The sequence below is a fragment of the Budorcas taxicolor genome, chromosome 4 (assembly GCF_023091745.1).
Source record: "Budorcas taxicolor isolate Tak-1 chromosome 4, Takin1.1, whole genome shotgun sequence".
Lineage (NCBI taxonomy): Eukaryota > Metazoa > Chordata > Mammalia > Artiodactyla > Bovidae > Budorcas > Budorcas taxicolor.
The window spans coordinates 94,880,502-94,942,298 of NC_068913.1; the positions used below are offsets into that span (position 1 = coordinate 94,880,502).

General features: G+C 45.1%; 1 protein-coding gene across 1 annotated transcript; it reads left to right on the top strand.

Moving 5' to 3' along the window:
• Window positions 1–24,760: 24,760 nt before the first annotated feature.
• On the top strand, window positions 24,761–44,742 carry TSPAN33 (tetraspanin 33). Its single transcript, XM_052638823.1, has 8 exons — window positions 24,761–24,932; window positions 38,572–38,629; window positions 39,291–39,418; window positions 39,735–39,809; window positions 41,230–41,325; window positions 42,847–42,975; window positions 43,376–43,537; window positions 43,724–44,742. The coding sequence occupies exons 1-8, from the start codon at window positions 24,831–24,833 to the stop codon at window positions 43,823–43,825; spliced, it is 852 nt and encodes a 283-aa protein (XP_052494783.1). The 5' UTR covers window positions 24,761–24,830; the 3' UTR covers window positions 43,826–44,742.
• Window positions 44,743–61,797: the final 17,055 nt, after the last annotated feature.

Consider the following 61,797-nt stretch of genomic DNA (forward strand, 5'->3'; position numbering starts at 1 on the left):
AGTCACCTCCCAAATTAATCATTTCAGGGAAAAGAATCCCAATTTCTATATTTTATTTTTGCATGAAGCAAAGCTAACCCAGAGTCACTCTGCTCTTTTGGTGCTGGTGGTCATGACTGTCGCTGGCTAGTGTGTGAGTCAGAGAACTGAGAGAAGAATCTTTTCCAGAGCCTGTGTTATCTCAAGACTGGTTCTGGGATAATAAAGTAGGGGAGAGTGGTGAGGTCTTAGAAGCCTAGAGATGATGATAAAGCTTCTTTCATATAACATAAGTGGGGTTTGGCTGCCCTAGTTTATTGCTGGGCAAGGTCTGCATGGACCCACCCAGGTGCAAGAGTCCACTCAACCACAGACACAGCTGCAGAGATTGCCTTGGACTGCACGTGGCTGATAGACTTCCTTCAGCCTCAGCTGTAGTCTTCCCTCTTTCTCCTTCTTTCCAGTCATATCTCTTTTTGTATGGACCCCATAAGTTTCTTTGCCACTAATCATGATAGAAGCAAGATCTGATGCTGTAAAGAGCAATATTGCATAGGAACCTGGAATGTCAGGTCCATGAATCAAGGCAAATTGCAAGTGGTCAAACAGGAGATGGCAAGGGTGAACATCGACATTCTAGGAATCAGCGAACTAAAATGGACTGGAATGGGTGAATTTAACTCAGATGACCATTATATCTACTACTGCAGGCAGGAATCCCTCAGAAGAAATGGAGTAGCCATCATGGTCAACAAAAGAGTCCAAAATGCAGTACTTGGATGCAATCTCAAAAACGACAGAATGATCTCTGTTCGTCTCCAAGGCAAACCACTCAATATCACAGTTATCCAAGTCTATGCCCCAACCAGTAACACTGAAGAAACTGAAGTTGAACGGTTCTTTGATGACCTACAAGACCTTTTAGAACTAACACCCAAAAAAGATGTCCTTCTCATTATAGGGGACTGGAATGCGAAAGTAGGAAGTCAAGAAACACCTGGAGTAATGGGCAAATTTGGCCTTGGAATGAAGAATGAAGCAGGGCAAAGACTAATAGAGTTTTGCCAAAAAATGCACTGGTCATAGCAAACACCCTCTTCCAACAACACAAGAGAAGACTCTACACATGGACATCACCAGATGGTCAACACCGAAATCAGATTGATTATATTCTTTGCAGCCAAAGATGGAGAAGCTCTATACAATCAACAAAAACAAGACCAGGAGCTGACTGTGGCTCAGATCATGAACTCCTCATTACCAAATTCAGACTCAAATTGAAGAAAGTAGGGAAAACCACTAGACCATTCAGGTATGACCTAAATCAAATCCCTGATGATTATACAGTGGAAGTGAGAAATAGATTTAAGGGCCTAGATCTGACAGAGTGCCTGATGAACTATGGAATGAGGTTCATGACATTGTACAGGAGACAGGGATCAAGACCATCCCCATGGAAAAGAAATGCAAAAAAGCAAAATGGCTATCTGGGGAGGCCTTACAAATAGCTGTGAAAAGAAGAGAAGCGAAAAGCAAAGGACAAAAGGAAAGATATAAGCATCTGAATGCAGAGTTCCAAAGAATAGCAAGAAGAGATAAGAAAGCCTTCTTCAGTGATCAATGCAAAGAAATCGAGGAAAACAACAGAATGGGAAAGACTAGAGATCTCTTCAAGAAAATTAGAGATACCAAGGGAACATTTCATGCAAAGATGGGCTTGATAAAGGACAGAAATGGTATGGACCTAACAGAAGCGGAAGATATTAAGAAGAGGTGGCAAGAATACACAGAAGAACTGTACAAAAAAGATCTTTACGACCCAGATAATCATGATGATGTGATCACTAACCTAGAGCCAGACATCTTGGAATGTGAAGTCAAGTGGGCCTTAGAAAGCATCACTATGAACAAAGCTAGTGGAGGTGATGGAATTCCAGTTGAGCTATTTCAAATCCTGAAAGATGATGCTGTGAAAGTGCTGCACTCAATATGCCAGCAAATTTGGAAAACCCAGCAGTGGCCACAGGACTGGCAAAGGTCAGTTTTCATTCCAATCCCAAAGAAAGGCAATGCCAAAGAATGCTCAAACTACCGCACAATTGCACTCATCTCACATGCTAGTAAAGTAATGCTCAAAATTCTCCAAGCCAGGCTTCAGCAATACGTGCACCGTGAACTCCCTGATGTTCAGGCTGGTTTTAGAAAAGGCAGAGGAACCAGAGATCAAATTGCCAACATCCGCTGGATCATGGAAAAAGCAAGAGAGTTCCAGAAAAACATCTATTTCTGCTTTATTGACTATGCCAAAGCCCTTGACTGTGTGGGTCACAATAAACTGTGGAAAATTCTGAAAGAGATGGGAATACCAGACCACCTAACCTGCCTCTTGAGAAATCTGTATGCAGGTCAGGAAGCAACAGTTAGAACTGGACATGGAACAACAGACTGGTTCCAAATAAGAAAAGGCGGACATCAAGGCTGTATATTGTCACCCTGCTTATTTAACTTCTATGTAGAGTACATCACGAGAAATGCTGGACTGGAAGAAACACAAGCTGGAATCAAGATTGGGGAGAGAAATATCAATAACCTCAGATACACAGAAGACACCACCCTTATGGCAGAAAGTGAAGAGGAGCTAAAAAGCCTCTTGATAAAAGTGAAAGTGGAGAGTGAAAAAGTTGGCTTAAAGCTCAACATTCAGAAGATGAAGATCATGGCATCCGGTCCTATCACTTCATGGGAAATAAGATGGGGAAACAGTAGAAACAGTGCCAGACTTTATTTTTTTGGGCTCCAAAATCACTGCAGATGGTGACTGCAGCCATGAAATTAAAAGACGCTTACTCCTTGGAAGAAAAGTTATGACCAACCTAGACAGTATATTCAAAAGCAGAGACATTACTTTGCTGACTAAGGTCCGTCTAGTCAAGGCTATGGTTTTTCCTGTGGTCATGTATGGATGTGAGACTTGGACTGTGAAGTAGGCTGAGCGCCGAAGAATTGATACTTTTGAACTGTGGTGTTGGAGAAGACTCTTGAGAGTCCCTTGGACTGCAAGGAGATCCATCCCATCCATTCTGAAGGAGATCAGCCCTGGGATTTCTTTGGAAGGAATGATGCTAAAGCTGAAGCTCCAGTACTTTGGCCACCTGATGCAAAGAGTTGACTCATTGGAAAAGACTCTGATGCTGGGAGGGATTGGGGGCAGGAGGAGAAGGGGACGACAGAGGATGAGATGGCTGGATGGCATCATGGACTCGATGGACTTGAGTCTGAGTGAACTCCGGGAGTTGGTGATGGACAGGGAGGCCTGGCGTGCTGCAATTCATGGGGTTGCAAAGAGTCGGACACGACTGAGCGACTGAATTGAAGGCTAATCACTGATCTCTACATTGTGGCCTAACAAGTTTCTGTGGTGCTGCTCCTCTCCAGAGGGTTCACCATGGCTTTTACTGTGGTGTCCATCAAATCGTCAGCAGGAAACGGAGAGGACAAGATGAGTGGACAGGAGAGGCCTGAAGTGACCACAGTTATAATCAGTGCATTTAGGCATGGACCTCGCAGCTCCAAGGAGGATGAATCAGCAATTGGAAGAGGGCTGGCTCTTTCCCATTTCTTTAGCCCCTGGACTCACCATCCAGGCTGTGGAATTGAGAAAGTACAGTGGATGGAGTGGTATTGGTTTTCCCTTGGATCTCTGTGCTATTTTAGAATTCCAAACTTACAAGACACTTTTAACTTTTAACCTTCCTTATATTTGTTTATTTGCTTTATTACTTTCTCTTGGCCACCATATTTTATATGTCAGTGCAAACACCATCATAGTTTGCCTATGTTTGTGTATTAACACCAATATCGGCCAGCAAAACTCAGAGCATCTGATCACTTAAGGTTGTCCCCCAGTTGGGTCTGATCCTTCTAAACCTTCCCCTCAAAGAATCAAGCTGACTTCCAAGTGGAGGGATCTGGCCATCTCCTGTTCACAGCGACATTCTCAACCTTGTTGTGGGGAGTGGGTGGGACAAGGGGAGTGGCGGGGAGAGGCGGAGAGTACTGGCCTAGATCCCAAACTCATGAGTCCACAAACAACTGGGACAGAAGGTTGCTCCTTTGTAACAAAGAACTGGAAACTCTGGCAACTCAGCTGGTCTCCTGCAATTAATTCAAATTTGGTTTTACTTAATGGAATTATGGTCCCTTTCTCTGGTCCTGTTTTAAGGTCAGGCCATGTTGTCCTGGGATTAGGGAAGGGGAGAAGCTGTAATAGACATAGGATTGGTGTGTGGAGGGGCACAGGGCAGACAAATCTGAGGGGTTCCCAGGGGATGCCAATGCTCCACATCCCAGTATTAAGTCATACAGCCCATATAGAGCCAGAGGCATCTGAGGCTGGGCCAGGATTTAAGGAGAAAGACAGAATATCCCAGAAACAACAAAATAACTTTGTGAAATACAGGGAGGCTGACAAATGCAATGTGGCAGATCTTGTTCTGGATATTAAAATTGCAGGTCTGATTATGAATAGGATGACTCTGCTGTCTCTGGGCAAGTCCTGATTGGCCAGTCTGCCCTCCAATAGCTCTGACCTCACAGGACCCAGCCTCCTTACGGTAACTGGAGGGACCAAAATGGCCCTTCCTTAAGGACAAAAATATTTCCCATCATAGGACTGATTTTGGACCCTGAAAACAAGTTTGTTCCTTTAATGGGAGTGTTTTTGCCAAGTTGGATCCAATATCCCTGTTAATACGCAAATACATATTTGGAGCAGTGACAGGGAGTGGGTCAGCAATAAGCCTTAGCATCTATCAGTACTTCAGCATACATTAGTTTGGGAATAAAGAAAAATTTCCTGAGGACAAGATACAGATTGAGACGGTTAGGGGGTTTTGCTATGTTAGTGGTGGTATTAGTTGGTTGTTTTGTTTTATTGATGGGGAGGAGGCGACTTGAAGAAAGGCTCAGAGCCATAACAGTGCTGATTAATGTAAGAGGCACTCTGATATATCATAGTCCTTGATCTCAAAGGAGACATCATTCAGGCACTAGGCAGATAAACCACTGATATTCTATTCTTTCAAAGTAGTCATTGGAAAAGGAAGGATGAGCCAGGATATATTGGAAAGTAGAGTCCTACAGATCCCTGTCCTGTCACTTCATGGCAGATAGAAGGAACAAAAGTGGAAGCAGTGACAGATTTTCTTTTCTTGGGCTCCAAAATCACTGCAGACAGTGACTGCAGACATGAAATTAAAAGATACTTGCTCCTTGGAAGGAAAACTATGACAGACACATTAGGCAGCATATTAAAAAGCAGAGATAACACTTTGCCAACAAAGGTCCATATAGTCAAAGCTATGGTCTTTCCGGTAGTCCTGTGCAGATATGAGAGTTGGACCATAAAGAAAGCTGAGCACTGAAGAATTGATGCTTTTGAATTGTGGTGCTGGAATAGACTCTTCAGAGTCCCTTGGATAGCAAGAAGATCAAACCAGTCAATCCTAAAGGAAATCAACCCTGAATATTCATTGGAAGGGCTGATTCTGAAGCTCCAATACTTTGGCCACCTGGGTGCAAAAAGCCAACTCATTGGAAAAGATCCTCATGCTGAGAAAGATTGAGGGAAAGAGGAGAAAGGGGCCACAGAGGATGATATTGTTGGATGGCATCACCGACTCAATGGACATGAGTTTGAGCAAACTCCAGGAGATAGTGAAGGAACAGGGAAGCCTGGTGTGCTGCAGAGAGTAGCAGAGTTGGACGTGACTTAGTGACTAAACAAGTCTTACAGAAGGGGTCTGTGGGGGTGAGGGATTCATTTACTTCCCCACTGGGCAGAGTGTTCGCTGGAGGAAAGAGTTGTAGAGAGAATGTTGACTCCACAAGAAAAATTCTTGGGCTGGTCTGTGTTTGCTAAGTAGGGCCCACTACTCTGGCCTGCCAAGCCCTACATAGGCCATGCCTTCAGAAAAATGACAGGGTTCTACATCCCTCTGTTCTAAGAACTATACTGACATTTGTGGCTCTACAGGCCACAGAGTTTTCTGATCAATCAGGAGGCCAGCACTTTGTGATAGGTGCTTATCCTTCATTTAACCAAATAACCACCACTAACCAACCACTACCCTCAGAGGCTGTCCTGAGGGAGGCTCTGGAGTCTTTGAAGAATCAGCCCTACTAGCTCTATGCCATACTGTGCCACGAGTGCTGGCACCCTGGATAGGGGTTCCCCTCTGCACACCCCAGAATAGCAGCTGGCCTTATTAAAATGTGCCAACTTGCTTATAAATCAGTCCCTTTAGGCTGTTCTATTCCCCAAGCCGTATACACTCAGAGCCTTCAGGAAGTATCAAGGCCAACCTCCCCAGGAAGTCTCAATGACACCATTTTATAAGGAAGAAACGGAAGCCCAGAGAGATTAAGGCGCTTGTTTAAGTCACACAGCTACTTAGCGGCAGATATGGAGCTAGAACCCAGGTTTCAACTCCCACTCAGTGCTCTTTCCTCTAGAATCTAGCCTCTGCCCTCTTCTTATGTTTGACATAAGAGAAAAGGATTATATCTGTGGCTCTCAGGAAAGCTTCACTCTTAGATTGAATTCTGATTTTTTTCCTCTCAAGGCTCATTGAAAGCCACATACAAAATTTCTCTGCTGGATATGAGTTTTTTCTTTTTAATGACTCTGAAAGAAAAAAATAGCAAATCTGGTTTCCTAATGAGATAATGAATGCACAAGTACTTTGAAAAAAGGTACAGCACTTCAATGCCTTTCCAATATAAGGTATTATTATGCTCTTGAAAGAAATGCATAGCCCTCACTAGTGTGGGGGTGGGGTGGTGGGGGCCTGGTGGAGATAGTGAATCATAGACTGTTTTCTCCAGAAAGCTGACTCATTTCTTGGTTGTCCCAAACTCAGAGAGTCAAACATCTTGGGGTTTTTTCCCACCTCAGTAACGAATTGGTGGTGGGTTTTTTCCTGGGGTCCAGCAACTGCAGGAAAAGCTGCCCACAGTACAGGGGTGAGTCATTTGCCTCTCGACTGCCCAGGCCCACTTTGGTTACTTCAGTTAACAGAGGTTAGCTGTTAGCATAATCAGCCTTCGGGATCCACCTTTTAAACAGCCCTGCTGTGTGCTTCTCTCTGCTGGAGCTGCTGAAAGGAGGTCATCAGGCAATTGTGCAAAGTCAACGTCTAAGCCATAGACGGGCATCCTAGACCTGGCTACATCATGGGGATCTTGCATACGGGATGGATTCCTAAGAAAAGGTGAATATTGATAATATCTGCGAAACACAACAGGGTGGACTATCAGGCCACTCAGTCCTTGTCTTAGTCAGTTCGCCTGCTATAACAAACTACCACAGACTGGATAGCTTATAGACAACAGAAATTTCTTTCTTACAGGGGAATCCAAGGTCAGGGAACCTAACAGATATGGCGTCCGACGAGAATCTGCTTCCAGGTTTGGAGAAGGCTGTCTTCTCCCTGTTTCCTCATATGGCTGAAGCAAAGGGCTTAGCTCTCTGGGTGGTACCAGCCTTGTTACCTAATCACCTCACAAAGACCCCCATCTCCTAATACCATTGCACTAGGCATTAGGTTTCAACATATGAACTGGATGGGGGGGGGGGGGCACAAATATTCATTCTAAAGCAATTCTTTCTCAATTGCAAGCTATTGGAAATCCATTTCAACCTGACTTAACCAAAGCCAACTAATTTATTGACTCACCTAACTGAAAAGTCTAAGGAGAGGCCTAATTTCAGGTACTATTGGATATGGGAACTCAAACAGGGTTACCAGGACTTAGTTTCACCCCATCTCTCTTAGTCCTATCTCTCCTCGATGTTTACTTCAATCCGTGCGTGGCACTCAGTGGCAGCTGTTCACCTGTAATGCTAGGGGTCCTAGCAAAAAAGAGAGGCAATCTCTTTCAGTCATATTCCTCTCCTTTACCACATTCATTCTGAACTTGAATCACTCCTATCCATGTGTTCTGATTGACCAGAACAGAGTCATATGCTCAACTCCAGGCCCAAAGAGTAGATGTCCCCCTTAGATACTTAGCCTGAGAGAGAAGGCAGAGTAATTTCCCAAAGGGAATCTAGAATACTGGTTCCAGCAGGGGCAATGGGTGCTGGGCTTGGAAAATAATGGACAAGGATCTAGTTCTACTCACACAAGCATTTCAAACATTTTCTCCCCTCAAATCAGCTGTGATCAAATTTCAAATTCCTGAGATTCTGTCTGAGCTTGATCATACTTTGATTTCTGGATGGTTCAATAGAAGGTATACAGAATAAACATTTTCCAAAATGTATGACATCTGTGGTATGAAGTGTAGATATTGGGCTGGGTGTCCTTCCCGGGAATATTTGTTTTTAATAAATGAATAAACACCTTAATTTAAAGCATGATTAGATTATGATTGGATTAGAAAGCAGTGGGAATTTCAGGCAAGCTGGTAAGAGTGAGAAACAGAGGAAAGGAATCTCTCAACTGACACAAAAATGAACGGTGCTCTATCCTTATACCACAGTAAGGCTGCTTCTAATAGGAAATGTCCCTTTCCCCCAGTTTGCAGTCCACAGCTCAGTCCCAACTCCGGAATCACTATGCCTCCCTCAAGGTCACCCCTGGGTCAACCAGTTACCTCCATAGCCAGACTCTCTTCTACAGACAAAGGCCAGCTCCTTCTGATGTGCTGGTTAGGGTCTCCTGACCTCCCCCCGTCCCAAATCCAGAGCTGCTGTTCTGACCTCTCACACCTACTCTAGCTCTAGGTTCAGATACTCTACAGACAGTATCTCCAAGGTCTCCAGGTCTCCAGATTCCAAACCTTATTTGTTTCTTGCTCACACAACCTGCAATCTTCAGCCCATCTTTTGAAACCCTCATAATCAGCCCTGGGGCTTCCCCAGTGGCTCAGTGGTAAAGAATCCGCCTGTAGTGCAGGAGATGCAGGAGACACCAGTTCAATCCTTGGGTCAGGAAGATCCCCTGAAGGAGGATATGGCAACCCACTCCAGTATTCTTGCCTGGAGAATCCCATGGACAGAGGAGCCTGGCGGGCTACAGTCCATGGGCTCTCACAGAGTCCAACATGACTGTAGTGACTTAGCACGCACACACATATACTCAGCCCCAGACTTACTTCTTGCTATTCCTCGATACGATCTGTTCTGGTTTTCAAGGACTCCTTAGTTCTCTGGGTCTTCCTTTCTCCAAAGGCACACACAGTCTCACCTCTTCACCATAGACTGGAGGCTCCTCCCTGCTACCTCACTGAGTTCTGTATTGTCTCTTTCCATCCTCTGTGATCTAGAAGGATGATTGTCAGTGGAAGTTGAGTATACCTGGAATTTTTCACTGGATTCTAACAGACCTTGGTGCTTTTGACTTCTTGAGTGAGCACAAGTGAGACTTCTCCTTTCATTGGCTGGTTTACAGTCTTGCTTCAGAAAGAACTCCAAAGTCTCCCAGGATCTTTTGCCAATTCACATGTTCATTGGGATCATCTTTTTGTCATTGCGACAACATGTTGCTTTTCTGGTAGCTCAAATGGTAAAGAATCTGCTTGCAACACAGGAGACCCCAGTTTGATCCCTGGGTTGGGAAGATCCCCTGGAGGCGGGCATGGCAACCTACCCCAGTATTCTTTTTTTTTCCCCTTCAGTATTCCTGTCTAGAGAATTCCAAGGACAGACGTGGGGTCACAAAGAGTTGGACATGACTGAGCAGCTAACACAATATGTTAGATTTTTAGATTCCCCTACAACATGTTCCTGACCTGTGAACGTTGCCTCTATTCTGTTATTGACATGCCTCTAACTCTTTGAATCATTCTTTGTTGACTACTCGTTGGCTGTATTACTCCAGCAGCACAAATTCTCTCCTTCACTTTGTCTCTGTCTCTCTCTCCAAGGGCTAGAGAGGAAGTACAGTTTTTGAAGCTGCCTGAATATATACTTAGGAATGGTGAAGACTGTGGCTAATTGGAGAGGGTAAGCCCAAGCTAAAGGCGTTCAAAAAAAAAAAAAAAAATTAAGACACTGCGGGACAAAGAAAACTCACCTATTTTCCAAAGGAGCTAATGTGCAAACCACTGTTTAGACTTGCCTGGAAGTTTTTCTGTTTTGCAGGACTCTTCCTGAGCAGGGCATTTCCTTCTCATCTGGTGGAGTTAGAACATACTGTTTAAAACTCTCATGGGAAATGGCAGTTGTTGGAAATGGAGACTGAGGAGGGGGTTGATACAAATCTTAGAATATAATCTCTTTACCACTTTTCATTAGCATTACATTAGTAATCATGAGTGAGCTGTATGAAGACTTCAGTACATCCTGGAAGCAATACTACTTATTTAATATCAGCCTCCCTTCCCTTCCTTAGAATCAGACTCTGGATCCTTCATGGACCCAGACAGTTCCAAGTCGCTGCTTCTTCAGATACCTTTTCTGTAAGAGGCAGTAAGTTTCAATGGTTATGAGCATAGTTCCAGAGCGAGTCTAGGTGGGTTTAAACCCAGACTCTACAGTTTCCTGGCTGTGTCTGTGTCTATAACCTTGGACAAGTTAGGCAACTTCTTTTGGCTTCAGTTTCTTCATTTGTTAAATAAGGACAATAGCACCTATTTCATGTCATCATTGAAAGGACTAACTGAATTAATATTTGTAAAACATACAGCATATGGAAAATCGAGAAACAGGAAAAATTTGTTTTTAAACAATATACTAACTTTTCAAATAACATCATCAATATCTTTTTTCAACTCTGGGACAACCCCAATTTAAAGCAATAGGTTCAATTTTAGTCTATAAAAATACAATACACTAAAGCATGTCTAAAAATTCTAGAGATATAGGGAAAATTATATACAAAGTACCCTGGAGTGGGTTATCATGCCCTCCTCCAGGGCATCTTCCCAACCCAGGGCTTGAACCCAGGTCTCTCACATTGTAGGCAGATTCTTTATCATCTGAGCCACCAGAGAAGCCTGTGTGTGTGTGTGTGTGTGTGTGTGTGTGTGTGTGCATGTGTGTGTTTAACAGGCACGACTGTTGTTGAGCGACCATTAGTGGTCCCTCTCGGCCATTGGTTGTCATCACAGTGGGCCCTTCCCCAAAGAAAGCAACACTTAGTTAGCAATTGTTAGTGAGCAGCTGATGGTGAGCAACTGTTAGCAGTACTGCTCAGCCATTGGTTGGCATCCTACTGGGCCCTTCCCCTTCCCTTCCTCTGTATAAAAGGACACTGAATTTGGACTGAGGGAATAATTTTTTTTTTTGAAACATTAGTCTGCCATCTTCTTGGTCTGTTAACTTTCTGATGAAAGTCATCATTCCTTGCTCCAACAACTTGTCTCCCAATTTATTGGCTTGTCATGAGACAAACAGAGCAAGCTTGGGCTTGGTAACATATACATATATGAAAGAAACATTTTTTTTACAGTAATAAATGTATCCATTGCTTCAAACTTAGAGATATTTCCCTGAAAAGATGACTTGAAAATTTTAAAAACTAAACATATTATTTGAAAAGCTAAATAACATACAATTTAAAAATCAATGTATCGTGTGTTTCCTAACTTTTCAGACACGCTGCACTTAGAACAGTAATTGGCACATTCTAAGTTAAAAATGTCATTTTCCCTGGTTAAGTCTCATTACTTTTGCAGGAAGGGTTCCCTCCTCATGCTGAACCATTCTGGTCCTACATCCCCACTTTGGAAACTCTTGACGTAGCATGCCTCCAGAGAGCTTGGCCTGCCTACGCTATTCCTTGCTGTTCTTGGAGGGTGAAGTGATATGTATAGAAAGAATATTATAGACACAGCCAAAAAGAGTAAGTGAGCAAGTGATACTAGAAACCACTGATTTTATAAATAACCGGAAAGCTTAAGTATAGCAGATGCTGACCACTTTTTTTTCCCCGATAAGTTACTATATTTATTTTATACATAGGAAATACAGTCACATGATTCATAGTCAAAAAGATGTGCAGTGAAAACTCTCCCTTCCACCCCTGCCCTCCAGCTGTTTTCTTTCTTGTGTGTGGATGGGGGAGGGGAGATGGGGCAGGTTCGGGGGAGGGAAGGGAGGAGTAGTTTTGACTCACTCTTGTGTCTACTTCTGAAGATAGTTTATACACTCTGAGGTCCACAGGCCTTCATCCTAAATCCTTAGGACAAATAGGTTCAGAATCCAAAACTTTTCAGATTTCAGACTATAATAAGGTGTGTACAGCATTGATTCTGTTCCATTCCAGGGCTTCCCAGGCGGCTCAATGGTAAAGAATCCACCTGCCAATGCAGGAGATGCAAGAGACCTGGGTTCAGTTCCTGGGTCGGGAAGATCCCTTGGAGAAGGAAAATGGCAACCCACTCCAGTATTCTTGCCTGAAAAATGCCATGAACAGAGGAGCATGGTGGGCCACAGTCCACGGGTCACAAAAGGGTCAGACATGACTGAGCACAGCACAGCACAGTCCTGGTTTTAGCGCTAAATCTCATACCTTGGGAATCCCCCTGGCCTCAGGCAAAACTGACCACTTTTTAGTTTTTAACCAAGTGTTTCTTTGCCTTTGCTGCTGCTTAGGATAAACTCAAGTTTGCTTGAAGGTCACTTTTTCCCTTTTCTGTTGATTTTTAGATTTCACCTCTCTTTCAAATCACTAGGCAAAATGTTCTGACAAACATCAAGATCTACATCAAGGTGAACACTCATAAACAATTTTAGCACTCACTAAGAATTAACCTCAAAATAGCTACCCAAGTAAAATTAGCAGGATTACCAGGGGCTGGTTCAAAAAATAATTACAGAACTCTTTCTCTTGTTCTTTAGAAATTCTAGATACTCTCCATGATGTTGCCTAGGTCTCTGGAAAACATTAAATATCAGACTTATTCTTGTGAAAAAATATCAATTTGTGTTTTGCATTCATACGCCCGGAGAAAATCCTGGAAGATAGTGGGCTTACAGATGATTTTTATTTTCTTCCTTTTTATTGTTTGGATTTTTTGTAATGGATGTTTCTTAATTGTGTAGCAGTTTGAAGTGTTTTTTATTTGGAAGGAAGTGCTGGGATGTTATTTCCAGAATTATCTTGATTCTTTTCAAATTTCCTTTCTGTATTTATTAGTAAAACAGAGACAAATTGTTTCAAATCTGAACAGTTTAGCTGAGCTTGCAGCTAGATTGTGTGCTTCTAAATGTTTGCCTAAGGCCCTATCTTTTCATATTTTTACCCCAGCATTCAGCACTCAATGTATGAGTGCTCACAGCATGCTTGCTATACTGTGTTTGAACACTCCTATAAGCATAACTTCATTCTGGATGCAAGGATGCAAATTCTTTTCACAGGTTCAATAGTTTAAACCTAATATCACAGATTTTTATCCAAGGTGAGTACCTTTGTGACGCCATGGACTGTAGCCCACCAGGCTCCTCTCTCCATGGAATTTCCCAGGCAAGAATACTGGAGTAGGTTGCCATTTCCTACTCCAGCAGATTTTCCCAACTCAGGGATCGAACTCGCGTCTCTTGAGTCTCCTGCATTGGCATGTGGATGCTGAGCCACGTGGGAAGTCCTGTACCCTATTATACATGCATATTACATACACATCACCTTGAAAAGGTGAGGCACAACTCTACTTGGATCAAGCTGACAGAAAATCTAAGATTAAGAGTAGTCAAAACTGCCTCTACCCTAGCACCTGCTGTCACAGATATGTGGATTTCAAAATAAAATGAATATAGTCTATGAAATCCAATTTATATCCAAGCTCTCTTTTAAAAAAAAAATAAATTCCATCTGTTTTAATGTAATGAAATCATATGTGAAAGAACGGATAATACTTGAAATGCAAAGTTCAATTATACTTCAATATTTTATTTTTTTCTATACCATTACATTAAGAATTTGATACAGACTCCCCTCGCTTGAAGAACTCATAATGGCCTTTACCTTGCAAGTGACTGCAGGAAATTAGGATTTCCTGCTAAGAACCTACTCCCATTACTTCTCGTTACTTGTAGACCTATAAGATTTAGGTCATAGCATGTCCCAGAGGACGAGGTACAGAGACTAAGCTATGAAAAAGTGAGATACATACTAAAGGATTACATTAACTTATCAATTTACATCAACATCTGCTGGATCATGGAAAAAGCAAGAGAGTTCCAGAAAAACATCTATTTCTGCTGATGTGAGAGTTGGACTGTGACGAAGGCTGAGCGCCGAAGAATTGATGCTTTTGAACTGTGGTGTTGGAGAAGACTCTTGAGAGTCCCTTGGACTGCAAGGAGATCCAACCAGTCCATTCTGAAGGAGATCAACCCTGGGATTTCTTTGGAAGGAATGATGCTAAAGCTGAAACTCCAGTACTTTGGCCACCTGATGCGAAGAGTTGACTCATTGGAAAAGACTTCGATGCTGGGAGGTATTGGGGGCAGGAGGAGAAGGGGAGGACTGAGGATGAGATGGTTGGATGGCATCACTGACTCGATGGACTTGAGTCTGAGTGAACTCCTGGAGTTGGTGATGGACAGCGAGGCCTGGCGTGCTGCGATTTATGGGGTCGCAAAGAGTCGGACACGACTGAGCGACTGAACTGAACTGAACTGAATTCCCAAACTGGAAAAAGTTCGCAGACTCTGAGCCTCTTGAGCGAATTCACCACTTTGTATCAACACAAGAAATATATATAGGAATAAATCCCAGGAGTATGAGATCAGGATGAAAGAAATATAAAGTTGAACCAGGCCAAACTTCTTGATATGAGCTCCCAAATTAGAGATTCTGATTTAATACGTTAGCTCAAGCTGCTGGAAATGGCTCTTAGAGTTTGTTTGGTTACTTAACTGAAATACGGAACTTAAGATGGCCCAGGACTTAAGTTTCTGAATGGACTGACTGAATTTTCCCTTGTGAACTATAGAGCAGGGCTTCTCCACCTTGGTGGTATTAACATTTTTGGCTGAGTAATTCTGTTTTGTGGAGGGCTGCCTGGTACACAGTAGGATTTCAAAGAGCAAAGCCAAGACCAGGGTGAAGTGAGAGAGCAACTAGTTTTGGGCCCTGGGACCATCATTCACCTCCTCCTAGTCCTGGTCCTGTTTAGGAGTATTTCTGGTCCCTATCCACTAGATACCAGCACATTTTGTGACAACCAAAATTGTCTCCAGACATTGCCAGATGTCTCATGGGGGCAAAATTGCCCTCAGTTGAGAACCATGGCTGTAGAGGAAAGTTCCCTAAGGCTTAGGGAAAATTGGAAGGCTAAAGTAGATTTATTATGCAAGGTATGCTCACCTACCCATGACTATGTCCCCTAGGACAATGAGAAATATATTTGTTTGGAGAGGTCCAGCTTCCTTAAATAACTCTATGGTGGCTCTTCTCTGGAGGCCAGGTGATAACCTGGGCCTCACCACCAGGTGACAACCAGGTGATAACTGGGTTCCCTGAATTCTGTGAGCATAATGGGATCCTCAGGGTGGCAAGAAACAATTGGTAGCACCTAGTTATCAAAGATAATGTGGTTACTGTAATGGTCAGCAGAACCAAAGTAATATTCAGAACGGTCTGACCCACAGAGACTGTTGGCACTGGCCAGTTGATCACAGTGTTCCTAGAACTGAAACTGATGGGCAGCCTACCATTCTACTTTCTTTGTGTAAGTGGGAAAGCTTAGGATCTAGTGAACAGGATTCTGGCATGAAATTACCACAATAGAAAATCTTGGCCCTTCAACCAATTCCCAGACAAACAAATTCATAGACCCAGAACCCTTGGCATGAAGGGGAGTCCAGGTCCCTTTGAAGAAGGAACCCATCACACAATCACAACTTTCATACTGTGAATCTTCCTAGCCTTCTCTAATTGGAACTGCCGCCCTTTTTCCTGGATGACTGTGCATTGTTGCATGCGTGCTCAGACGCTTCAGTCTTGCCCAACTCTTTGCAACTCTGTGGACTGTAGCCTGCCAGGCTCCTCTGTCCATGGGATTCTCCAGGCAAGAAAACGAGAGTGGGTTGCCATGCCCTCCTGCAGAGGTTCTTCCCAACCCAGGGATCAAACCTCCATCTCCTGCAGCTCCTGCATTCCTGGCAGATTCTTTTACTGCTGAGACACTGGGGCATTGATAAAGGGGAAATATATGGCTTCAGGAAAACTGGACACTGGCTCTGAAGTAATTCCTAAAGACCCAAAATGTCCAAGCGGTCCAAAGGTCAGAATAGAGGTTTATGGTTTTCAAGTGATTAATACAGTTCTGCCTCTGGTTTATCTCTCAGTGGGCCTAGTGGGTTCCCACAACTACCTTCTGGTTATTTTCCCAGTTCTCTAATGGAAAATTGGCACAGGCATCCTCAGCAACTTGGCGGAATCACCACATTGGTTTCTTAATTCATGGACTAAGGGCTAATTATGGTAGGAAAGGCCAAGTGGAAGCCTTTCAATGGCTTCTACCTACCAGTACAGTAAAAAAAAGGCAACCCCACATCTCTGAAATTGAAAGTGTAAAAGTGTTAGTGGCTCAGTTGTGTCCGACTCTTTGTGATGCCATGAACTGTAGTCTGCCAGGCTCCTCTGTCCATGGAATTCTCCAGGCAAGGAAACTGGAGTGGGTACCCATTCCCTTCTCCAGGGGATCTTCCCAACCCAGGGATTCAACCCACATCTCTTATGTCTCCTGCATTGGCAGACAGGTTCTTTACCACTAGCGCCACCCAGGAAGCCTCATTAAGTATGTATTAGTGTCCTAATACATCCCCATTCAATTTGCTTATTTGGCCTATGAAGACAAGTGAAAAAGCATGGAATCAGTTTCATGTAAACTTAATTGTATGGTGACTTTAACTGTGGCAGCTGTTCCAGCTGTGTTTTTTTTGCTGGAGCGAATCAACCTGTCCCCCAGCACCTGGTAGGTAGCTACTGGGCTGCTGAATGCCTTTTTCTCTAGGCCATCAGAAGTCATGTGCTATCAGGCACTGACTAGTATACACCTTCACTGTTCTGCGTCTGGGCTGTGTCAGCTGTCCAGCACTATGTCAGGATCTATATTCAGGGACCTTGATCACCTTTTCATGCCACAGAACATTGTGCAGGTCCATTACATTAATGATATCATGTTAATTGGAACCAATGAGCAGGAAGTAATAACTATGTAGACATATTGGCAATATACATGTGTGCCAAAGGGTCGGAAATAAGTTCCACCGAAATTCAGGAGCTCTCCAAAGTAAAATGTCTGGAGGTGCAGTGGTTTGGAACATTTGAATTAACCCTTTCACGATAATGAACAGTTTGTCCACCTGGTCTCTCCTATCTCTGAGAGTGACACAATGCCTAGTGGACCGCCTTAGATTTTGGAGGCAACATATACCTCATCTAAGAGTGTTACTTTGGCCTATTTATTGAGTGACCTAAAAAACTGCTAGTTTTGAGTGGGACTCAGAATTAGAGAAGGTTCTGCAGTCAGTCCAGGCTGTCATGCAAGCTGCTCTGCTCCATGTCATAAGACCTAGCAACTATGATGGTGTTGGAAGTGTCTGTGGGCAGCTAGAAATACTGCATGAAGCCTTTGGCAGATTCCTATAGGCAAAACATAGCATAGACCTTTAGGATTTTGGAGCAAAGCTGTGCTATCCTCTGTAGGTAACTACTCTCCTTTTAAGAAATAGCTCTGATTTGCTACCGGGCCTTAGTAAAGATTGAATTCTTGGTCATGATCCACCTGATCTGTCCTGAGCTGTCCATTCATTGCATCCTATAGTTTTCTGGAGTATTAATAAGGATTATTTGGTTGAAACAAAGGGTAGCTTAAACTAGCTTAATAAAGGGAATTCTCTGGTGGCTCAGAGGTTAGGACTCAGTGCTTTCATTGCTGGGGCCCAGGTTCAATCCTTGTTTGTGGAACTAAGATCCCCACAAGCCTCACTGCACAGCCAAAAAATTTTAAAGATCACAGATTTAAAACACTAGCTTAATAGCAGATTCTTTACCAACTGAGCTATTGGAAAGCCCTAACAGAATGTAGATTTGAAAGATAACAAAGTAACCCCTGGCACCTAAGGGCAAGCAGGCAACTGGGCCTGAGAAAGGGACCCATCCGGGAAGTGGAAAGACTCTTCTCTCCAACTATCTCTCTGTTCTTGTCCGAAGGTGATTCATTCACCTGCTGAAGATCAATTCTTTTTTGCTCCCTGGTCCTTATGGTAAAAACATGGCTGTCCCTCAGCTACCGAGTTTATCTGTTAGAGGTTTAACCACACAAAGAGTGATCATCTCTCTATTTTGAGGAGGAAGGAACTAGTTGACCCAGCTTTGATGTCAGGAGTGTCTGGGTGGAGTGGATGGTGGGTAGGCAAGATCACATGATACAAAATGGCTGCCACCATGCGATGAGATGGAGCACTTAAGGGTAAGTGGGGATAGGGCAGATGGTCCAAAGGTTCCATTTAAAGTTACATACGTGCCTGATTCTCCAGCTAGATCATGAGCTCCTCAAGGGCAGTATTAATGGCTCACTCATCTTCACGTGCTTTTTATGCCAAGAAGCGAATATTTATTGGGTGAATTTATAATCAGTTCTGTTGACCTTAACTCACGAAAGCATCCAAATTAATACACATAGACATATTCCAAAAGACACTCTAACGTACAATAACTGGTGACAGGTGTTTCTAGCTTTCTTCCCATATCTTTTCTCCCCTTCTTTCTTTTTGTTCTTTTTCTTGTTTTAGCCATGCCACATCACTTGCAGGATCTTAGTTCCCCGACCAGGGTTTGAAACCAAGTCACAGCAGTGAAAGCGCCAAGTCCTAACACTGGTCCACCAGAGAACTCCGTCCCCTTCTTTCTTAAAAACAGAGCTTCATTTCCCCCCAACCCCTTGGGGGGAGTAGTACATTAGTTAATAGTACTATTTTCCCAGACCCTTTGCAGCTAAGGTGGCAATGTGACCCATTTCTGGCCGATAGATACTAGTAGAAGTTACCAGGAGAGCCTCTGAATGCTTTGTGAAAGGGACAGGTATATCTGGGTTCTACCTTAACTTGAATGTGTAATCAAAGAAGGTCCAACCTCCTGAAGAGGGGATAAATTGTCAGGCTTCAATAAGAGTGTACAATTTTCTATGTGGTCTTCAGCAAACGTTCTGCTTTCTTTCTTTTTTTTCTGCTCTATCCATTAAGTTTGTTTTGACTAAAATTGCTAACATTGCCAGTCATATTCCCATTTCATATATGCAACTACACTCAGTCATATTTCAATTGTCTAATAAATTTAAAAGGAACATAATCCAATATAAGTCTGATTTAATATTCCCTTCATTTAGGCATTCTTGAGTTATTAATTCTTCTTAGGCTCAGAATAATCTTATCCAATTTTGTCCTTCTTATTTTACTAAAAGTTCTTCTTATATAAAAAAACATAGACAGACACAATTTTTAAACCCCCAAATCTTGAGTTCAAGTATGACCAGAGGTCATTTACTATATATCAACAGATATCTGATCAATTTTAGACCCCCTAAACCATTCCTGACCCTATCTTTTGGAATCTCATTTCTTAAAGCACTCCAAACTACAACCTCCTTAGTAGTCATCCTGGTATCAACTCATTCCCGACTCCACATCTTTGCTTATGCTGTTTCTCCCTCTGTCTTAGCCAAGCCCTAAGCTTCTTTATAAAGCTTTCTTCAATTCCTCCAACTCACTCATCTAGCCCTCTTTAAATTCTTATTCTTCTCTTATTCTTATTATCAACCTAGTTTCTAAGACTTCCCAAAGGAGATTTTAGCATGTTAGTATCCAATCAAAAGTCCTTCAATAAAGCCATGTTTTGAACAATGAATACATTCTGAGCATCCCACAAGGAACGTTCTGCTATGTGTCAGGGAAACACAGCCACTGTCCTATAGGCATTATGGGCTGATGAGTTATTCACATCTGGGACTCACTAGAATTCTCAAGCGCTCTACACAGTAGACTGTAAACAACTTCAAGGCACTCCATGATCTGTCTAAAAATTTATGTTATTAATTCTGTCCCCCATTATTCATTTTCTTCTGGCTAAAATAAATTAGACTACTTTCCCAGTCTGTACTAAAACTGATCTCTGGGTGATCATCTAATAGAAACATTCAGCAGCTTGGTCTTTTTCCCAGCCTTCACCCATCTAACATCTGAAAATGGGTATCCACCCGTCACTTACTCATTTAATCTTTAACATCTTATAAAATGGCTTCCAACCACACCACCCCCTTCATACTGAAACTGACTTTCAAGTGGTCACCTTCACCTGTTAATGGCCAGTCTCTCAGTAACCTGGCCTTGGCTCACTTCTTTGACTCCCAGCCCTGATTCTCCTATCATCCCTATACCCCCACCAAAGAGATTCTCTTTTCCCTGTGGCTTCACTTGTATCCTTTCCCATCAGTTCAGTACATTACCCCTAAATCAGATCCTAGTTTCTGATTGTGTGTGTGTGTGTGTGTTAGTTGCTCAGTTATCTTTGACTTTTTGTGACCCCATAAACTGTAGCCCACCAGGCTCCTCTGCCCGTAGAATTCTCCAGGCAAGGATACTGGAGTGGGTAGCCATTCCCTTCTCCAGGGGATCTTCCCGACCCAGGGATCAAACTTGAGTCTCCTGCATTGCAGACGGATTCTTTATTGTCTGAGCCACCAGGAAAGCCCCACGTTTCTGATTATCTGGACTATTAACAGTGATCTTCTAACAAACATTCCTCTCTTCAGTCTCTTTCCCATTCTAACTGAAAGGGGAAAAAAAGCAGGTCTTACGTTATTTCCTTCTTCCAAATTCTTATTCCTAAATCAATTAAACACTAACTCCCCAATCTGATGTTCAAGTATTGCTAAGATTTTAACTCAGTTCAGCATCAATTAGCATCGGTCAGTGTAACCTTACACTGCTATATTCAGCATACTCTATGCTCCAGCCAACCAGTCGGCTTATTTTTCACTAAACACACAGTGCTTGCGTGCTCCAGGCTCTGGTTCACCTTTTATTCACCTGGATTATCCTTTCCCCCTCATCTCTGCTCTTCTGAATTTTGTGTTGTGTGTGTCAGTCACTCAGTTGTGTCCTACTCTTCGCTACCCATGGACTGAAGCCCACCAGCCTCCTCTGTCCATGGAATTTTCCAGTCAAGAATACTGGAGTGGTTGCCATGCCCTCCTCCAGGGAATCTTCCCAACCCAGGAACTTAACCCAGGTCTCCTGCATTGCATGTGGATTCTTTATCGTTTAAGCCACCAGGAAAGCCCTAAATCTTATCCTCCCCTAATTTCACTTGCCATGATATCTTTACTAACTCTTTACCAAATTTGTGTAGCTATCATACTTCCTGACTGGATTCTAAACTCTGCTCAAACAAAATACTGCATTCAGTGAACCCTTCTATGTGCCAACTTGTGCTAAGTGACTTGCATGCGTTATCTCATTTAATCCTCACATCAATGTTGTTAGGCCAGCACTCTCCCCATTTAACACTAAAGAAAATGAGGCTCAAGGAGATTAAGTATAGTTTGCCCAACTCATACAGATAACAAGGTTGAAGTCATTGTTTTAGTCTATTTGGGCTGCTATAACATAAATGCCATAAACTGAGTAGCTAACAACAGAAATGTATTTCTCAAAGTTCTGAAAGCTGAGAAGTCAAAAACCAAGGCACCCTCAGTTCAATGTTTGGTAAGTTCTCACTTTCTAGTTCATAGGCAGCTATCTTTTCACTGTGTTCTCACAGGGCAGGCAGGGTGAGGGAGCTCTCTGGGGTCTTTTTTACAAGGATACATATGCCATTCATACAAAAAAGCAAAATGGCTGTCTGGGGAGGCCTTACAAATAGCTGTGAAAAGAAGAGAAGCGAAAAGCAAAGGACAAAAGGAAAGATATAAGCATCTGAATGCAGAGTTCCAAAGAATAGCAAAAAGAGATAAGAAAGCCTTCCTCAGCGATCAATGCAAAGAAATAGAGGAAAACAACAGAATGGGAAAGACTAGAGATCTCTTCAAGAAAATTAGAGATACCAAGGGAACATTTCATGCAAAGATGGGCTCGATAAAGGACAGAAATTGTATGGACCTAACAGAAGCAGAAGATATTAAGAAGAGGTGGCAAGAATACACAGAAGAACTGTACAAAAAAGATCTTCATGACCAAGATAATCACGATGGTGTGATCACTCACCTAGAGCCAGACATCTTGGAATGTGAAGTCAAGTGGGCCTTAGAAAGCATCCCTACGAACAAAGCTAGTGGAGGTGATGGAATTCCAGTTGAGCTGTTTCAAATCCTGAAAGATGATGCTGTGAAAGTACTGCACTCAATATGCCAGCAAATTTGGAAAACTCAGCAGTGGCCACAGGACTGGAAAAGGTCAGTTTTCATTCCAATCCCAAAGAAAGGCAATGCCAAAGAATGCTCAAACTACCACACAATTGCACTCATCTCACATGCTAGTAAAGTAATGCTCAAAATTCTCCAAGCCAGGCTTCAGCAATATGTGAACCATGAACTTCCAGATGTTCAAGCTGGTTTTAGAAAAGGCAGAGGAACCAGAGATCAAATTGCCAACATCCGCTGGATCATGGAAAAAGCAAGAGAGTTCCAGAAAAACATCTATTTCTGCTTTATTGATTATGCCAAAGCCTTTGTCTGTGTGGATCACAATAAACTGTGGAGAATTTTGAAAGAGATGGGAATACCAGACCACCTGACCTGCCTCTTGAGAAACCTGTATGCAGATCAGGAAGCAACAGTTAGAACTGGACATGGAACAACAGACTGGTTCCAAATAGGAAAAGGAGGACGTCAAGGCTGTATATTGTCACCCTGCTTATTTAACTTCTATGCAGAGTACATCATGAGAAACGCTGGCCTGGAGGAAGTACAAGCTGGAATCAAGATTGCTGGGAGAAATATCAATAACCTCAGATATGCAGATGACATCATCCTTATGGCAGAAAGTGAAGAGGAGCTAAAAAGCCTCTTGATGAAAGTGAAAGAGCAGAGCAAAAAAGTTGGCTTAAAGATCAACATTCAGAAAATGAAGATCATGGCATCTGGTCCCATCACTTCATGGAAAATAGATGGGGAAACAGTGGAAACAGTGTCAGACTTTATTTTGGGGGCTCCAAAATCACTGCAGATGGTGACTGCAGCCATGAAATTAAAAGACGCTTACTCCTTGGAAGGAAAGTTATGACCAATCTAGATAGCATGTTGAAAAGCAGAGACATTACTTTGCCAACAAAGGTCCGTCTAGTCAAGGCTATTGTTTTTCCAGTGGTCATGTGTAGATGTGAGAGCTGGACTGTGAAGAAAGCTGAGCACCGAAGAATTGATTTTCTTGGACTGTGGTGCTGGAGAAGACTGTTGAGAGTCCTTTGGACTGCAAGGAGATACAACCAGTCCATTCTAAAGGAGATCAATCTTGGGTGTTCTTTTGAAGGACTGACGCTAAAGCTGAAACTCCAGTACTTTGGCCACCTCATGTGAAGAGTTGACTCATTGGAAAAGACTCTGATGCTGGGAGGGATTGGGGGCAGGAGGAGAAGGGGACAACAGAGGATAAGATGGCTGGATGGCATGAGTTTGAGTGAACTCTGGGAGTTGTTGATGAACAGGGAGGCCTGGTGTGCTGCAATTCATGGGGTTGCAAAGAGTCGGGCACGACTGAGCGACTGAAGTGAAGTGAACTGAAAGGCTCCATTCCTATGACCTAAGCACCTCCCAAAGTCTCCTTTTCCTAACACTATAATCGTAGGGGTTAGGATTTCAGCATATGAATTTGGGGAGAGAATCGATTCTAATGTTCAGTCGACAGCATTCACGTGCGTGTTAGGTATCGAGCCCAGTGTCTGTCACCTGCACTGCATTGGTATGTGTGTGAGATCAGTGTGTTAAAAACGATGTCCTCTTGAGGACCTAGACTTAAATAGTGAGATGAGAATTGAAAGAATAATGAATTAGGATTGCAGGATTGTTGGTGATATTTCCAAATTTCCACTACTGGATTATATTGTTTTTTGAAATAAGCATTCGAAATATATAGTTATTAAACAGGATAGCCGTTCCTCTTAAATAGTCTTAATTGCCTTGTGTAGGTTAGTTTTGTCTCTCTGATTTTATTGTCATCAGCCCCCTAGCCCGGCGTGAGGGGTGGATTTCTTCTGCTCTCTTGTATTCCCACGGCTTTCAACGCATTGCTTAACATATGGTGTATGTACTTGTTGATTTTAACGTATGTGTGTTTGCATATATGCACAGCAACTGGGTAGAGGACATGGGTGTGTGATGGCAGTGTGCGTTCCTTCTCATCTTTTTTTCCCTTGAGTAGCTGTAGCCTGGATGCTTTCCTTCTCCGGGGAGGAGGCGGAACGGCTGACCCTTTAACAAGTTGTCCCTCACTGAACAGGTGTCTCCCCCGCCTCTCGGAAAAGAGGGATGGTTGGATACTTAGTGACATCAGAGATCGACCAATGAGAAGTCAGGCTTCGGCAGACGAGCCAATGGGCGGTCGAGGGCGGGCCCGGTTTCCTGGGAGCCCGGCGGGCCAGGCTGGTCCTCCGGCCGCAGCGGAGTCTCCGCCGCTCATGCTGCCAGCGGCAGCTCCCGCGACTCCCGGCGGCTCCAGTGGCGGCGCCGTTCCCCTGCCCGCGCTTCTCCCGGACGCACGGCGCGGGCACCTCCCGCCGCGGCGCAGTTCCCCCGCCGCTTAGGCTCCGGCGGTGGTGCAGCTCATGCCTCCCGGCGCGGAGCGCGCAGGTGGGCCGGCCGCCGTGAGGAGATAGGCCCCCGGGGGCAGCGGCGGCTGGACCATGGCCCGGAGACCCGGGGCGCCGGCCGCCTATGGGGAGGACTTCTCCTTCGTCAGCCCGCTGGTGAAATACCTGCTTTTCTTCTTCAACATGCTCTTCTGGGTGAGTCTTGGGGGTAATAGGGGCACCTGGGCTGCAGGGCACTCCCTGGAGGGTTGAGTGGGCTGCCAGGGCTGAGGAGGGGTCGTTCCCGGATGCCTGGTTCAAGGCGAACGTGGTGAGCGGCACTGTCCAGTTTTCTGGAAAAATCGCACTTTCGGGTAATTTATCCTAGGCAGGGACACCCCAGTGGCTCCTTGACTGCAGAGGATGTTGGGGTGGAGGGAATGCAAGGGATTCGGTAAAGCTTTATGGGTATTCTCTCGGCTTCGGATGAGGGTCTGTGTCAGGCTAAAAAGGTGGGTTTGAGCGGGAGGAGCGGGTTTTCCTGTTGGCCCAAGCAGACCCTTAATACATTCACGATTGGGGGATTTTTCAGGCTTGGAGGCTGGGAGGCCCTGCTGGCAAAGAAAAAAAGAAGTGGGGAACCTAGACCTTCCCTCTCCCTTCCCTCAGAGAGAATGGGTTCAGGGGCTTTCGCCTCTTCCTTTTTTTGCAGGCCTCTGCCGCCCTCCCTCCTCCCCTCCCTCCAAAGGCTGAGAAAAGACCGGAATGGCCTCCAGGTGTGGATGTTTTTCCCAGAACTCTCCCAAACTTTACCCACCTTTCTCAGGACCAGGGTCCATCCCCTGGAGTTTGATATTATTTCGCTTCTTTAAATAGACCCCATGTTCGACTGGGGGAGAAGTCCAGGGGTCCTTTCAGAATCTTCTGATTGGAGCTGAAAAAGTAGAAAATGTCTGACTGGGGCTGCCTCGATTCCTACCCCCAGTCTGCCTTCAACTGTTGACTTGAGTAACCTGGGCAATATGTTCACCTCTGGGCCTCAGTCTCCTCCTCCATAAAAATCAAACCCAGCATGATCAAGGATGCTGGAAATTCTCTGTTGGAGCTGAGAATGCGGCTGGGCCAGATCACGAAATGCTAGCTCAATCCTGTTTCATGTCTGAGAGCGCCTGAGCCTCTCTGGGTTTGAGAACATGGGCAGATCCATCCCCAGCCCCCTCACATTCCCCAGTTTCTCTTCCAGCACCAACACCAGAGCTGCTGCTGCTCTAGGAGTCCATTACACTTGCCCACCTCTGCTTGAGACCTAAAGTTCAGACTTGCAGGAGGGAGGAGTCTACGTTTCCTAGGAGAAGGAGCAGACTAGGCAGCTAAGCCAGTTGCTGGAAAGGTTTCTCGGGGGCCATGGTGTGAACAGACACAAAGTACATAAGTGCCAGCCTGTTGGGAAAAATGAGAGAAATCCCAGAGGGTGGTGATGACGGCTCACTCTCAGCCGTTGTACTAGGAAACATGAAGTTTGAACTCCTAACAAATTTTCAGTTCGGCAACTGGAAAAAAAAAAAAAAAAACTAGAAGACATCTTGTCTAGAACTCTGCATTTTATATATAAGAAAGCCAAACCATAGCGATGTTCTTTTATCCTATGTCAAAAAGGGGGTTAGTGGGCTTGACCTGGTGATTTCTCTACTGAATCACAGGGGAAGTCCTTGGTTGCTGCTGTCGCTGGGGTGTTAGCAGTATTAGTAGTTAACTAGTCAATGCCAGTTTCAGCTGGTGGCCAGGGAAGAAAATCTCACCACCACTCTGTCAGGCTGGGGGATGTCCTAAGGGGAAGCCCCACACCTAAAGGCAAATTCCAGAGAACCCTCTTACATGCCCACTGAGTGTGCCAGGCTAATGACATGCCATCTTTAGAGCTAGCACTAGCATCCCAGGGAACTCAGGTCCTTGTTCTAACTTCCTCTGTCAGTCATGACTGCGTGCAACTCCGTTGAAGCCTTTGGCGCTTCACCCTAATCTGCACCCTAGAGGCAACAGCTGGGTGCATCTGTTACACTTGCCTTCACGGTCATTTTCCTGGATTTCCCCCACTCTACCCCTTTTACCAGATAAGTGACTTTGAGAGGTCACAGCAAGGGAGAGAGTTTGGCTCCATAGACCCGTTTTTCTTGGTTCCAATGCTTCATTCAAGGTCAGAGGACCTGGCTAACAAAGCTGGCACCATCCCAAATTAGAGAAGCACCCCTTCTTGGCTCTACTTGAGACTCATAAAAAGTCAGAGGCACTAGAAATAGCACACTGAAGGACAAGAGGCCCAATTTCTTTCTGGCACCAACTTACTGTGTGACCCCAAGCCAATATATGTGTGTCTCTGTCCTTAAGCTTTCTCCTCTAAAGGAGAAATTTTTTTCTGCCTCTGTGAACTATTTAAAGAGGGGTGTGTCACTCTGGGGACTGTTTTCTTTCTTCAAGACCTGGGGCTAGCTCTAAGGATGCATATTTCTTGTGTCCTGGGACCCTTGGGACATCGACCTTCCCAGGGGACAGTATTTTTTTTGCGTTACTGAATGCCACTTCTCCCCCAGGTCTGGACTCATAGAGTTAATCCCACTTATGGTCACCTGAAGATGAAGAGCTGTTTCCCCAGATCAGGGGTCATTTTTCTTCCCATCCCCCTTTAGGGACTGATTATGGTAATTTCTTTTTTTAGGTTTCTCCACTATCCCAATGAAGCTCCCCTTTCCTACTCAGGAGGCACCCATGGTTGGGATTGTCAGCCAACTCCTATTCCAGGCAGAGCGTATGTTCTGGCCGGGTGCTGGGGAGGTGTGGATGGATGGTGTTTGCATCTGTGCCTGGGGCACACTGGGAAGGCATCATCTGGACTCATATGCAGTGGTGGCCGTGGTTATCCGTGCTACTTCTCTAGGAGCCCTGACCCTTGGGCATTTGGAGTCTGAATCAGAAAGCTCCTGGCTCCTATGGGACCAGGACCTGTTCCTTCTGTTCATGCTTCAAATCTCAATTCCTCTTTTGCCTAGGAGTTCTGGTTTTCTTCCTAGAATTGTGCAGCTGGGTTACTGATTGTTAGGATTCCGTGGCTTGGAGAATTGCCCCAGGATCACAGAAGTTATAGTTTAGTCTTTCTGTTAAGAAATAGCTGACTTAAAAAAAAAAAAGTAGCTGACTTTCCTTACCTGCTTGTATTAGACAGCTCTGTGCAGAGGGAATGAGGGCTTTTCTAGTGGCTCAGTTGGTAAAGAATCTGCCTGCGGTGCAGGAGACTTCTTGCAATGTAGGAGACCCGGGTTTGATCCCTGGGTCAGGAAGATCCCCTGGAGAAGGAAATGGCAATCCACGCCAGTATTCTTGCCAGGAGAATCCCATGGACAGAGGAGCCTGGTGGGCTACAGTCCATAGGGTCACAAAGAGTTGGACATGACTGAATACAACCTTCTGTCTGTCTGTGCAAAGGGAAGACAGTGGGCTGATACACCATGCTTTGTCAGCTTGGGCATATGTTGGCAGGAGCATTTTCAGTGCTGCCCACAGCAACCATCTCCCTCCTTGCTGATCCTTTTCCCACCCAGGGCAGCAGTTGGCATAACTTTTGAGTCAGGCAAAGCCTAGAAGCTCAGCTCTCCTGCCCCTGTGTCTCAGCAGAGCCTTCCTTAGAGACAATGCCTCAGGACTCACCTTTGATCGTCAGATCTTTTTTTTTTCACCTGTGCCCCAATTATGCATTTCTTTATGTCTCCCCCTCTAGGCTCCTGAGGGTAGAGACTGCCTTATTTACTACTGGATTCTCAGCACCCAGCTGCATTTGGCAGAGAGTGGGTACTTATTGAATGTTTACTGAGTGGTGAACAAGGGGTCAGAGCCTACGGGGTGGAATCAGGATGCCCCTCCTCCCTTCTTATGGACACTAGTCTGTCAGGATGAAACACAACCTTAAGTCCTCAAGCATCCTTAATTCTTAATTGGGGTTGCAGCCTGTGTTCTCTTCTGCAGTGGGCCTGGCACCCTTCCCTCAAGCCGGGTCAGAAAAAATGGCAGCCATGGCCTCCATCGTCTCCCTCAGGGCCATGCCTGATACTGCCCACAGCACACATGGACCCATCCAGGTCTTCCCTGGGCTGATCCAGGGTTCTGATGAGGTATCTCCTTTAAGAAATTCACTTTCCCACCTACTTCCACTGTATTGGAATCCCCAGGGGATTCAGAATGCGCCCCTCCCCCCCCGCCCCCCGCCCAAACCACCTTCAGCACTATCTGTTGTAGTCTGGCTCGGAAGCCACGAGGAAATGATCAGGCGTTGAGCCTGGCAAAAGCCCCTCCTGAGTGCCCGGGTCCCTTCCTGCCCACACCACCCCCACCTTTACCACCATGCAAGTGCAGGCATGCACGCACGCACACACACACACACACCCCACCCCACCCCACCCCCTCCTGAGTGCCCGGTGTACGCGCGCGCACACACACACACACACACACACACCACACCCCACACCCCACACCCCCCCACCTAAACATGTTAGGAGATAGAGCCCATTTCCTCCCCCATTTTTTCCCTCCTTTCCCTATAGACTAGGCAGGCTACAGTAAACGAATTATCACATTATTTTTTATAAAACAACACCACCACCACCAAGAATGAAGACAGAACCACACTCTTTGTTGTCAGGTCACACACATGCCTTCTTAACTCCCTAAATAGCTCTGTTTGCCTTGTACCAAGTAGAAAATCATAGACTTCAAGCAGCTTTTAAAAAGGATAAAAGAGAAGCATCTCTTAGAGTTGTGATAGCAAGCTCTGTGTCAGGCTGGCGACTCCAGGCTGTGAGTCTGAGGGTTTATACAACTATGAGCCCTTGTGAACTTCCCTTTCTCATTTATAACCTTGGAGAACCAAAACCAGCCATGGCCTAAAAGGAGCTAAAGGTTGGCCCAGACGTTGGAGAGGAAAGAGCTCTGTGGACTGCACTCCATCTGCGGGAAGAGCCCTAGGGACTCCACTCCAGCTGGACAATTCCATCCTATCCAGCGGGAGAGAGCCAACAGTCAGTCCCACATGGAGAGTTGCCACCTTAGAAATCCCAGAACAGTGGTGCCAGGATGGCTGCTGAAGGACTGGTGTGTGCAGATCCCAGGTAGTGAGAGAGGGGGCCCTGCTTTAGGGCTCGCAGGCTATGATTTTTTTGACTTTATCCAGAAACAAGGACAGAAAGGACTGAGAAGCAGGAGGTGCAGACCCCTCCCTCCCAACATCCTTCTGGCAGGGGGTGGAGGGGACAGTGGTTTGAGCCCCATGCAGGGAATCACTCTAGTCCCAGCTGTCTCCCACTGCCACCATCAAGAGAAGAGGGGGAAAGATTCATTCCAAAGAAAAGGTGAAACAGATCCACCCAGTTCATGCAGACTAGGCTTTTTATTTTAATTAGAAAAAATTTTTTCAAGATTTTATGTGGACCATTTTTTACTAATAAAAGTCTTTACTGAATTTGTTACATTCTGATTTCTGTTTTATGTTTTGGTTTTTTGGCCATGAGACATGTGGGATCTTAGCTCCCTGACCAGGGATTGAACCCACGCCCCTTGCATTGGAAGGCAAAGTCTTAAGCATTGGACCACCAGGGAAGCCCTTAGATTGGACTTTAGAATGTGAAAGGTGGACAGGCCAGGCTTCCTCTCGGGGGCTGGTGGACCCTAGTGGTGATGCCCCATTGGCCCCTTTCAGGCGCGGCTCCAGGACTTCCCTCTGGGTCCTGCAGGGCCCACCTGATGCTATTTTACTTCCCCGGCCTGAGCCCCGCCGTTTGGAGATTACCAGCTGCTCACCCAAGACAACGGCAGGCAGCTCCTTCCCACCTCACACGAGGCCCTGAAGTGAACACATGCGCCCTGGAGCTGCTGTGAGGCAGAGCAGGAGGCAGCTATGTGACCGAGGTCATGAGGCTCTGGAGCCATATGGACATACCTTCCAGTCCCACTTTAGCCACTCACTAACCGAGTAAATTCTCCCAACATCAGTTCTATAAACTGGAGATCCTACCACTCTCTTGGTCTTGTGGTCATAGTGTGTATACAGTGGTTAGTCCAGTACCTGGCCCTTTAGCCCTGGAAAAAAGGTAGCTATTACCATCGTTGTTAGAATTGGCTCGTCAAGGTCACCTGTTGGGGAAGGACTTGGAGAGCTAGGATGAGTGCTTCTCCTGACAATTGACAGGTGTGTGGGGACTCAGTCTAGGCCAGGGCCAACCTTGAACCTGACTTCCTTCAGCCTCAGATGCCCCTGCTCACATTCCTGCTGTTAGCCAGAAGGTGATGATGATTAATGGTTTCATTATAGTTTATAGTTTACAGAGATGTTTCCTATATATCATAGGAACAGAGATTCCACTGTTGTCTGAGGACCTTCCCCAGGTCCACTTCTCAGAGCTTTTCACATTGCATTGGTTTTAATCCAATGGAAACAGACTCAAGAGCTAATCTGCCTGTAACGGACATTCGAGGCAGTAGATCTCTTGTCCAGGACCTTACCTGGGGGCCCTTCCCACTTGGTGCTGATGGCTGTGAATTAGTGTGCCAAGGGCTGGAATAAGGGTTTTCCTCACAAACATCAGTTCATGACTGTCTTTTCCTGATTTACAGGGGGAAAAAAAGGTCAAGTAATGGAGTGACTTTTCTCTGTTTTCTGTTATCTCCCATCTTCTCTCCAAGACCACAGCTGCTTATCTGCCGTCAAGGGCACAGGGAAGAGGACACATTAGCAGCAAGCCTTCTGGAAAACTAGGAAACTATTTAGAGTATTGGCATACTATTTTATGAGATGCTGAGACATGTGGCTAACAATCAAATCATCTGTTAGTAAAATTGCTCCTTATTTCTAGGATAGAAATTAGTATGTTTTTTCCTCTCGTGACATACTGAGAAGGACACATTATCTATGTTAATACTCCTGTCAAAAATACATCATCTGGATCAGACTGGGGAGAAACAATCCAACATCCAAACGTTAAGCCAAACCACTGGCCTGGACTTACCAAAAAAAAAAAAAAAGTCAGTATCATAAGGAAAAATATCAGAACATGTATTGGCAATGATGTGGAGAAATTGGAATCCCGTACATTGCTGGTGGGAATGTGAAATGGTGCAGCTACTATGGAAAAAGTTTGGTAGCACCTCAAAAAATTAAACACAGAATTACCCTGCTGCTGCTGCTGCTGCTAAGTCGATTCAATCATGTCCGACTCTGTGCGACCCCATAGACGGCAGCCCACCAGGCTCCCCCGTCCCTGGGAGTCTCCAGGCAAGAACACTGGAGAGGGTTGCCATTTCCTTCTCCAGTGCATGAAAATGAAAAGTGAAAGTGAAGTCGCTCAGTCGTGTCCGACTCTGTGCGACCCCATGGACTGCAGCCTACGACCTGGCAATTCCACTCCAGGGTCTATACCCAAGAGAACAGCAGACAGGAGGTACTCAAACAAAAACTTGTACGTGGATATTCATGGCAACACTATTCACAGTAGCCAAAAGGTGGAAATAACCCACATGTCCATCAGCAGATGAATGGAAAAACCAATTGGGTTCTATCCATACAGTGGGACATTACTCGGCCTTAAAAGGTAATGAAGTCCTGATACATGCTACAACACTGACGAACCTTGGAAACATTAGAAGACTGACACCAAGGGCCACATATCATATGATTCCATTTATAGAAAATGTGCAGAACAGGCAAAACCATAGACACAGCAGGTCTGTGGTTGCCAAGGGTTGGAGGAGTGGAGGGAGTGGGGAGTGACCATTTAATGGGTACAGGAGTTGTATTTGGGGTGAAGAAACTGTCCTGGAGCCTGATAATGGTGGTGGTTGCCCAGCAATATGAATGTACTTATGGCCACTGAACTGCACCCTTTAAAATGGTTAATTTTGTGGTATATGTACGTTACCACAATTTTTTAAAAGTCAGTGTTTTGAGAAACCAAATACAAAGAAAAGAAAAAAAAGCTGTGAAACTGTTCCAAGCTAAAGGAGACTTGATGCATGGATCACTAAATACATGGTCATTGACTGGAAGCTGAATCAGGAAAAAAGGGGGGGAAAGCAGTTATAAAGGACATTATTGGGATAATTGAGCAAAGTTAAATATGAATATAAATTAGATAGCAGTAGTACCATATTAAAGCTTGAAAAAGAATCTACTACGTCAAGATTGCATACGGTATACCAAGAGAGCACTGTAGCTTCTCAGTGTCCTGTCACCTGGACATTTTTAAGTTCTACGGCCATTTTTTTGGTGTAAGGAGAAAACACCCCGGTTAAAGGTTGTAAAACTGTAGGCAAGTGAATCCCAGTTTAAGAAAATATGATATTACAAAGTGTGGATTTACACGACTAACAAATTGAGGGTGACTTTTTTTTTAAAATAGATTTCATTTTTTAGAACTGTTAGTTTTACAGGAACTTTGAGAAGATGGTACAGAGAGTTCCCGTGTACCCCACATCTAGTGTCTCTTGTTTATTAACATCTTACATGGTATGATGCTGCTTCCCAGGGTGCCTAGTGGTAAAGAATCTGCCTGCCAACACAGGAGACTCAAGAGACACAGGTTCAATCCCTGGGTCAGGAAGATCTCCCAGAGTAGGAAATGACAACCCATTCCAGTGTTCTTGCCTAGAAAATTCCATGGACAGAAGAACCTGGTCAGCTACAGTCCATGGGGCTGGTCTCAAAGAGTCAGACACAGCTGAGCAGGCACAGGAAAAATCTGGAATGAACTTTCCAGCCAACCCGAAACATTCATTCCATTAAGTTCCCTGCTTTATTCAGCTTCCCTTAGTTTTTACTTAATGCCCTTTTGTGTTCCAGGATCCCATCCAGGATACCAAATTTCATTTAGCTGTTATGTCTCCTTAGGTTTTTGTTGGCTGTGGCAGTGTCTCAGAATTTCCTTGTTTTTGAAGCCTTTGACAGTTTGGAGGAGTACTGATCATCTTGTTCCTCTACTGGGACTTGCCTGATGTTTTCTTATAATTATACTGGGGTCATGGGTTTGGGGAAGGAAGACCATGGAAGGGAAGTTCCATTTCACATAATCTCATATATCACTGACCTGTGCTGATGTTGACCTCGATCACCCAGCTGAGGGAGCCAGGCTTCTCCACTGTAAAATTAGTCTTTTCCCCACCCTTTGGCAGTCTGTTCTCTTTGGAAAGAAGTTACTGTGTGCAGCCCACACTTGGAAGGTGTTCCACCTCCCTGACACTGCAGTGAGTGATAGTTGCTCAGTCATATCCGACTCGGTGTGACCCCATGGACTGCAGCTCGCCAGGCTCCTCTGTCCATGGGATTTCCCAGGCAAGGATATTGGAGTGGGCTGCCAAGACCTTCTCCAGATGCTGCAGTACCTCCATAAAATATTTGGAATTCTGTGTGAGAGATTTGTCTTTTCTCTCCCATTTATTAAGTCATTTATATCAGTATAGACTCACGGATATTTACTTTATATTTGGGGTAACAATTCCATACTCTTTTATTTTGATATCTCTTTGGCACAGCCACACCAATGTGGGGTTTTGTTTTTTATTTTTGAGCGTTTCCTTACCTTCTGGCACCACAAGGTGCTCCAGACTTACCTATTTCCTGCCCTAGTCCTAGGATCAGCCATTTCTCCAAGGAGCCCAGCAGATGGCTATTTTCATTATAAGGTGATTACTCACCTTACATAAGGATAAAGGTACTGGTGCGGGCAAATTATTTTATATAATTTGATGGACAACTCTTCAGGAACATGCCCTTGGCTGGACTCAGCTATTTTAAAAACTGTGTCTAGCGTTTGAAAGTTTCCAGTGAGGCTTCATTCTAGCCAGAATATGAAAAGCTATTCTAGGAAGAGAAGTGTCTTTATCTCCATTCTCATCATGAAAGGAGGTCACTGGTGATATTGTAGGATGTTACAAGGATTCTGCAGCAAAGACTGATATGGTGTAGACAGTACCCAACTGAGACTGGAAATGAGGTTTAGTCCAGATGTTGCCCCTGCACCCATGTGCACTTGGTCAAATATCACTTTGCTCTTTTGGCCTCATCTATTAAAACAAACATAAAAAAGGGAGTGGCCGGGCTCATTCCTAAGTTTCTATTCAGCTCTCAAATGCTAAGCTAATAACAGCAGTACTCACTTTGGAATGGCAGCAGCTCTGAGGAATTCAAGGTGGGAGATGTGGTCAGGAATAGAAGTGTGAAAGAGCAAGCTGTGACTCCAGGATAAAGGGGCAGATCAATGACAGAAATGCAGAATTTCAGAGGTAGCTAGTGAGCTTCCAAGCAAGCAGGATCATTAATGACATTAAATATTCATGCTCATATTAATGTCTTAACTTTCTTTTTCACATAACCAGCATCTGCTGCCCTAGATCCCTGGCTGAGTGTGCTTGAGGCTGGTGGTTCTCGAACTTGGCTGCGTGTTGGAATCACATGGAATGCATTCAGGAACACTGTGACCTGGGTTCCAATGCCAGAGATTCTGACATACTTGGTTTGGGGTGTAGCCTAGGCATCAGGAATTTTGAAGTTCTCCTCCACGCCCCCCCCCCCCATTCTAATGGCAGCCAACATCAAAAAGCACTGCCTTAGGCTATAGATGGAGAAGGCAATGGCACCCCACTCCAGTACTCTTGCCTGGAAAATCCATGGACAGAGGAGCCTGGAAGGCTGCAGTCCATGGGGTCGCTAAGAGTTGGACACGACTGAGCGACTTCACTTTCACTTTTCACTTTCATGCATTGGAGAAGGAAATGGCAACCCACTCCAGTGTTCTTGCCTGGAGAATCCCAGGGACGGGGGAGCCTGGTGGGCTGCCGTCTATGGTGTCGCACAGAGTCAGACACAACTGAAGCAACTTAGCAGCAACAGCAGGCTATAGACGCTCTTGCCCCCTCCCACGTAACAGATACGTCTCCTTAAGGGCAAGGACCACATCTTGCTTATCTTTGCAGTCCTGAGTGTCTCCTACATAACAGCTGATGAATTGGATTTGGAGAGTGTATTTGTTTCCTATTACTGTTGTTAACAAATTGCCACAAACTGAATGGTTTAATATAACACAAATTAGTTTTCTTATAGTTCTGGAGGTCAGAAGTCCAAAACAGGTCTCATTGAGCTGAAATCAAGACGTCAGAGAAGCATGATTCCCTCTGGAGGATTTAAGGAAGAATCTAGTTCCTTGCCTTCTCCAGCTTTTAGAGGCTGTTCATGGTCCTTGGCTTATGGCACACACTTCAGCCCCTGCTTCTGTTCTCATACACATCTCCTCTACTCTGACCCTCTTGCCTCCTTTTTATAAGGTTCCTTGTGATTATATTGGGCCAACTGGGATAATCCCCCCATCGTAAGGTCCTTAAGTGAATCACATTTGCACAGCCATGTAAGGTAACATTTTCATGGGTTCTGGGAATTACGACAGGACATCTCTTGGGGGGAACACTGTTCTACCTACAGCAGATAGAGACAGAATAGCTGCTATCATTAAAAGCCCACCCATGGAATGTACTTACCCTGGGACACATGGCATCTCTTTACTCTCCCTTTCTTGTTTTAGCTGTGTGGGGATTTAATCAGAGACTTTCTCTGTGAAAAGTTATACACCCCAGTGAAAATTTAACATGTGAAAAAACAGTAAGGAGCCTGTTTAAATAAAGAGCAGATACATATTTTTAAATGACTCAGTAAAGTGATGTTCAGAACCAGAATTGGCTGTGGTGAGTTTTAAAGGGCAGACAGAGATGCCTGATCGCTCTGGCAAAGGGCTTGTGTCTCTGGGTCTGCGGGATGACCGGGATCTCTGTTGTGGGTTTTCCTCACCTCCCACCCACTGCCCCTTGCTCCCTGAGCCTGGCTGTGGTGTGGGATAAGAAGCCAGCTGGCACCTCCAGCCCCTCCCACAGCTCTCTGCAAGCAGCTCCCTCGCTCCTGGACACAGAGTGTGAGGGCCAGCACATAACGCATGGGGCCCTGAGGCAGAGGTGATGTCAAACGATTGGGGACCAAGGAGAAGGGTCTTAAAAGACATGGTTTTAGACAAGGTTTTCCCATTTCCTGCTGAATGCGCCAGCTGGTAGAGTTCGCTAAAGAAAATCTCTCTCTACTGAGGGACTAGTCTGACCTGTTGTCCTGCTATAGGGGCTCAATTCCCTTCTCCCACCAAAGCCCCAAGATGTTTCTTCCCAGCTGGTCTCTGTCTTGCAGGACAGTGGAGTCCAGCCAGCCCTGTCCTTCCCCACTGAACTGGTCGAGTTCCTGCTGAGAACTCCCTCCAGCCAGAGTGTGGCCCCAGCTATTGCCATGGTGACAGCCAGCTGCTGCTTAGCACCAGCCTGGGAACTGGGCATAAAGGAAGGGTGCGCACACGGGGTCACCCTGCACTCCTGGAGGCCTGCGGCAAGGGCACAGGGAAAGCCCCTTTAGGGAGCCCTGGTGGTCTTTGATGGGTTTGTTTTCTCAGAGAGAAGCCAGGAAGTTTAAAAGGTCTAAACTTCTCTGTTCCCACACCCTGGAATCAGACTTTATAAAGTTTTCTTTGTAAGGTAGTTCTGCTATTTTACACCAAGGCATTCATGTGCAAGCATTCTTCCACTCTGGTTTGCACTTTCATTTTTACATTTGACACCACGTTGACCTCCAAGAGGGTTAGAGACCTGGGAGCATCTACTCAGGCCTGCTTCAGCTTGAAGACCTTCTCTTTGAAGTAGCTGGATTCAAATTCAGAACTTCACAGTTTCTATGTGACCCCGGGCAAGTTAATCATTAGTAATGATTTGTTGTTAGTCGCTAAGTCGTATCTGACTCTTTTGTGACCCCATGGACTGCAGCCCATGAGACTCCTCTGTCCATGGAATTTCCTAGGCAAGAATACTGGAGTGGGTTGCCATTTCCTTCTCCAAGGGATCTTCCCAGCACAAGGATCAAACCCTCACATCTCCTGCTTGGCAGGCAGATTCTTTACCACTGAGCCACCTAAGAAGCCCCAATTAATAATGATAGATAATATTTATTACTAGGCATCTTGTTAAATGCTTTTCATGCATTCTTTTATTTCATCTTCACAGTAATCTTATTAGATATAGTTGTTTTAAATGCCCATCCTCAGGGACTTCCCTGCTGGTCCAGTGGTTAAGAAGCCACCTGCCAGTGCAGAGGAGATGGGTTTGATCCCTGGTCCAGGAAGATTCCACATGCTTCAGGGCAGCTAAGCCTCTGTGCCACAGCTACTTAGCCCTCGCTCTAGAGTCTGAGAGCCACAACTACTGAGCCTGTGCGCCTAGAGCCTGTGCTGTGCAGCAGAGCAGCCACTGCAGTGAGGAGCCCACGCACCGCAACAAAGAGCAGCCTCCGCTCACTGCAGCTACACAGCAGCGAAGACCCGACACAGCCGAAAGAGCGACGACCACAAAAACAAATAGACTCCCAGATACGGAGACTGAAGTTCAGAGGGTTGTCCAGCATGGGCTCAGATCCTCCTCACTCTGAAGCCCATGTTCCTAACTGCTCTTCTGTATTAACCTTGCATTGCCTTAACTTCCTCATCGGTAAGATGGGGAGAATAGCTGCCTCACCAGATAACTGTGTTGTGAGAATTAAACGTGATCATCCTGATACAGGCTTTTCATGGAGGTAATGCCCTGCTGGATTCTATCAACAGCATCACTAGGGGGAGGGGGGTGGGGAAGATGCTCATTTCTGGTCCAGGAAGAGTCGTCATCCTCCTCCTCTCCTCCAAGGTTACTCACCGCTCTCAGGGCTCCCCGGTTTCCAAAACCTCAGTGTGTGGCTCCTTCCCTGTCTCCACAGGTGATTTCCATGGTGATGGTGGCTGTGGGCGTCTACGCTCGGCTGATGAAACACGCAGGTGAGCTACAGTTCCTGTCCATCTCCCCCTGACTCTTGCCTGCCCCTTTCTCCTCTGCCTCTTTCAGCCCTGGCCCTTCACCCCTCCTCACAGAAGCTATGGAGCTATAGGAGGCCGCCACCCTCTAGCCAAATCCTGGCGGCTTACTCCACCTGGCCACCCAAGCCAGTTCTGGATTTCCCCGAGCTCCTGCGAATCTTCTGAGATCTGCCTGCATTTTAGGCTTAGGGCGTATCTAGGGAAGAAGGTAGGCTTCTGGGTGCAAAGACTACCCAGAGGCTTCAGCCCTCCCTTCACTCTGTTCAGGAGAAACTCAACCTCCATTCCTATTCCTCTACACGAAGTCTCCAGGAAACAGAATATGCAAAAGCCAGCAAGCCTAATGCCATTCTAATTCTTTTCTGGAGCGAAAATGGTTCCTCCTCTCTCAAGCCTGGGAATAAAGGCTCTTACTTTGTTAGTTCCTCAAATTAAAGGCCACAGACTGTTCTGGGCCCTTGGTGTTCTCCCCGTGGGAGGGCAGTACTGCTCCCTGTAACCTTTTCCTAGCCACATTGGAAAGTCCCCCACCAGGGGAGGAGGACAGTTCTGGGGGCACCCCACCCCACCCCTGGCACCCTGCTCAGTGGGCACCAGCTCAGACTGAGAGCCCCTCCCCCAGAGGCGGCGCTGGCCTGCCTGGCTGTGGACCCAGCCATCCTGCTGATCGTGGTGGGCATCCTCATGTTCCTGCTCACCTTCTGCGGCTGCATCGGATCTCTCCGCGAGAACATCTGCCTCCTGCAGACGGTGAGTGGTCAGCGGCGCCCCCCTGGGAAGGCCCGGGCCACTCCCTGTGCTTCTCCTTCCTGAAACCTTTCAGTTTCTTTTGTCCCTTGCTGCCCCCTGGTCTGTGCTGGCCACTCCTCCCTGTAGAGCTCAGCCCAGGTAACCCAGCAAGGGCAAGCACCCCCAGGACAGCATCCCAGAGGCAGCTGCCCCACACTGTGGGGTGGGGGGTGTCTGGGAGAAGTGGCCTGTGGCCCCCAGGTGTCCCTGTGGCCCTGGGAAACCCCTGCCCAGCGCGGTAACAGACTGTCTCCTTTTGCCACCTGCTCCCCCACAGTTCTCTCTCTGTCTCACCGTCGTGTTCCTGCTACAACTGGCAGCTGGGGTCCTGGGCTTCGTCTTCTCAGACAAGGTAACTCTGGGAGTCACAGGCCTACTCAGATGTGAACCAGAGGGAGGAAGGGAAGGTTCCTGCCTGTGCTCAGCCTGACTAATTAACCACAGTGGTCCTTCCCCTGAGGAGCATTAGCCTTTGAAAGATTGTCCTTAGGGATAAATGAATGCACTTTAAAGTCACCATATTTAAAGAGGACTTCAAGATTGTAAGGTGTTTTCCTCTGACAGTCTGAGAGGCCAACAGGGAAATAAATTCTATGAACCCAAAGTTAAAATAGTCTGCAAACTTTAATGCAAACGATTGAGTAAAATTCAGTTATCAAGTCGGTCACGGACAACATGAAGAGCCTTTTATTTTTAAAATTATTTATTGGGAAAAACAAAAGTAAGAAAAGGGGGAAGTAAACAAGACTTTGAACAGTTCTCACCATATCTGGAAATGGTCTGCCATTCAGTGGCAACCCTTTTAATTAAAAACCAGAATTTCTTTCCGAAAGGGCAGATGATTGCCAGGGGCAGAGTATAGGACTGTGGATAAGAAATTTTGAGAAAAGTAATGAAGCAGGAAGGAAGAGAGCATGCTTAAAAACTATGAAATTGAGAGCCACTGAGTCAATTCAGAGTGTCCTAGTCCTTCTGACTTAGTAAAATCCTAAAAATGATACAGAGAAAAGATCTGTACTCAAAAACGTTGGAGAAGACTTTTGAGGGTCCCTTGGACTGCAAGGAGATCCAACCAGTCCATCCTAAAGGAGATCAGTCCTGGGTGTTCATTGGAAGGACTGATGTTGAAGCTAAAACTCCAATACTTTGGCCACCTGATGCAAAGATCTGACTCACTTGAAACGATCCTGATGCTGGGAAAGATTGAGGGCAGGAGGAGAAGGGGACGACAAAGGATAAGATGGCTGGATGGCATCACCGACTTAATGGACATGAGTTTGGGTAAACTCTGGGAGTTGGGTGGCGTGCTGTGGTCCATGAGATGGCAAAGAGCTGGACACGACTGAGCGACTGAACTGAACTGAAAGAGATGCAATTCTCTTATGTCCACTAGAGGTCAGTGTCTTAGCTCAGTAAATCCTTTTCTACTAAAAAACAATCCACCCCCTCAACACACAGACAAACTAGTTTCACTGCTTTACATCAGTCAAGTATTTTGTGTAATAGTACTCAGAAATGGATAAATATTGGCTTATCTTGAAATGCGGCTCTGAGACATGGCAACAGCAGATCAGCAGTTTTCTTGCCCTCAGGTACCAGGGAGCCCAGGGATACATGGGCTTCGGAACTGGCCCTCTTCCCTGCTAGGACTTGGTTCTGACTTCAAGGTTGACTTAAATAAAGAAAGATGAGCACCGTCTATTGCTGTTTCTGCAGGGGAGCAGGTTAGGGGCTAGTCCTGTGTTCTGACTCCCTCCTCATGTTTCTGGCAGGTGCGGGGCAAAGTGAGTGAGATTATCAATAATGCAATCGTGCACTACCGAGATGACTTGGACCTTCAGAACCTCATAGATTTTGGCCAGAAGGAGGTACGGGTTGAGAGAGGGGTGGTCATCTAGTGGTCTGGGAAGCTATGGGTAAACGTTAATGCTATCCCAAGAGACAACTCACCCTCAAGGTCTGTGGGCTTTTTCATTACCTCATAGGTAATGGATTCTGGGAAAGGGTTACACATAGCTTTAAAAGTACTTTTACTGGCACAGAACAGTATATATAGTAATCTACCAATTGTGTTAAAGAGGAAAGAATATGTATTCATATTTACAAAAGGAATATGGAAGGATATAAAAGAAACCATTATAAGTAGTTACTCCTGGGGGAAACTGGGAGATTTTTTTTATATCACCAATTAGAAAGTTACATTTTTTAAACTGTGGTAAAATATACATAATATCAAATTTACCATTTTAAGTGTACAGATCTGTAGCACTAAGTACATTTACACTGTTGTATAGCCATCATCACTATCCATCTCCAAAACTTCCTTCCCAAACTGAAACTCCATACCCATTAAACACTAACTCTACATTTCCCCACCCCTCCTAAAAACCACCGTTCTATTTTCTGTCTCTATGAAATTCTGTCTCAATGAATATACTGTTTGTCCTTTTGTGACTGGCTTGTTTCACTTAGCATGTCTTCAGCATTCATCTATGTTGTGGGTTGTGCCAAAATTTCCTTCCTTTATAAGGCTGAATAATATTCCATCATACGTATATATCACATTTTGTTAATCCATTTGTCTTTTGGTGCACACTTTGGGTCACTTCTGTATTTTGGCTCTTGTGAATAATGCTGCTATGAGTCAGAAGTTATATTTTGAAACAAAAGTGCTTTTGAGACCAGTGCTGAGTTCCCCTTCACTTGGTGTAACACCCTTAACTTGGATCCTATTTGCTTTCATGGTGTAATTATGGGCCCACAGCATTGAAGAGTCCCCTCCTGTGCTTTCTCTACATTAAGACAAATGTTTGTAGCACTGATTCTTTAATTATTTCAGCCAGTATTTGGGGGACATACCCTTTTGCCAGGCTCTATGCTTCCCTGGTGACTCAGTAGTAAATAATCCGCCTGCCAATGCAGGAGACATGGGTTCGATCACTGGGTCGGGAAGATCCCCTGAAGAAGGAAATGGCAACCCACTCTAGTATTCTTGCCTGGAAAATCCCATGGATGGAGGACCCTGGCGAGCTACAGTCCATGGGGTCACAAAGAGTCAGACACAACTTAGCAACTAAACAACAAATGCTATGCAAGAGTGCAAAACCAGAAACTGCCCTCAAGGAGCTTATAGTTGAGTGTGTAAAACAAAATATATACACAAGAAGTTATAACAAAACCTATAAAGTAATAGAAATTAGGAAGAGAAAACTTCTTCAGGTGAAGGTCACTGAAAAGCTTGAGTTCAAAGTTTCAAGGCTGTGTTTAAACACACCTTGAACTTACAAGTAGAAGCTTGCCATAGATTTTTGGTTGCTTTGAGAGTTCCCTGTGTCACCTCAGTGTAAGAGGTGGGGGATTTTTAACCCATGTGATGGGCTCTGTTGCAGTTCAGCTGCTGTGGAGGGATTTCCTACAAGGACTGGTCCCTGAACATGTATTTCAACTGTTCAGAAGACAACCCCAGCCGTGAGCGCTGTTCTGTGCCTTACTCCTGTTGCTTGCCTACCCCCAACCAGGTGAGCACACCTCCCGCCTCATTTCCTCCCACAGTGATCTGAGTTACTTTCTGATTAGAGCAGCTGCCATCAGGAATCTCCATCCCCTAGCTCAGCCAGTCAGTTCTGCAGAACAGCCGTCAGATGTTTTTCTTCACTGCAGTCTGATGGCTTTGTCAGTCTTTCACTTCTGTAGCCCACTTGGCAGCCCAGAAGGCCCAGGTCTCTAAAGCAAGGAGAACTGAACTCAGACCACCAGAGGAAGGGAAGTCTGCATTTAGCAATTTCCAACCTAGCATCCTCCACATGTATTCTCTAACAATTTAGGAGTTTAGGAAGGGTGGGAGGCCCATCAGCTAGGACCCCAAAGAAAAAGTTTTAGGAATGGGAGTCCCACTTGGCTTTTGAACTCTCTCCCCAGGCAGTGATCAACACCATGTGTGGCCAAGGTATGCAGGCCCTTGACTACCTGGAAGCTAGTAAAGTCATCTACACCAACGGCTGTATTGACAGATTGGTCAATTGGATACATAGCAACCTCTTTGTACTCGGTGGTGTGGCACTGGGTCTGGCCATCCCCCAGGTAACTTACCCTGTAAAACTGTGGTTCCACAATTCTGTAAAGACTCCTTTAGTTTGGGGGAGGGCACCTGGACTCAGGCACTAACACTGTTGAAGGGCAGGTGCTGACTGCACTGGGAAGATTGAGTCAGAGAAAACAAGGCCATCACTCATGGCTGAGGCCTCAATTCCTTCTTACCTTTTCCAGCTGGTGGGAATCCTGCTGTCCATGATCCTCGTGAGTCAGATCAAAGATCAGATCAAACTACAGCTCTACAATCAGCAGCACCGGGCGGACCCGTGGTACTGAAGATCCATCCTGCACCTCCTCTGTAGGGCAGCAGGCGAGCTTCAGCAACCGACAGCAGTGGTTACAGCTGCCGGCACCCAGTGGAGATTGGATTCCAGCCCTGCAAGCCACAGCCCAGTGGGAGGAAGCAAACTCCAGGCAGCAGAAGGCAGGGTGCACAGGTGGCTCTAGTCTGAGAAGGATGTGCCTCCTCTCCTCATCCCAGCTCTCAGCAGTTATTTTGTATTCTAACCTCAATCATTTGGGTTTATGTTTTTGTTTTGTCTGAGACAGATGCTTGAGCAACAGCAGTTGCACAGAGTTGTGGGGGCACTGGGCTTTTCACCAAGCCATGACAACTGACGGCCCTACTAGGCCTGCTACTGAGCTTGACCAACATACTCAGATTCTTACTGTTGCCAGTGAGCCTTGCCTGGAGTCCAGTTGGCATGATACCAGCTCCAGAAGGGACTGGGGCAGAGCAGGCAATGAGCCTGAGGGTCGACTGGGGACAGCAGTCTGTATTGGGTAGGAGTGGAAGGCGATGTGTTTATTAACTGCCTGTCCTGCCACCCTCCCAGGTAGTCAGAGTGAGCTACATCCTGCCCCTCCCTCATTTCCATGGAAACGTGGCAGCAAGGGCAAGGGGTACAACAGCAACCAAATTCATCTCTTCTCCTTTCCCTTAAAAAATGTTTGGAACCATAGTCTATATTCTGCAGCCAGCAGAGGTGGGACTGAGCCATAGGCGCCCTTGAATCCCACCCTGTATGGCCCGCCCTGCCCAGTAAGTGGATTTTCTTTCTAAACATTGGCAGTGTGCAGAGAAAGAGAAGTTAACACCCGCCCACCACCGCCATTCCTCTGCAGCCCAGCTCAGTGTAAGCAGGGATCTTGCTGGGGCTGGGGGAGCCAGAAATGGCAATAAAAGTTTGTTGACCTGGACTAGGCTGGACTCTGTGAATTTTCCATTCTGGCAACTAGAAGTTGCGGGGGCGCGGTAGAAGGGCCCAGCCGTAGAGGGGGTGGGGTGCGGGGGTAGAAGAGGGAGGCCTCCCTCCAGGAGAGGACGCGACAGTCTCCTAAACGCTACTGTACTTCGCCCGTCCCATCACCCACCCCGCCTCCCTCCAGCAGATACGTTACCCCCTCCCACAACTTCGTCCTCTCCGGTTTAAATTAGATGGAGAGATCCCCAATTCGGATATGGGAACAGCGTAATTTTATCCCCAAACGCGACGTTAATTTTTTTTTCCGGACGAAAATATATTCATTTGCTACCCAAAACTTTACAGATGGGTGAAGTCGATAAATCCCAGTCCAGCCCTCTCCCTGGGAAGGGAGGGGCGAGGGAATGAGGAGCAAGAAGGCCATCTCTTCACTACCAGTCTAGACCCTCTGGCCCTCTCTTCCATCTTTATCTGAAGGAGCTGGCTACTGGGCCCATCCGGCTTTAGGGAAAACTCAGGGGAAAAAAAACCTTCCATCTGGGCGTGGGGATTCCTCGCGCGGAGAGGAGCTGGCGAGCCAGGCCGGCGGGGAGGCCGTGCTGGAGCGCCGGGGGGCGGGGCCGGGGCGGGGCCGCGCGGCGGCGTGGGTGGTCCCCGCCCCCGCGGCGGCTAGGCGGGCGCCTCCGCCCCCCGGCCTCGAGGAGAGCGTAGGGCTGCGCGGGAGGGTTGAGGGGTGGGGCTGCGTGACCCCACTACCCGGCGAGTGTCCCCCAAGTCTCCTCGCCACGCTCTGCGGTCGGGGTCTCACGCTAGGGCCTTGGCCTGGCTGGGAAAGATGGGAGAAGCCGTCCCGCGCTGGGCAGCGTCACGAGCTGTCTCCCCGCCCTCAGTTTCCCCTAAGCCAGCCTTCTGCTCCTGGGAGGGCGCCTTTCCAGCCGCTGCCTGGGGCCCCAGCCAATGTTTAGCTCCAGCTAGTAACAGAACGGAAAGAAAAAAAAAAAAATTTTTTTTTAAGTAAGGGCCTTTTATTCTTGGAGAGAAAAGTAAAAAAAGGCACGCTGTGATAGAGCCAGAGAGAGGCATTTTATACTCTTTCACTTGGTGATGCGGACCCAGAAGTCCGCGTTACGAGCTGGGGTGACGCACCTTCCTGGTTCACAGACTTTGAGGAGCTACCTGGTAGGACGCAGTTTAGAGCCTCTTGGAGGAAAACACCAGGAACGCTAGTCTGCAGAACCAGGATTCAAATCCAGATTTCTTGAACCCAAACTACCTAAGTCTTTACTGTCTCACATTATATAGCCTTCAGGCTTGTGCAAAAGGAGTAAGAATTTCCGACCGAGTACCAGGGCTTATAACACCCTGAGCATTAAATGTGCAGGAGTTTATAGTGCAATTCAGTATTTCTACCTAGATACCTTTCTCAGTGTCTTTTTAGCTTGCTTTCTCTTTGGTCTGATGCTGGAAGAGAAAATGCATCAATTTTTAAAAGGTTTCTGATCATTATTTCACATTTCAATTTAATTTGCTCCCTGAATTTCTATCAGTTTAATAACCCTAATCTCAAGCATGTGGGGTTAACACAACTGTCTAATTGTTCAGTTGCTAAATCTTGTCCAACTCTTTGCCACCCCCAGGGACCGCAGCACACCAGGCTCCTTGGTCCTCCACTGTCTCCAAGAGTTTGCTCACATTCATGTCTACTGATTCAGTAATGCTGTTTAACTCATCCTCTGCCTCCCACTCCTCCTTTTCCTTCAATCTTTCCCAGCATCAGAGCCTTTCCAGTGAGTCACATCAGGTGGCAGAAGTATTGGAGCTTCAGCATCAGTCCTTTCAATGAATATTCAGGGTTGATTTCCTTTAGAATTGACTGGTTTGGTCTTCTTGCAGTCCAAGGGACTCTCTAAGATTCTTCTCTAGCACCACAATTCAAAAGCATCAGTTCTTCGGCTCTCAGCCTTTCTTATGGTCCAGCTCTCACATCTGTACATTACTACCGGAAAAACCATAGGTTTTACTATATGGACCTTTGTTGGCAAAGTGATATCTGTGCTTTTTAACATGCTGTCTGGTTTTGTTATAGTTTGAATAGCTAGCAAAGCTAGGCTTCAAAGGTGAATGAATGGAAGAAGATTGTTGGAGTGATGGAAATCTGGCTGAATGGGCAGAAGGGGAAAGAAAGGCCCACCCAAATTATCCAGATCATCTCTCATCTTAAGATTCTTAATTTAACTGAAGCGACTTCGCAGCAGCAGCAGCATAAAATCCCTTTTACCATTATACATACAGACATTCTTGGGATTAGGCATGGACATTTTGGGGTGGCCATTATTCAGTTGGTCACATCCCCTTCCCACTACATGCATGACTTAAAGGTGGAGGAAATGTAGGAATGAACTGTTGTTGAATATTGGCAAGAGTTTGACATAGGTGTTGTCTGGCCTTCACCTAATAGTTACCTAACATTTATTGTGTGCTTGCTATGTGTCAGGTACATATTTATAACAAAATTTGATGGGTGAATCCTTAACTGTTTTCTAACTTGTTCCCATCCCAAAGACCAGATTTGTTAACAGGGCCAGGGGCCAGTTTCAAAAAAGGGCAACAGCACAGCTGTTCAGAGAGAGTTCTTCTGGTTCGTTATTCTAAAAAGGTCAAGAACATTTTGTAAACCCATGCCTCCCACCCATTCCCCCCATAACATTAAGAGTAATTAGATATTCCAAATTGCCATAGATAAAACACTCAGAGAGGGGTAACCACACTGTAGAACTGAGGTTGGAAGTCAAGCTCTCTAGTGTCTCCTCACTACCATACCAGGAACTTGGTCAATCACATGAATGGAATACCATAGAGATTCCAGAAATGGTTTTAATCTTCCATACTCACTGACTAATTGACAAGAAGCCACACAATGATGAGAGGAAGGGGTCATCACTAATAAAAGTTGTCAGGACACATGGATTACATTATAGGAAGAGAAGTCACTTTGATTCATATCTCACATCATACCCTACAATTCATTCCAGAGGATAAAAGAATATTTTAAAGCAAAACAAACAATGAGAATGAAAATCAGAATGTCCTTATGTGTTCTAGCAATCGAGAACTAGAGTGGACAGCTTTTTGTGCCTCTGCCCAGCTCACAAGGGTTCTTCCCTCTTTGGAAACTGGCCCCGCTACCCCCAAGCCATAGGGGTGAGTCTTGAGAAGCTGTGTTTGTACTGTAAGACTTGGTCTCCTGGACAGAATTGACTGCATCAAGCTTGGGCACTGTGTTAGTATCCTAGGACTGCTGTAACAAAGTATAGTTGACCCTTGAACAATGTAGGGGTTGGGGCACCAACACCCTTTATAGTTGAAAATCCCCAGAGAACTTTATGGTCAGCCTTCTGGATCCACAGTTCCACATCTATGAATTCAGTCAACCCTGATCATATGGTACTGTAGGAAGTATCTATTGAAAAAAATCCATGTGTAAGTGGCAGTGCAGTTCAAACCCATGTTGTTCAAGAGTCAACTGTACCACAAACTGGGTAGCTTACAGCAGAATATTGTCTCATAGTTCTGAGAGCCAAAGTTCTGAGACCCTGTTGGCGGGGTCATGCTCCCTCTGGCCTCTAGGAGAGGATTCTTCCTCACTTGCCTCTTCCAACTGCTGATAGCCCTAGGCGTTCCTTGGCTTGTGGCAGCATAACTGCAACCCCTTCCTCATCTTTACATGGTGCTCTTCCTTCTGAGTCTCTGTTCCAATTTCTTCTTCTTATAAAGACACCAGTTATATTGGGATAAGGGCCTACCCGACTCCAGTATGACCTCATCTTAATTACCTCTGCAGCCACCCTATACCCAAATAAGGCCACATTCTGCATTACTGGAGGGGTAAGGATCCAGCATATCTTTTGAGGGGAACACAGTTTGACTCATAACAGGCCTCTAGCCTAAACTGTGCCAGAGTTCCCTCCGCGGGACTTTGGAACTGAAAATGAGATTCTGGTCACAGCGTGGGCTGACTGGTCTGGTGGAGAAAGAGGAGACAAAAGGAATCTGAGACTCAGCTTCTCAACACCTTATGGACTGAGTAACAGAGAAAGTCTGTTTGCAGAAAGAGCAGAATGAGACAGATTGGGGGAGGGGCAGAGAAACGGGGGCAGGAAGGAGCCTCCTGGAAGCAGCTTTTATTGTGGTCCTATCATGTTTCTGCAGCTCCACGGCTGTCCTGTCTTGGATTCCTGGAGACACTCTGTGTACTCACAGAAAAGCCTGCTTTATTTGCTTACGGAAGTTCAACTGGATTTCTGTTGCTTACAAGCAAAGCTAATAGAAAAGCTATAATCACTAAGATGCTATATCAGTTTTTGGCTGGTGCTATATAACAACTCTCCACAAATGTAGTGCATAAAACAACACGTGCTTATTACCATACAGTTCTGTAGGTCAGAATCTGGTATGGGTCTCCCCAGGGTAAAATCAAGGTGCTGGCAAGGGCTGCATTTGGGCTCCCTTGGAGGTTCCAAGGGAGAATCTCTTTCCTTGCCTTTTCCAGCTTCTCTAAGTCCACTTCGTCCATTGTCAAAGCCAGTAACAGCAAATCAAGTCATTCTCACCACTCTCTCTCGTTTTCTGTAGCTGGGAAAGGTTCTCTGCTTTTAAGAAGCCATGTGAATAGATTGGATCCACCTGCATGATCCAGGCTTCTCTCCCCGTGTCAAGATCCTTAATCACATCCTTCTGCCAAACCCCTTTTTACCACGTGAGGCATCATATTCACAGGTTCTGAAGATTGGGATGTGGACGTCTTTAGGACTTTCCAGGTGGCCCTAGTGGTAAAGAACCCACCTGCAAATGCAGGTAGACATAAGAGACAGGGGTTTGATCCCTGGGTAGGGAAGATCTCCAGGAGGAGGAAATAGCACCTCACTCCAGTATTCTTGCCTGGGAAATTCCATGGGTAGAGAAGACTGGTTGGCTACAGTCCATAGGGCCACAAAAAGTTGGACATGACTGAGCACACATCTTTAGGACACATTATTTTGTCTACTACAGATGCACAATAAAGTATATTATGACCATTTGTAACAAGATAGATGGCTGAGACCTTAATGATCATTCTTTGCATGGTTTTTTTCTTATAAAATTTCTTCAGTTTACATATTTGAACAACTTGGTCTGAAACCTTGACCTCCTAAAACTTTTTATGAGGAACACAGGGTCAATGCCATTCAGATTCAAAGACCTTTATTTAGCTAAAGTTCTTCCCATAGCTGAAGATTTAACTATCCCAGAAAGACACTAAATGAAGACATATTCCCAGAGGGCCCAACTGGAGAAGGGAAGGAATGAACAGAATGGGATCAAATGCTTATTTCCCACTAGAGAATTGCATATATTAAAATTTTATTATTGGGAAAAATGCAATTGAAATTCCTCTAAGTGTAGAGCCTGCAGTGAATACCTAGATAAACATGTTTTCTGGCAGGAGACTATAAGGGCCAGTTTATGTATAGACACAGGAAATGAAACATACCTCTAGGAAAGTCGGTAAACACATGCATTCATTCAACAAAGATAATGTGCCAGGTGTCATTTCAGCACTGGGTGCACAATGGAGAATACAAAAATTCCTGTCTTCCTAAGTCTACTGGAGAGGACAGATTTATACAAAGTATGTTATAGCTTAGTGGTAAAGAACCCACCTGCCAGTGCAGAAGATATGAGATGCAGGTCCAGTCTCTGGCTCAGGAAGATCCCCTGGAGGAGGGCATGGCAACCCACTCCAGTACTCTTTCCTAGAGAATCCCATGGATAGAGGAACCTGGCAGGCTGCAGTCCATGAGGTCGCACAGAATTGGACATGACTGAAGGGACTTAGCACAGCATGCATATATATAACATATGCTGTGATGTCAGGTAGCAATATCGGCTAGGGGAAAAAAGCAAGCTCTGAGGGTAGAGCCTGATGGAAGAAGTGCTATTTTGGATGAGGCAGTTAAAAATGCCTTCATTTTTGGGCAGCCTAGCCATGTGGCTTGCGGGATCTTAGTTCCCTGACCAGGGATTGAACCCTGGGCCTCCCGCAGTGAAAGCATAGAGCCTTACCACTGATTCACTAGGGAACTCCCCAAAATGGCCTCGATTTTTAAAAATTATTTGATTCTGAACTATTATAGATTTATAGGACTTTGCGAGGAAATGTACAGGGAAGCCCCAAGCACTTTTCCCTAACCTCACCGAATGTTGACACCTCATGCAATTATAGTATGATATCAGAACCAAGGAATTGACATTAGTGCAGCCCATAGAGCTAATTCAGATTTTACCAGTCATACATGCACCATAGATCTATGTAATTTTGTCTTAAGTGTAGCCTTGAGTAATCAATACAATCAAGGTACCAAAATGCATATATAAATTATGTCTCAATAAAACTGTTACCAAAAAATACTCAATTGTGCCATCATCACAAGACACATCATTGGTATTACGTCTGCATGACCACCTGTGTGCTCAGTCACTTCAGGGGTGTCTCTTTGCCATGCTATGAACTGTAGCCTGCCAGGCTCCTCTGTCCATGAGATTCTCCCGGCAAGAATACTGGAGTGGGTTGCTATTTCCTCCTCCAGGGGATCTTCCTGACCCAGGGATCAAACCCATGTCTTATGTCTCCTGTATTGGAAGGCGGGTTCTTTACCACTAGCACTAGGCATAGCCACACCCATTCCCTAACCCCTTCAGTTGAGTTCAGTCGCTCAGTCGTGTCCTACTCTTTGCGACCCCATGAATCACAGCACGCCTGCCCTCCCTGTCCATCATCAACTCCCAGAATCTACTCAAACTCATGTCCATCGGGTCAGTGATGCCATCCAGCCATCTCATCCTCTGTTGTCCTCTTTTCCTCCAGCCCCCAGTCCCTCCCAGCATCAGGGTCTTTTCCAATGAGTCAACTCTTCGCATGAGGTGGCCAAAGCATTGGAGTTTCAGCTTTAGCATCAGTCCTTCCAATGAACACCCAGGACTGATCTCCTTCAGAATGGACTGGTTGGATCTCCTTGCAGTCCAAGGGACTCTCAAGAGTCTTCTCCAACACCACAGTTCAAAAGCATCAATTCTTCGGTGCTCAGCCTTCTTCACAGTCCAACTCTCACATCCATACATGACCACTGGAAAAACCATAGCCTTGACTAGACGAACTTTTGTTGACAAAGTAATGTCTCTGCTTTTGAATATACTATCTAGGTTGGTCATAACTTTCCTTCCAAGGAGTAAGCATCTTTTAATTTCATGGCTGAAATCACCATCTGCAGTGATTTTGGAGCCCCCAAAAATAAAGTCTGACACTGTTTCCACTGTTTCCCCATCTACTTCCCATGAAGTGATGGGACGAGATGCCATGATCTTCGTTTTCTGAATGTTGAGCTTTGAGCCAACTTTTTCACTCTCCTCTTTCACTTTCATCAAGAGGCTCTTTAGTTCTTCACTTTCTGCCATAAGGGTGGTGTCATCTGCATATCTGAGGTTATTAATATTTCTCCCGGCAATCTTGATTCCAGCTTGTGCTTCTCCCTAACCCCTGGCAACCACTAATTCATTCTCCATCTCTATAATTATATTATTTCATGAATGTTACATATGAAATCATGCAGTAGATATCCTTTGAGATTGTTTTTTTCTTTCAGTAAAAAGTCAGTTTTCATTCCAATCCCAAAGAAGGGCAATGCCAAAGAATGCTCAAACTACCATACAATTGTGCTCACGACTGAATTAACTTAGCAGCGGCAGCAGCACATACTAGCAAGGTAATGCTCCAAATCTTTCAAGCTAGTCTTTAACAGTACATGAACCGAAAAATTACAGATTATTTTACACATTATGAGCTGGATTTAGAAAAGGTAGATGAACCAGAGATCAAATTACCAACATCTTTTGTCATAGAAAAAGCAAGGGAATTCCAGGAAAAATCTACTTCTGTTTTATTGACTAAGTGAAAGCTTTTTACTGTGTGGATTACAACAAATTGTGAAAAATTCTTAAAGAGATGGGAATATCAGACCATTTTACCTGCCTCCTGAGAAACCTGTATGCAGATAGAGAAGCAAAAGTTAAATCAGACATGGACTAATGGACTGGTTCAAAATTGGGAAAGGAGTACGTTAAGGCTGTATGTTTTCACCCTGCTTATTTAACTTCTATGCAGAGTGCAAAGTGCTAGGCTGGATGAAGCACAAACTGGAATCAAGATTGCCGAGAATGAAGAGGAACTAAAGAGCCTCTTGGTGAAGTTCTCAAGAGGAGAGTTATAAACCTGGCTTAAAACTCAACATTCAAAAGATGGAGATCATGGCATCTGGCCCTATCACTTCATGAAACAATGGAAACAGTGGCAGACTGTATTTTCTTGGGCTCCAAAATCACTGTGGATGGTGACTGTGCCATGAAATGAAAAGACACTTGCTGCTTGAAAGAAAAGCTATGACAAACCTAGACAGCATATTAAAAAGCAGAGACATCACTTTGCCAACAAAGGTTCGTATAGTGAAACTTATGGGTTTTCCAGTAGTCATGTACGGATATGAGAGTTGGACTATAAAAAAGGCTGAGCGCCAAAGAATTGATGCTTTCGAACTGTGGTGTTGCAGAAGACTCTTAAGAGTTCCTTGGACTGCAAGGAGATCAAACCAGTCAATCCTTAGGAAATCAACCCTGAGTATTCTTTGGAAGGACTGATGCTGAAGCTCCAGTACTTCGGTCACCTGATGCGAAGAAATGACTCATTGAAAAATACCCTGATGCTGGGAAAGATTGAGGGGAGAAGAAGGGGGCGATAGAGGACGAGATGGTTGGATGGCATTACTGACTCAATGGACATGAGTTTGAGCAAGCCCTAGGAGATGGTGAAGGACAGCAAAGTCTGGCATGCTGCATGTAGTCCAAGGGGTCACGAAGAGTCAGACACGACTTAGTGACTGAACAATGACAATTTATGTTGATAAATCCCTTGAGATCTGTCCAAGTTGTTACATATATCATTCCTTTTTATTGCTGACTACTCTTCCATGGTGGGCTTCCCAGGTTGTGCAGTGGTAAAGAATCCGCCTGCAATGCAGGACACATGAGTTTGATCCCTGGGTCAGGAAGTTTCCCTGCAGAAGGAAATGGCAGCCCACTCCAGTATTCTTGCCTGGGAAATCCCACGGACAGAAAGGCCTGGCGGGCTACAGTCCATAGGGTGGCAAAACTGTCAGACACGACTTAGTGACTAAACAGCAGCAGCGACAGTGGCAGTGTTACATGGTATGGATGTACCACAGTTTGTTTAACCATTCAACCATTAAAAGACATTTAGTTAATTTTTCAGTTTTGAGATGTTACAGATAAAACTGCTATGAACATTGATGTACAAGTTCCTGCGTGGAAATAAGCCTTTGTTTCTTTTGGCTAAATGCCCAGAAGTGTGATTGTTTGGGTTGTATGGTAAGTGTATGTATGCTTTTTTCAGAGGGGCTGGTTTCCAGAGGGACTGTATCTGTTTACATTGCCCAGCAATGTGTGAGTGATCCAGTTTGTCCCCAGCCTTGCCGACATTTGGTGTTAATCATGTTTTTCACTTTAGCCATTTTGATAAGTGTTCCTGATTATCTCATTGTAGTTTAATTTGCATTTCTCTAATGACTAATGATGTTGAATATCTTTTGATGGACTATTTGGCACCTATATATTCTCTTCAGTGAGACTATGTTTTGCCCATTTTCTGATGAAATTGTTTGTTTTCTTAATGTTGAGTCTTGAGAGTTCTATATATATTCCAGATTCTAGATCTTTGTCAGATATGTGATTTGCTAATATTTTCTCCCAGTCTATAATGTCTTTTCATTCTCTTAACAGTGTCTTTTGCAGAGCTAATATTTTAAAAATTCTGATAAGGTCCAACTTATTTTTTCTCTTATGGGTCATTCTTTTGATATCAAGTCTAAGAACTCTTTGCTGAATCATAAGTCTTTAACATTTTCGCCTATGTTTTTTTCCTAGAAATTTTATGGCTTTATATTTGCATGATTAATGAATTAATTAATGGCTGCCCTGGGTCTTTGTTACTGCATGTGGACTTTCTGTAGTTGCAGCAAGCAAGGGATACTCTCTTGTTGCAGAGCACAAGCTCTAGGGTGCACAGGCTCTGTTGCCCTGTGGCATTTGGGATCTTCCTGGACCAGGGATTGAACCAGTGTCCCCTGCATTGCAAGGAGGACAACTTAACCACTGCACCATCAGGGAAGCCCTACAAGATAATTTTGAGTTAATTTTTGTATAAACTGTAAAGTTTAGGTTGTTTTATATTTTTGCTTATGATGTCTAATTTCTCCAGCACCATTTATTGAAAAGATTATCCCTCTTCCGTTGAATTTCTTTTGCTACTTTGTCAAAAATTAATTGGGCATATTTGGGGGCATACTTATGATTTCTCTATTCTATTCCATTGATTAATGTATCTTTCTGTGAGTGCCACATTGTCTCGATCACTGTAGCTTTATAGTAAGCTTTAGAATCAAATTATTCCTCCCACTTTATTCTTCTTTTCCAGAAACTGTTTTGGTTATACTAGGGTCTTTCACTTTCTATATAAATTTTAGAATAAGCTTGTCTATGTCTACAGAGAAACTTGCTGAGATTTCAGTAGGACTTGTGTTAGAGATTTAGGGAAAATTGACATCTTTACTACGTTGAATCTTCCAATCTATAAACAAGTGTGTCTCTCCAAGGATTTAAGTTGTCTCTCATTCCTTTCATGAGCATTGAATAATTTTCTTCATACAGGTCTTACACATATTTTTGGTAGATACATATAAAAGTATTTCATTTTCTTTGGAGCAATTATAAAGAATGCCTTCTTGAGGAGAAATAGTTGAAAGAGACCTGAGAGAAGGGAGAAGATGAAAGTGAATGGGAGTCAAAGATTCTGAGGCAGGTGTTTGCTTGGTGAGTGAAAGGACCAGCAAAAAGAACATGTTTAGATGGAGTGAGCTAGAAAAAGAGTGGGGCTTCCTTGTTGGCTCAGACAGTAAAGAATCTGCTTGCAGTGTGGGAGATTAGGGTTCGATCCCTGGGTGGGGAAGATTTCCTGGAGAAGGGCATGGCAATCCACTCCAGTATTCTTGCCTGGAGAATTCCATAGAAGAGGAGCCTAGAGGGCTACAGTCCATGGGGTCGCTAAGAGTCAGACACGACTGAGCGACTAACACACACACAGAGAAAAAGAATAGTGGCAAATGAGATCCAGGAGGTTGCCAAGGGTCAACAGCATGATAAAAATCTCGGAATTTACCTTGAATGTGGTGAGATGCCATTAGACAGTTCTGAGCACAGGGATGATATGATCCAACTTACGTTTTAAAAGGATTACCCTGGCACCTGGCTGGAGAGTTGACGGTAGGAGGATATAAGGAAACAGAGTGCTCTGTTAGGAAGCTCCTGGAGTGGCCCAGGAGACAGATGATGGGAGCTCCAGCCAGGCTGACAGTTGTGGAGGTAAGGAGGAGTAGTTTGAGTCTAGACATATTTCGAATGTGTAGCTGACACTGATGAATTGACTGTGGGATGTAACACAAAGAGAAGAGTCAAGGAGGAGTCAAAGGTTCTTGCCTTGGGTGCAACTGGGTAAATGGTGGTGCCATTTATTGAGAAGAGGAAAACTATGTTCTCTCTCTTTTTTTTTTTTTGCCTTTTCTTCCTTTTTTTTTTAAAGAAAGTATAGTTTAGTTATTAATAATTTATAATTTTGCATTAATTTCTGCTGTACAGCAAAGTGATTCAGTTATATATATATATTCTTCTTTATGCACATTCTTTTTACATCTTCTTTTCCATTATGGTTTATCATAGAATATTGAATATAGTTCTCTGTGCTATACAGTAGGACCTTGTTGTTTATCCATTCTATATATAAAAGCTTACATCTGTTAATCCTAACCTCCCACTCGATGTCTCCCCCAACCTCCTCCCCCTTGGCAACAAGTCTGTTCTCTATGTCCATGATTCTGAAAAACTATATTCTTTAGTATAAAAACAGAACTGTCACTGCACAGAAAAACCTAAAACCTGAAATACCATGTGTAGTCAGACTGAAATGAGTAAGGTTACTCTTTCCCAAACCAGGCCCGTTTCTACACTGTTAACTACCAGTTGGACTTCCAGCAATTACTGAAATGGCACAAAAGTCCTTAATTTTGATGAAGTGCCATTTGTCTATATTTTCTTTTATTACCTATAATTTGGGTGTCATATCCTTGAAATCATTGCCAAATTCAACGTCATGCAGATTTCCCCATTTTCTTCTAAGATTTTTGTAGTTTTAGCTTTTAAATGTAAGTTTTTGGTCCATTTCGACTTTATGTTTATTGTGAAAGGTATGCATGTAAATATCCAATTTCCCCCAATAGTTCTTGTTGGACTATCATTTTCCTATTGAATAGTCTTGGTACCTTCTAGAAAACTAATTGGTCATATAAGAGTTAATTTTCAGGCTGTCTATTCTATTCTATTGGCCTATATGTCTATCGTTATGCCAGTATCATGGACTTCCCTGGTGGCACTAGTGGTAAAGAACCTGCCTGCCAATGCAGGAGATGTAATAGATGCTGGTTTGATTCCTGGTTGGGAAGATCCCCTGGAGGAGGGCATGGCAACCGACTCCAGTATTCTTGTATTGAGAATCCCATGGACAGTGGAGCCTGGTGGGCTACAGTCCAAGGGTTACAAAGAGTCAAACACAACTAAGGCACCTTAGTAAAGCACATGCCGGTATCATCATGTTTTAATTGTTGGAGATTTGTAGTAAGTTTTAAAACTGGGAAATGTAAGTCCTCTAATTTTATTAATCTTTTCTCAAGATTGTTTTGTCTATTCAGGGCCCCTTGTAATTCTATAAGTATTTGAGGATCAAACTACTTGTCCATTTCTGTGGAAAAGGCTGTTGGAATTTTGATACGAACTGTGTTAAATCTATAGATTGCTTTCGTAGTATTAACGTCTTAACATTGTTAAGTCTTCCTATCCATGAACACAGAATGTCTTTCCATTTATTTAGATATTCTTTAATTTCTTTCAGCAACATTTTGTAGTTTTCAGTGTACAAGTTTTTCACCTTCTAGGTTAAATTTATTCCTAAGTATCTAATTCTTTTTGATGCTTCGTAAATGGAATTGCCATCTTAATTTCCGTTTCAGAACACTCATTTCTGACATACTGAAACACAACTGATGATATCTCATCTTTATAAGAAAAGAAAAAGGAACTTAGACTAAGTTGTTCAAAGGTCCTTGGCTAATCAGGTCTCTTTACTCCAAACTGATTGTGCTCCTTCTCTGAGAAGGTAGTTTATCTAGCCCCTTTCCCATTTTATCTTTTCCATCTGAAATGATGTTCTTACTTGTTAAATAAGAAACACAATAAAGAAAAGGCTTCCCTGGTGGCTCAGTCGGTAAAGAGTCTGCCTGCAATGCAGGAGACCCAGGTTCAATTCCTGAGTCAGGAAGATCCCCTGGAGAAGAGAATGGCAACCCACTCCAGTATTCTTGCCTGGAGAATCCATGGGCAGAGGAGCCTGGTAGCTACAGCACATGGGGTCACAAAGAGTTGGACACGACTGAGTGACTAACACTTTCACAGAATAAAGAAAGAAGTGGAGCACTGCAACAATTATGCTTGATTCTAGCCAGCGTGACAACTGAACTGTAAGGAAGCAACCAAAGCCTCAAGGATACCCATGGATAGCCCATACATGCTTTCACATTCATTCTTTTCAAGTGGAGAGCCCAGAGGCAAATAAAGAGTCAACATTGAATGCGTGACCTCAAAATGCCAAAATATTTGGTGAGAATGACTCAGAAATCAAGAAGCTACTTGTAGCAAATTGAGTACTGTAACACATTGTCACACAGGAGAGCTTCTCTTGGACCTGACAGAAGGACTGTGTTATGACATGTAGATGGGGTTAAGACTCTGGAGGAACTGGGTGGGGGGTGGCTCAGGTTCAGGAGAGGAGGAGTAGTTCACACTCCACCACCATGAGGTTGGAGACCAGGAGTGTGTCAAATCACTCAGAAGTCTCTAGAAGACACTGTTGATCCTGCCCTGCCTGAAGCAGGGGATGGATGAGCCTTCTCCAGGACCTTGAATACTATTCAAGAACCACCAGGAATAGGACTTTCTTGTGGGTCCAGTGGTTAAAAATCCTTGCAATGCAGGGACTGGGGAACTAACATCCCACATGCCATGGTGCAGTTAAGCCTGCAGGCCATAACTACTGGGCCCATGTGCTCCGGAGCCTGCTCTGGAGCCCCACCATGATGCAACTGAGACCTATAGCCAAATAAATAAATATATATATATTTAAGAAAGAACCACCAGGAAATCTTCTCTTCCCCAGTCCTCACTGAACATTTTCCATCCTGTCCTGAAACTGCTGTCTGACAGGACCTAGAATTTTAACTTCCTGGGGTGCGAGCCTCAAGGAGTTGAGAAATGAGCACATCTTCTCCCTCGTTCTAAAGGGAAGAACATTCTGGAAGGAAGACAACACTGTAGCATTGTCTCAATTCATCCTCTTCAATCTCTTGCATAAAGGTTTTATCTTACATTGACGTGATTCTTCCTCAAAAGATGATGGGATTCTTCTGCCTTCCCAGAAATTCCAGACTACGGACTGTATAGCTTTCATTCTTGAAGAACTGCTAACGTTTTTAGGCAGAGAGGTCAGGGGCTGCGTGAGCAAGGTTTCTCCCTAGTGGTGGAATACTGAGAAAATCCCACAGGGCTTCAACGCTGTCACGATAACAACAGGACAGAAAATAAGGGGAGAAAGTTCCCAAAGCAAAGCAACGGTATGGTGTTACACAACCTGCTCTGTGGCTCAAACTTCAGACATAACAGCCATTTCATTTATATCACAGAAAAAAATAACTGCGGTAGGTCATAAGGTTTTAAATTATTTTTCCAGTAGGAATATTACGCCCCGATGACATAGACTATTTCCACTTCTTCCATAAATTACCAGCACTTCCCTCAAAATGGTCCGTTCTGTCCGGACTCTTGCCCTTCAAACCATCCTTACACTGACAGATTAATGTTCTTACATGTATCACTCCTCTGATCAAAATTTTTCACTGCTTTCTATCACCAACAGAATGAAACCTGAATTCCTCTGTATGCCATTTGTAGTTTCTTACCAATCAGCTTCCCTGCTTACCCACTACTATGTCCTGATGGCCAGGCTGGTCATGCACTGAGTTATCGTCATAGTTTCCTCCCCTTGTAATGCCAGCTGGGCTCCTCTCTACTTTTCTAACTCCTCCTATTCACACTTCAGGGCTAGATTCAAATCCTCACTTCTCCACTTCTACCCACGCTAACCTTTCCCTGCTATAAATTCTTAGGGAACACTTACCGTATCCCTCATTTTATTTATCCAGTGATTAGTATGCATATCTAACTGCACTGGATACTCTGTGGGTAAAGAGAAAGGTCCTTGGCTTAGAGGAGGAGACCTTGCTGCTTTATCATAATATATTACTGTTTCTTGAGGGCAAGCCTTGTCTCCATGGTAAAAATCCAAGATCTCAAGTTCTTCAAGTATGTCATGCCTATCATGGTTCCACACACATCCTAGGATTTCAGAAAAAGACTTGTTAAATTGAATTAGATCCTGTCGGGCTTATGCACTACTTGAGTATGGCAGCTGAAGTGCAATAGCTAATCTGCTCTAAAATGGCCAAGCCTAACAGGACTAGTCCACCTGGGCTAGGCTGAAAGGGTAGGGGTCCTGGTGAGAAAGGAAAAGCCACCCTAGTGTGCTGCCCCATGAGCAACAGGAAGAATTGCTCACTGCAAGTCCACTCCCCTGGGTGGACCATTGGTTATTTAGAGGTGGAAACCACTGCAGGGTGAAATCAAATTCCGTGACTGACAAGCAAAAGAGTGAGAAAATGTAAAGAATGGCAGAGTAGGGAAGGAGAGCAGCTTAAACTTCCTGGGCCAGCCTACGAGTAGCCTATGAGCAGCAAAGGGCCATCAGAGAGGGCCTGGCCTCCTTCGGCCATAACACAAAGACATACCAGGACCAGCCATTGGCAACCACAGTTCAGAGTTTCACACATTTGTAGCAATAAAAGCTTGATGCCCACACTTTTGGTTTCCAGACACATGCTCTCTGAATGCTCTCTGAAGGCAGGGGTGGCTGCCTGGAGTGACTGAGGTCATCTCCCGCACAAGTCCCTAGCTGGAAGGACTTGGACAAGCGGGGACTCCAAACGGTGGTCTTCTCCATGGAGCTCTGGAACAAACTGAAAGATCTAATCAAAAGCAGAAAAGACTGGCAGACTGGGGAGCAGGGCAGGAGCTTCTAGATGCAGTAGAAGGTTCAGCTGACTTGTCATCCCTTGTCTCTCCCACGTAAACCAGAAGAGTCCACTCTCTGCAGACGGCCAAGCTGAACGATCCTCAGGCCAGTCAAGATGCCCGCTGAGTCTTTTGGCAACTACTGGCCACGATTTCCGATTTCCACCCATCTTGTGCCCCGAGGCAGCGGGGAGGTCACCGTAGCCCCCTGGCCTGGGCCTCTCCAGGCGCCCGCGACACTGAAGCTCCAGCTCCTCCTTTCTCGCATCCCTCCCCTTCTCTTCCCTCCCTCGGCCGGTCCCTCCCCCAGCCGTGGGGGGGGGGGGGGGGCGGCAGGGCTTGGCTCGGCGGGGCCCGTGCATTCCAGAGAGCCAAGCGAGCTAGAGCAACAAAGGAGCCCGGTAGTTGGCGGGGAGAAGTCGGGGGGCTGAGGCGCTCTAACGCGAAGGGGGCGTCTGGGAGGCGGGCTGGCGCGGGGGCGGAGCCGGGGACCCAGTCCCGCACCCCCGGCCCGCGCCTGGCCTCCATCGCGGGGCCAGGAGGTGGTTTTAATGGTGGGAGAAGGAATGGGGCTGGAGATTGGGGGCCCAGGGGGCTCCCGGGGGTGAAGATAACTTGGATTGCCAGGAAGCGGTAGAGAGTTGTGCATCCCAG

Coding starts and splice junctions, on each gene's coding strand:
- TSPAN33 (XM_052638823.1), top strand. CDS start 24,831: ATGGCCCGGAGACCCGGGGCGCCGGCCGCCTATGGGGAGGACTTCTCC. Junction 38,630..39,290: donor TCGGCTGATGAAACACGCAG/GTGAGCTACAGT, acceptor CCCCTCCCCCAG/AGGCGGCGCTGGCCTGCCTG. Junction 41,326..42,846: donor TAGATTTTGGCCAGAAGGAG/GTACGGGTTGAG, acceptor GCTCTGTTGCAG/TTCAGCTGCTGTGGAGGGAT.